At 35.8% G+C, this 72089-nt stretch overlaps 1 protein-coding gene across 1 annotated transcript; it reads left to right on the top strand.

Moving 5' to 3' along the window:
• Positions 1 to 5158: 5158 nt before the first annotated feature.
• On the top strand, positions 5159 to 44110 carry LOC145670659 (lipase 3-like). Its single transcript, XM_081739448.1, has 8 exons — positions 5159 to 5266; positions 10388 to 10586; positions 16149 to 16263; positions 19028 to 19271; positions 31895 to 32050; positions 33982 to 34070; positions 40054 to 40192; positions 43958 to 44110. Exons 1-8 carry the CDS (start codon positions 5159 to 5161, stop codon positions 44108 to 44110), a joined length of 1203 nt encoding a protein of 400 aa, XP_081595574.1.
• The last annotated feature ends 27979 nt before the right edge of the window (positions 44111 to 72089 follow it).

Consider the following 72089-nt stretch of genomic DNA (forward strand, 5'->3'; position numbering starts at 1 on the left):
TGGAAGAGTCTTACTCCCACAATATATTTTTTTTCCAGATCGTAACTAATATGTGTACCAAGTTTGGTTATGATTGCACCAGGAGTTCCAGATTTGTGTTGGAACATACAAACATACTTCCACTTATATACGTATGTCTATCTATATATATCTAAATCTATATCTATCTATCTATCTATCTATCTATCTATCTATCTATCTATCTATCTATCTATCTATCTATCTATCTATCTATCTATCTATCTATCTATCTATCTATCTATCTATCTATCTATCTATTTATCTATCTATCTACCTATATCTATCTATCTATCTATCTATATCTATCTATCTTTCTATCTATCTATCTATCTATCTATTTATCTATCTATCTATCTATAGATAGATAGATAGATAGATAGATAGATAGAAAGATAGATAGATAGATAGATAGATAGATAGATAGATACATACATACATACATACATACATACATACATACATACATACATACATACATACATACATACATACATACATACATAGATAGATATCAGAAGCAATAGAAATCTACTATACCTGCATTGAACATTAATCATCATCGTGACAAAACGGTAATGAATGACGAGAAACAAGCGATCTGAGCGGCCATTTGTAGAATATATTATTATCATTTCTCGCACGACCAATCCATCTTCCTGGAAACCGCTCATTTAGATGTAAATGCCAGTGAGGAGGTGCTCCATCTTGTTGGAGAAAGTAAAGTCATTTCCTTATTCTTCTTTTAATTGTGGAAATTAGCAATTACTGGGCATGTCAAGATAAGTTAGACCTGTGACAGTGGCGTCTGGAAAGATAAATGGACCGTAATTCCTTAAAACTTATATTTTAGTAACAACACAACACAATGAAATGTACCGCATTATGATATAACAGTACAGAAACAAAAGCTTCCTAAGTGAGCTCCAGGAGAAACAGCAACTGCCTTCTAAATATCCAACAATGAACCCATATCCACTAATTACAAAGTAAACATGAGTGAATTTACCTTTTCTGTGTTTGATCCCATCCATTATTGACTTTGTTGTCCATTGTTGACATGCACAAAAATATTTGAGTTTTTCTTTCATTTAAATACGATTATGTACGATTATGTAAAGCGACGTATTACAACTTTAAAGTATGATGGTCATTTTATGGACACACTTTTTCAGGGGTTAGAAAAATTTTTAGTTTGAAAGTGTCTTTTAGGCTAACAGATTCTATTGGATAAACCTCAAAACATATTGGTCACGTTGAAACTTCACATACTTGAGGTATGAAACTGTATGTAGTAGTGACCGCTTCAGCTTACGAGTATAGATTCATTCATAAATGAAGGTTGTGTGTGTGTGTGCGTGTTAACATAGTTTATTACTTCCAACCTACGCTAAGAATAAATTGTCGGAAGTTTTATAGAGCGGCTAGGTCCGTCTGTTCGTTCCTCTGTTGACAATTATCACAGCAAAGTGATAAATAATATACAGAAGTGGTCTTTTGCAATCAATTCAGCATCCCAACAACAGGTTCCATGTCCAACCAGTTCAGATCCAGGGGGGCGATCTCCTCCCAGAAGAGGAAACTTTCTTATTTTATATATATATAAATAAAACCAATCCCAGAGTTTGGACCTCTGAAAAGTAGCAGTATTCAAACCCACCGCCCCCACCAGAAGTCCGTCCTGGATCCGCCCCTGCGTCCACTTACTCCGTTAATTATCCATTCAAAGCGAAAGTGGTTTGAATAAACTATTTCAGGTTTAACGTTCATTGTCATAGAACAAAAACGGTAATAGACACCTACAAACCGTTTTCTCCAACCGATTTAGCATCTCAAGGGGCAATATCGTCGCAATCCGGAACATACTACTGAAACTGAAAGTAGTTTAAATTTACTAGTACTTTTGGTTTCAATGCTGATTCCCATAGAGCAAGATCAATAAAAGATATCAAGAAGGGGTTTGTCGAAATCGATTCAATACCTGAAGAATAGATTCTATCCCATCCGTTAACTTTCTATTGAAACTGGAAATGGTTCAAATTTGCATTTCTCTTCACAATGTTTATGACCATAGAACAAAACATCTAATATATAGTGACAAGTGATTTTCTCCAATCGATTTAGTGCCTCATGAAAACATAAGATCATAAGCCGCAACACTCTATGAAAACCGGAAGTGGTTGACTTAATATTACTTCCGGTTTGAATATTGATTTCCATAGAGCAAAAACCGTAAGATATATCGAGAAGCGCTCTTTCGCAATCGATTCACCATCCCAAAAGTATATTTTGTCTCCTCCATTGATTCTCTATTTAAACCGGAAGTGGGAAAAATTAACCCTTTTCAGTTTCAATGTTGATTGCCATAGAAAATAAACGTTAATAGAATGGATAGCGTCAAGCAGTAGTTATAGCTATAAAGGGTGTTCCGTAAAGAACGCAACTTTTGAAGTGCTCACCATTTCTGTTCTAGTAAGTTGGCAACACTGAACGTTACACGATTTTCATTTGTTGTCTCTTGGTTAGTAGTCACGGAACGCCGAATAGCGTACGATTGTCGTCGCCAAACATTCATCACATTTATAAGAAATTTTCACTATAACAACATACTGTCGTGAAGAGTTCCATTGCTACCCGTACAGAAAACAGATGACGATCATGTGTCATCCAGCGTTATGTGACTACTAACCACAAAGATAACATGAAAATCGTGTAATCCAGGGCTGCCAACTTACTACAACAGAAATGGCGAGTATTTCAAAAGTTGCTTTATTTACGTATGGAACATCTTAGGTCTTGAAGTTTGAGTATTGAATTCACATAGTTCGGAGTGTACGGTAGTTTCAGCAGTGTGCTAGTTGGTGAAACCAGAAGTACCAGAAACTATTAAGACTTCCAGTTTCAACATTGATTTCATTTATAGTGATAATTCTGCGAAATAGCAAGAATTTTTTCTGATATAAGTTCAGCGTACGAAGAAGAGGTTCCTTCTTTGACCTTATCTCTTTTTCTGATTTCGTTATTTGATTCACATAGTTTGGAAGTCTACCTGCATATATATTTTTACGCTCTACCCTAGCCAACTGCTTTAAGCTGGTCACAAGGAAGCGGCTGAGGGTAGATTTACATCGAAGTTGCACCGCCTGAGTGTGACGTAATGTCTTGCGGTATTATTATGGAAGTCAAGGTGCAACAAAACGAGCTTTGCGGACTTCTAACCCCCTTCGCTCGCTCAGCTATGTTTCGTAACGTAAATAAATAACTTTTTATGCATTATGTGTTATGTACACGTTGATGCTAGTGGTCTACTAATCCACGCTTAATTGCATGCATGGAGAACATGCCCGGGACCGTTCGTTCTATTTGATGGACGGGTACCGCGAGAATGTAACGCACCCCGCCCGTGGTTGCTCGTGCTTTGGACTTAAGTCCTCGTGCACAAGTGCACCGCCAAGATTTGTCCCTTAATTTTGATACCTAAGGGTGTAACCCCCATTCACTGAGGGAGTGGCATACACCCACTGCGCGGCCAGACCGAAGTCCTGAGTGCCTACCAGTTGACCTACTGGTGGAGGCGGTCCTGCTAGCGATTCAGGCCCTACCATACCTTGCAGGCATGATGCCCGAGCGTTATAAGGCGAGCTCACCTCTCTCACATGTTCACCGTTACCCAGGTTCCTGGGATTAGTTCCCATGTGCTACCGAATCCCACGGTATGACCACAACCCGGCAGAGTCCAACCCAATCCGGGAACCCCAGGCAATGCCCGAGGGGCTCATGTCCCGGCCCTGCCTACCTCTATCGTTCAACTGGCAACCGCCGTGTGTAGAGGTACCACACACACGTCGAGATGCTGTGCATCTCATCCCGGATCCAATGGTACGTGTTAAGTCACCATTTAAGTTTGGAGCCAGCCCATATCCTACAGGGTTACCTCCCTTTCACGGAATTAGTACCGTTGCCCAGGTATCTGGGATTGGCCCTTTCCCGTTTCCGTTTGGTTCTCCTAGCAGGAAGCAATACGGGACTACCTCTCTTTTACGTGTTGAGGTACCACGTACACGCTGAGATACTCAGTATCTCTTCCCGGACCCAACAGCACGTGTAGGTCGCCGTTTGGGAGAAGGGCCGTGACCACTACTCTCTCCCGGTAGGGCCGTCCAAAGGACTACCTCACTTTTTACCGTGTTGAGGTACCACGTACGCTACCAGACCCAATGGGACGCGTTAGTCTCCCATTTGAGGGTCAGCGGGAGACCCATAGGAAACCCTCGTCTCGAGTATTATGATAAAAGTGTTATTAAAATTTAAAAAAAAATAAAAAAAAACTTTCCTTGAGCCGGGTTTGAGTCCACGCCAAAAGCGACTTTCATTACTATCCCGTGCACTAGAGTACTGATTTACCGAATGTGCCTCATTAACTTGTTCAACTACTTATTACTAGGTTTCTACGTTTTTTACTTAACTCGCTTTTCCACCAACCCAGAACTATAGGGACACGAACACAGATAATATCGGGGACACGTAAAATTCTAGACTCTTCAATTTGGAATCGAACCCGTTGCCTCGTATACTCAAGGCACATGTGGTAGCCACTAGACCAGCGGTGAGGACAATACTCGGTCACGAGGACCGAGAACAGTTGGCGTTTGATTTGTGCTACATGTATGCTACATGGCGGGAAACGGATAACCTCAAACAACCAGAACCGTGTATTTAGCTTCTATGCCTAAGGTCGAACGTGATTAAAATATATGCAGTCTACCGTAGCTTCATAATAGAAAACAAACCTCATTTGTTATTGTTAATATTTGTTATACTTTTGCTATGCTTATATTTAAATATTAAATATAGTGTAAACACTGTTTCCACTTTTTATTAAGTATTACCCTTTAACCCTATAATACATGAAACACTATCATCACGAACCATTTCAAGAGCAACTTATATGCATTATATTCGATCTAGAATCTCCTGATTTTAATCCTTCTTTCTTTTCTTTTTGCTTCAACTGTATGTGTATAATTTCATAACATATTCTGCCTTTTAATTTATCTGCCCCTAACAGTTTTAAATTTATTCTTAGACGTGACTATCTTCCAGGTTTCTATTGTTTATATCAACTCTACCTTTTGTAACTATGAGGACTGCTCTAGAAGTACTTGGTCTACTTCAAGTGGTCGGTCAAGGTTCACTAGGGTTCGTAGTCAGGCCGAGAGATGACATTCCTGACGAAGAGAAAACAACGGTAAGACGTTTCATTTTTTTTGAACTCTATAGAGAAATGTAAATCAATAGTTGTGTCATTAACTATAATTTTAAATTTCAAAGTGTACACTGGTATGACACTAGAGAATCATTAGACATTGTGCAACTTCATCGTGGAATGTTATCAAATTGATTGTAAAGGGTATTCCACAAGGAACGCAACTTTTGAAATGCCAAGGATGATTTTAGTATTCCAGAAAATTCCTCCTCTCCCACGGTATATATTCGAACGTACTCAACACGGATTACTAGCGTGTTTTTAACAATTCTACTTTCACCCTCTGTGTATTTAAAATCACGTCCGAGCAAAATCTGTGTCCCGTAAAAATAACAACTTTTGAAATGCCCACCATTTCTATTCTGGTAAGTTGGCAGCGCTGAATTACGCGATTTTCATCTGTTCTCCTTGTTATTAACAGTCACGGAGCGCCAAATAGAGCATAGTCGTTGTCGCCAAACATTCACCAGTCTTTGTACAACATACACTACGTTTGTAATAAGTTTTCACTACATAACAGTGTTGGTAGCACTGAAAAGCTCCGTTGCTACCTGTACAGAAGACGATCAGTGCTGCATGACTACTAACTACAAAGGGCATTAAATGAATATCGTGTAACGTTCAGTGCTACCAACTTACTAGAACAGAAATGACAGGCATTTCAAAAGTTGCATTTTTTGTAGGAATCCCTTAGAATGCAGTGATGATTTCAGATGATTTTGCTCGGTCGTGACTTTGAATACACAGAGGGTAAAAGTAGAACTACTAAAAAGACATTAGTAACCCATGTTGAGGACGATCAAATATGTGCCGTAGGGGAACTGAAATCATCACTGGTAGAAGGTGAAGTATATACTAAGGTACCATAACCCCTCCCTCTTTACAGAAGATCATCGCCGTGTTGCCACTTATTAAATAGATATGCAAATAGACAACAAGGCATAGCAACTTTTATGATTTTATGTTTAGGTAAATTTCGTATGAAGCTCTTAATTTCAGCAAAGAGAGAAAAACATAACCTTAATTGGTTCATGAAAACAAAGGAACAAAATAATCACCAGGAGATCACTTAGAAACAGAAGAATTTGGCAACTCTGGAAAGTCTCCGATGAAATATAGATTCATGATAGGCTGTAAGGGACCACGTGATTATCTGTCAATTGCCCAATGTGTGTGTGTATATATACATATCAGGGTTGTAAATGAGCGAGTTCATCGGAGCTAGCTCATCAGAGCGCGCTCGTTTTCCGTGAGTTTTATCACGAGCTAACTCGTTTTGAAAAATGTTAACTTGAGTTGAGTTAAACTCAAAAAGGTGGGTTTGAGCATAAAACATGCTCAACACCCGACATTGTTATTTTCATGTCCAAAATTATTGCCGCATATCTATAACTGTGTTCTTGTACAAATATAAGTTGATAATGATTTTGCAGGGTACTTTTAATACTGGTACTATATGTATAATCGGGAAATGTACATTTGTGATAAATTTTATAGGAAAAGAATTATAAATATGAAAATTAGAATGAGTAAAACAAAATGTTGCTAAATGGACGAGAAAATTTTACTTTCGTTTTATTGTTCTCATTTACTGCACTCTTGACATGAAATTTGCCACATACATGTCTTTGCCGATTATACACATACTAACATTATAAGAAATGCCGGGCGAATTCGTTATTAAATTATATTCGTACAACAACATATTTATAGACATGCGACAATAATTTTGGACATAATTGTACATTTTCCATGAGTCAATATTGTTTAACACCCGCACCAAATTTGAAACATAAGCTTCTTATAAGATTTCCCAGATAAGTCATTCGAATTTTTTTCCTACCCCCAAAACTAATGATATTTTACTGAAGAATGTAATTTAAAAATTGCAATTTTTCCAGAGACGGCACCAAGGATTTTGTTTATATTTCATATATGAATATTTCATTGTTAACCATAAGCCATTTTTCTCAAGTAATTAAGAAGTAATAATTACTTTTGGGGATAAATTACTTTTCGACGATTTCCTTAAAAACGATTAAAAACGATTATAACTATTAAATATAAAGACTAGCTGACCCAGCGCTCTTTACACATCGCACCATTCATATATGAGCATTATTAATCTCCTTGTCATTCCTCACAATATCTGTACATGTCCCTTTACAGACACAAGTGGAGGACGTGTCATAAAAGTCGGCAAGGGGTACCATAAACGGTAGATTTTTTCAATATCTCGCACCGTTTCCAAGATTTGAGCTTACTTCCGGTTGGAGTTTCTAATTCATGTATGATCAGTGTTTTCTTTTTTCTTGCATGCAGTATCTATGTAATAAATACAGCCCGGATTTATATGCAAAATGCATGTTTATATTAACATGGAGAAACATATGGAAAATATTATTTTCTTTCCAAGGGACTTGTAAGGGTTCATTTGAGACGTATATGATAGCGCATATAAGTGCACATTTCGAATGGCTTTCGATGTGCTTGCATATTTCGTAAACTTTGCTGGACACTGCATATTTCCCAATTTTATTCCTGCATATTAGCAGATTTCAGAGTATATCACAAAAAAGTAGATTATATTTAAAGTGAGCTGAATCATTTTGTAAACGCAGACGTACATTTTTTTTTTTTTTTTTGAACGTTGAGTTCGTGGTTCACAATCCTAGGTAAATTCACTTTCGATTGCTTTCAATTTCGGTGTTTTTCACATTCACCAGTAACTTCTGCTGATGTAGAAAGGAACTGTTCAATCTACAAAATGTTTCTCACTTAAAAAAAAAACTAGAGTTTACAGAAGAAAACCTAGGAAGATCATAGTCCATTGCAACAAAAGTCATTAAGGTATTGAGATAAATTGAACTTTTACTTTCTTAGTATACATTTCAGTACATGTGTTAAATTTTTAATGCATATTATAGTACATATTTTTGATATTTTTCGTGCATAATTGCATGCATATCTAGGGGTTTGTTTGTGCATGGAAATACGGGCTCTAGTAAGAAACAAATACATTACACACACAATTAATTATAATGTCCAGTGATATATGGTGTTCATTGAGCAAAATACTCCAAACAACAAATACTGAAGAAATGGTTATCTTTCGTTTTTCATTATCATTTGACCATGAAACAAACGCCGGAGAGATATACTAACCGCGTATACAAATATGTGGTATTGGAATGTATAACTCGTAGGATATGATGCTTCACTTTCTAAAATTTCAATACTTCCAGTGTACCCCTAAAAATATAATAAGGAAGTAACGGCTACTCTTGAAATTTTCAATTGAAAACGGAACAATCTAGACAAAATTTACAATCAATCAGTGAAAACGGCGTCTTTCTAGAGTTCGTGGTTTCCGAGATGTCATTGCCAAAAGAATTGACCACAAACATATAAACTTTCCTTGACCACAAACATATAAACCTAACGTTTTAATATAAATATAAATTAATCATCTGACTATATCGTAAAACTCATTTGTGCTAAAAAAAAATCCATAAGCGGTAGTGTAATCTTGGAGCGAATGTTTCCAGATAATTTTCTCAAAAACGACTCAAACAACATTTTTATATTTCATAAATAAATATTTTATTAAGAGGCCATCAATAGGGTATATGATGTAAATTGTTTGTCCTTTAAAAATCCGCAAGGCGTACTTTATTTGTGAAGGTGAGGTTTTGCAAGACGATTTTCTTAAAAATGACAGACGATTTTTTTCATATTTCATAAATAGGGTTACCATATTTCAAAAACGAAAATCCGGGACGCCACTAAATTATGAGAATATATACTAATTTACTTTCTTCAATTAGATAGAGTTGTTCAAGTAGACTCTATTACGTAATCACATCTTTAGTTATTTTACTAGACCTTCTCCTTAGTTAAGCAAACGTAAGGAAATGATTTACCCCCCTGGTAATATTTTTTTAAAAAAAATTCAGAATCTTTCATGTTTCGTGGTTTTCAGAGTCTGTTTTAGCTCATTTAAGGTAATGGTGATGTTTCCCACTGTTGTCTGTTCAGTTTTATTAATTAAAACAATGTAATTTTCTTTCTGAAGGGTCAGCGGAAAATTACCAAAAATATCGGTCAGGGATTATGGATTAAAATATTTGAGAAGGAAGATGCAAATTGAAACAAAGTACTAAAGATAACAACAATAAGATTGAGCAATAAAACCTTTCGTCCCTGGTCCAATGAAACGAATGCTTCGTTCAATGTCAAAGTACTTAAATCATGGACTTAATTAAATCCATGTTTTATGTATTCAAGTTTTCTTTTTCAACTTTTGAATTGCCATACCCAGAAGTTCAAGAGAATAAATTATATACGTAATCCTGTGAAAAAGCAAACTATATTATTCCCTTACTTTGTTATTCGCTGAAATCCGGACATTCAAGCGTCCCGAGAAAAATTTTCAGGACGCCGGGACATAGATCTCGATTCTGTGATGGTTCCGAATTTTCCGGGACGAATGGCAATCCTATCATAAAGTCTACAATATAATTATTATTATTTAATAAAAACTAAATAGTATACGTGAATAGAAAACTCCGGAAAAAATGGAGAAGAACAATAGATATGCTACATTGACTTGATCCCTAGCCTTCCGTTGCAAGCGCTGCTATCGGTTGAAGGAATTCCACTTCCTTTCTCTCGCTTAACAACAGCTGAACGCTTATTGGCTTAACGCGTGGGTGTGTGAGGGTGTGAGCTTTAGTTCGCATTTTTGCCACGGCTCAAGACATTTTGGCAACACAATAACTAATTTATAAACCTAAAATTTCACTCTGTACGAGAACCAATCTACTTGTTGAAATGAAACTGATCCTGGATTCTTATTTAGTTCTTCAATATGATAGTAGGAAGACAACAGCACAGTATGATTAATGAAATATAGCTTAAAATTATCATAAAATCTCGAATTTTAATTTGTGTTGAACAAAAATATTGCCCAAATATAAAGTATTCAGTCGATAGTTCACATGGAGTTTACAAGGTATTGTGCATGACGGTAAATTCTATTTTTTTCTGTTAAAAAACAAACACTAATAACATTCCTGAATTAATTTACTCCATATTTTACAGCCTCAATTAATAGCGAAGCTCGGATACCCAGCTGAAATCCATCACATAACGACAGAGGATGGGTACATATTGGAGATGCATCGGATCCCCTACAGTCCTTCATCTCCCTCAACTAAAGGAGCACGAGCAGTGTTGCTAGTCCATGGATTACTGACCAGTTCATCAGACTGGGTTCTACAGGGACTAGGAAAATCTTTAGGTAAGCAATCGGTTATACTGATTTGGTCAGGTGGTAATTATCATCAAGGACTCATCATAATACAAGATATAATATCAGTAATAATATAATATTGGATCAAAAGATCCAATATATTTCAATCAAAAATTTTCTTATAGGCCTTATATCTGGAGTACTACATATAGTGTAGCCAAACCCAAACTGTCACATAACTTAATATGATGTGCTTATTCCATAGAAAATACGAAAACTCGATTTAGGGGACGTTCAAAAATTTTGTGGCCACAGATCCAAAAATTAATTATTGACCAAGATCTCAATCTTTTGATTCATTTTTTATCACTCCTAAAATTCTTATTGCTATTATTAATACAATACGACCTCGTTTATCCGGTCCTCGTTGATCCGGATCTCCGGATAATACGGATCAGATTTGCATGCAGATGCTGAACACCAGCTGACACACATTTATTTTAAGAACATCAGCGCGACACCACTCCAGTTGAACTATTAATGATAAAGTGTTTGCATGTCCGTGCTTCATTCAAACAGTACACGTGTGTGAAACAAAAGACAGTGGACTAATTCTTTGTTATGAAATAACATAAAAACTTACCGCAATAAGCTGTAATTCTGCTTATTTAAAGATTTGTTTCGCTAACTAGCTACAGATGTTACGCGGATTATCCGGATTTTCGATTTTCTTGATTGACTTTGGTCCCAGTTAGTTCGGATAAACGAGGTTCCACTATAATAATAATAATAATAATAATAATAATAATAATAATAATAATAATAATAATAATAATAATGTTTATTTCTGTCATGAACAGCCTAATGCAAAAATACGGCACCTTATCGAACAAAAATAAACACATATTGTATACAATATAACCTACCCACTAAAACAATAAATAATAATAATAATAATAAAAGAATATAATAAAATAGGATCAGATCAAACAATAATTCCTTGTAAAATTAATACCAAGTATTTTTAGTCTCAAAATAGATACATCTTCAAAAATATTACAGATAATATTTGCCGAACTAAAATTTATGCTTCTTTACTGATAAAAAAAGATGTCTCAAACTATATTAAAAGAATTGTCCATTCTTCTTAAAATTATAGATTTTGGATGGATTCAAGGGAACTAATTTCTCATGTTATACATTGGTACAGTATTCACTATGATATCTATTGTCTAGTATTTTCTGAATAAAATCTCTTTCAATATTTTTTTTTCTTGAGACAATGCCTGTAATCCCCAAAATTAATTCTAGTTTTCGTAACTATGTGAGTAGTAATCTCTAGTCTTTTTACGGCATAGTAGCTTAATAAAACATTTTTGGTTTGACTCAATTTTTGGACTGATAATAATAATAACTAACTACCAACTAACTCTATGGCTTATGGAACCCGGAGGTTCAATGCCGCGTTCACAAAAGCTCTCCACTGACTTCTATCTTAGCTAACTGCATCTAGTTTTTACTTTGTATTCCTATCTCTGCGAGATCCATCTTAATATTGTACTCCCATCTCCGCCTAGGTCTTCCTAATGGTCGTTTTCCGCTTGGTCTTCCAGTCAAGACTTTCAAAGCGTTTCTACTTTCTTCCATTCTAGCTACATGACCTGCCCATCTAAGCCTCCTAGACTTGACGACCCTAACAATGTCGGGTAAACCGTATAAATTATGTAGTTCCTCGTTATGAAGTTTCTGCCATTCCGCATTCCCGTTCCTCTTGGGTCCGAATATTCGTCTCACAAGTAAGGGACCATATGGTTGTCGCGCAAATCAGATGCAGACATACACCATCTGATTGAGCATGAAAAGATATGGAGAACACAGAAATTTAAGGTGCTAAGGGCCATAGGGAGCGGAGCGAGGAAAGAGGAAACATTGAATGTCGGCAAAATTGGAGAAAGTCAGGAATGACGGGAAAAGTTAATTTCTTGCAAACAGGGAAAGAAAGTCAACCAAAAGAAAGAAACTAAACATAACAAGGGTATCAAGGACGAAGAAAGATCATAATCAGGGTTGCCATCCGGACCGCAGTGTTGCCAGCGCTGCATAACATTGATATGGAAGATATAGCACAGTATAGCAATTCATGCACAAGGAAAAATATTAGTAACACAAAAGACAATTGAAAAGGTTCTGTACATGTGCGTAAAAAGGTTTAACGTAGTCGTGAGTGAATATTACACTCGCGTGAATACAAATGGAGGAAAATAGAGAACAGTACGCACCATTTGTAGTTTAATTGCAGCTGACGTGAAGATCACGAATGAACGCGTGGTCAACACACAAACATTTCTCGCAGTGAGCACAGTGGATAAAAGCAGCTGGTCACACGCGTCTCTGCAGCATTCCTCTGTGAGTCCTTTTTCAAAGCAATATGCGGAAGATGTTTCAAACTGTGTCGGATGTTCATTGGAATAGCCACTATTGAAAAACGCAAAGCGTATCATCCTTTGGAATCGCCTAGAGGAAAACTGGTAATGAACAAATGACTGAAGCCGGAGAAAGTTCTCACGTAGCCACACATTAATACTGGAGAACACTAACGTATCTGTGATGAACTTCACCATGTTTTTGAATGGACGAAAAAGAACACATCAGCAGGTTGTATAAGGCCTGTACATTTCGGAGGAATCAGCTTTTTGTAGAACTGAACACCGTCAGGAACTGACATGTTGTAAAGAGTGTCATCCTTATTTGGAGTCCAGGAGTCAACCAAAAACAAAACACGATCCTTACCCCCAGCCCCCGCCAAGTGAACTTTGTGGTGGACAAACACCGTGTGCGTGGGTTTTTTCGGGGTTCTCCCGTTTCCTCCCACTATCTTCATTCCACCATTTCACTCATTACTCATCATCACCGTCTCCTTTAGCCTAACCGGCATAACCATGGGACGTAAAACTCAAAGATTTCATTTCATTCTTTTATCAATGTTATGCAGCGTTGGCAACACTGCTGTCCGGATGGCAACCCTGATTATGATCTTTCTTCGCCCTTGATGCCCTTGTTATGTTTAGTTTCGTTCATTTGGTTGACTTTCTTTACCTGTTTGCAAGAAATTAACTTCTCCCGTCATTCCTGACTTTCTCCAATTTTGCCAACATTCAATGTTTCCTCTTTCCTTGCTCCACTCCCTACGGCCCTTAGCACCTTAAATTTCTGTGTTCTCCATATCTTTTCATGCTCAATCAGATGGTGTATGTCTGCATCTGATTTGCGCGACAACCATATGGTCCCTTACTTGTCAGGATTTTATTCTCAAACACTTTCAGTCTATGTTCTTCCCTCAGAGTTAGCGACCATGTTTCGCAACCATACAGAACAACAGGCATGATTATCGTTTTGTATATTTTAAGCTTCAAATTCATCGACAGAATTCGCGACGACAAGAGATTTTGAACGGAATAGTAACACGAATTCCCTGCTTCTATTCGACAGTAAATTTCTTCGTGAGTACGATTTTCGTATGTTAATATTGATCCTAGATATTTGAAACTATCCACTTTATCAAAAGTATTATTTAATATTTTAACGCATCCATAATTTGCCCTATTACGGTCCCGACGCACTTCCATGTATTTAGTTTTCTCTGCATTTACTTCTAAACCAATGTTCCTGCAAGCGTTTAATAAGATCTCTGCATTTCTTTCTATGTTCTCCTATTATCCCCTATTAAATTTACATCATCAGCATATGCCATAACCTGGTGAATACCGTTAAACTCTAGGCCCTGGTTGCTATCTTTTATTTTCCTTATAGCGTATTCCAGGACAAAGTTGAATAATAATGGCGACAACGCATCTCCTTGTTTCAGGCCATTTTCGACCTGAAAGCTCGTGGACAAAATTTTTTCTACCCAGACTTTACTTTGAGATTCATTTAAACATATCTTAGTTAATCTAATTAGCTTTTTCAGCATTTCAAGTTCTGTAAGAACGTTGTATAATGTTTCTCTGCTAACCGAGCCCTATGCCTTTCTAAAATCAATAAATAGTTGATGTACCGGGGTAATGTATTCCCACTTTTTTTTTCGAATATTTGCCGAATGGTAAATATTTGGTTGATAGTTGATCGATTTCGTCTAAATCCGCACTGATATTCTCCAATAATTTCATCTGCGAATGGGATCAATCTTGCTAATAGAATATTTAAAAGGATTTTATAGGATGTTGACAGAAGAGAAATGCCTCGATAATTATTACAGTCAGCTTTGCCGCCTTTCTTGTGAATTGGAACAATGATTGATTCTTTCCACTCTTGAGGCAATTCTTCCTTGTTCCAGATAAGGAGAATGAGTTTGTGTATTTTGTTCCACAATTTTTCGACTCCAGCTAAAATTAACTCAGCTGGAATTTCGTTTACACCCGGAGATTTGTGTTTCTTTAACTTCTTTATAGCGGTTTCTACTTCTATTCGGTTGGGTTCTGGAATATACGGTTCTGCGGTGTGCATCTCCTTTCCTCCACGCACACTAGTTTTTGGTTGCGTATTAAGCAAATCGTCAAAGAAATCTTTCCATCTATTTAAGATGCTATCCGTATCAGGGAGCTGTACCGTCAAATTTCTTTAATATATAAGCACGAGGTTGATAACCTTTCTTAAATTCGCTGATCCCCTTATACATGTCCAGGATGTTTTTATTTTTACTATTATCTTCGAGTTCCTTAATTTTAGCTTTCAGAAAATCGCATTTCTTTGTTCTAAAAGTTTTGAAAATTTCCCGCCTGATATCTGCGAAATTTTGTGTAGTTATTTCATTCGGATTTTGTTGCCAGCGTAATTTTTCCTGTTTTCTCTTCTCTGCTAGTTTTATGCATTCCTGATCGAACCATGGTTTGTTCCTACGTATTTTCGCGTGTCCCAATTTTTCTTTTGCTGAACTTTTAATACTACACCGTGTATCTCTAATTTCAATACAGGTATCCTCAACACTAGTGCACTCCGAATCTTCTAAAGCCGAGAATCTATTCGAAACTTCAATCTGGTATTCCTCTCTTACCTGGCTCTCTTCTAATTTCTTTAAATTGTATCTCTGCGTTTTCGGACAATGAATATTACTTTTATTCAACGATAATCTCTCTCGTATTATCGCTGCTACCAGGTAGTGGTCAGTGTCACAATCAGCCCCTCTAAACGACCGGACATGAATTATGGTAGATTGCCTTCTTCTATCTTCTAAAACGTGATCAATTTGATTATGTGTTTTTCCGTCTGGTGATGTCCAAGTATATTTATGAACGTCGCGATGTGGGAATTTTGTACTCTTCACGATTAGGTTTTTGGATGTTGCAAAGTTCACGAGTCTAACCCCGTTTTCATTACAATAATAATATAACTAATTTTAAAAACGCCCTCCAATCAGTGAACCGATCTCAGAAGCTCCTGGCATATAAAGCTGTGCCAAACAGCCTTTGTTTCGGGCCTAATAGTCCATCAAATTTCAGTTTATGAAAAGCACAACATTAAGAAGGTAACACGTATCAAGTTTCACATAGTTGTACGTCATTTCCTCGCATTTGTTTCATTATTGCCTGCCTAATGTAAGTTTTTAATTTTTAGCTTTTATGCTTGTCGATCGAGGTTACGATGTATGGCTAGCGAATAACAGAGGAAACCTTTATTCCAAAAATCACACAACATTAGACCCCAAGAAGAGAGAATTCTGGCAGTTCAGGTAAGAGATATTCAAGTAGAATAATCAAGAATTACATCGAAAAAAGTTTTGTTACGTCATTTGATTAGTTTTCTTGCTTTGTTGTAGTATGTACACAAGAAACCGTGGCGTAGCGGTCCATAACACTTCCGACCACCCATCGACGTGCTTCGTGTTTGCTGCTGTCAAGGATTAATTTTTCCCTATTTTGGAAGCACCTTTAAGTCTGAAAAGGAACGGCAATGGCATGAACGTGTCATTCCGACATCCGAATCAAACCTAGTCCATTCGATGAACATAACAAAGATATGTTCATGCACAAAAAATTAGATGCCATGGACAACGGAGTAAGTCCCTAGGGCCCATTAACCCTGTTACTATAAAGAAAATCGTAGACTCGTAGTGAAATTGCTATTACATCAACACTGTTCATGGGAAAGTCAGAGGTGCTATGTATTGAGACCTATAACGTACATGAATAGGGAAAATTGACAGAATGCCAGGAAAATTTCCTCCAAAAATCCCTCCCATCAAGTTTGGATCCCACTGGAGCGGTCCCGGATAAAAGCACACAATCCAAATGTATCTTGAAAACTACTATAGCGGTTATGAAATGTGTGTACGAAGTTCTGTATTGATAGGCAGAATAGGTATGAGGGGAAATTGTGTATTGATATACAAGCTTTTCCCTAATATCTATTCCGTCTATCAATACATAGCACCTCTGGAAAGCTTGTTTCATGCTGAAGAGAATGAACTATAAACCATGGCTTGCCAACGAACAGTGTTGCTGCAATAGCTATTCATTACGAGTCTACGATTTTCTTTATACTAACAGGGTTAATGGGCCCAAGGGACTTACTCCGTTGTCCATGGCACCTAATATTTTGTGCATGAACATATCTTTGTTATGTTTATCGAATGGACTAGGTTTGATTTGGATGTCCGGATGACAGGTTCATGTCCGTTCCTTATGAGCATGTCTCTGGGAACTCCTTATGCCCTGTCTGGAATCCCTTGCTCACTCATTGAAGTACTTCTGGGTGGCGTATATATCTAGTATCCTTTATGCTGATAAGGGCCACCACTGCATAGTTCATCGTACTCGTACCAAAAAATAAATATGAAATACATTTTAAAACTAAATTCGAGATAAAAAAATCTGGTTTCTCGTTACATTACAATTCTCGTTTCGTTTTCAAGACGAGACGGGACATTTTTGTGTCTCGTGAGCGACACACGCTTATACATGCCTAGATATCAGATTTTGTTTCTAAATTACAAGATTCATTGTATAAAACTATAAATTGATAAAATGATTGTGAGAACACAATGAAGACCATTTATCAAAATTTAAAAACACACAATATACTGCAATGGTTTAAATATACATAATTTTAAATATTACATTCAGTACAATCTAATCGTACTCTATTTCACATATAACTTACATGTAAAGTGCGTTCTGAATATTTAATTTGTTCTTTAAATATGTTATATAACTAATAATGAAGGTCGGAAGTTAAACCCTTGTCATACGTCATAGAGGATTTAACGGGTTAGGATGAAACTATTTACGCAACGCCATTTAACTCTTAAACAGATTCAACAACTTACGAGATTTTCAGTTGTATGTATCTTATTAAGAAAATTATTCCTTATTAAAAAGTATAGCATCCTACATTGAATTAATTTTAATGGAACACACTTGCCCAGTATTGAATAATTACGTACTATTATTTTTTTACATTACTTATATCTCTATTACTTATAAAGAGTTTGCAAAAGTTATTTCCGGTATTAGGAATGGAAAGGCACTGGTTTAGATAATATACCAATCTAATTCATTAAGAATATGGGGAACAAGAGCAAGAAAGAATTATTCTGACTCTGCAATGAAATATATAAAACAGAAGAATGGCTAAAAGACTTCCTGAAGGCGATCATGATACCGATGGCTAAGAAATCTAACTCAAAGACAGATGAGGGTTATAGAACTATTAGTCTCATATCTCATGCAGCAAAAATTGTACTTCAAACAGAAGGTTATATGGAAGAATAAATGAAAAACGCGAAGAGGAACAGTTCGGTTAAGAAGGGGTAAGGGCACAAGAGATGCAGCTAGATTATTAATGGTGATCGGTGAAAGGTTTATAGAAAAAGGGAAAGAGGTGTATGTGGTATTTAAATACTTCATTCTCTGTATGTACACCCATATCCAAAATGATTATCGCATATCTATAACTGTCTTCTTGTAGGAATATAATTTGATAATGATTTTGCGGGGTACTTTTAATTCTGATACTGTACGTATGATCGGGAAATCTATATTTGTGGTAAATTTCATAGGAAAAGAATAATAAATACGAAAATTAGAGTGAGTAAAACAAAATGTTACTAAATGGGCAAGAAAGTTTTATTTTCGTTTTATTGTTCTTATATACTTCTCTTTTGACATGAAATTTGCCACATACATGTCTTTGCCGACTATACATATACTAACATTATAAGAAATACCGGGCGAATTCGTTATCAAATTATATTCCTACAACAACGTATTTAAAAACATGCGACAATAATTTTGGACATGAGTGCACGTCCGTCCGTGAGGCAAAACGAAATCTATGAAATAACCGATCGACTTTTGTTATTTGATATGCACCTCGAAATTACGATCCTACATTTCATTTTTCATCATGATTTTTGATAGCAAATCTAAAATCTTACAACATGTTTGTTTCTTCACAGTATACTACTTCTAAAAACATAATATTGAATTTTTCAGCTGGCATGAAATTGGTATCTATGATCTTCCAGCCGAAATCGATTATATACTGTCTGTAACTGGACAAGAGAAGTTACATTACATTGGCATGTCAATGGGAACAACTGTGAATCTTGTTCTATTATCAGAGAGGCCTGAATATAATGATAAGATAAAAGCATCGCTACTGCTGGCACCTGTTGGGGAGTTGACGCACACTACCAGCGCTGTAAGACTTCTCATTCAATTCCTGGACGAACTCTCGGTAAGTGTAATAAATAAATAAATAAATAAATGTAATGGACGTTTCAGACTTTCGAGGGAGTGGTCCTCCAGCTTGGAGGTTTGGGTAGGGCTAACAACCTCATCCTGTAAAAAAAAAAAGCATTTGTTCAGAAATATTCGCAAAAGCCTCGGACATGGACTGATAACTTGGCACGAACTCAGCAAAAGAAAATGGACATGTGATTTGGAGCATGGAATATTAAGAGTCTTTATAGGGCAGGCGCGTTAAAATCCGTAACGAGTGAGTTAGAGAAATACAGGATGGACGTAGTAGGAGTTCAGGAAGTTAGGTGGGAAGGAAATGGATCTGTGAATTCCTGAAATTTTACCTCCTTTTACGGGGAAGGAAATAAAAATCACCAGTTCGGAACAGAGTTTTTCGTTCATAAACGTATATTACCAGCAATTAAATGTGTTGAATTTGTTACTGACTTTCTTTTATTACTCTTAAGGGACGGTGGTGTGATATTATTGTTTTAAATGTACATGCCCCAACTGAAGATAAGGATGACGATATAAAAGACAATTTTTACTAAGAAGTGGAACTTATATTTGACCAACTCCCGCGATACCATATGAAAATTCTATTAGGGGATTTCAATGCGAAGGGGATTTCGTTGCAAAGTTTACGACTCCCACTGTCATTACTTTCCCTATGCAGACTTTCGTTCCGTATAATCGGTTTGAAAATATCCTCTCGTCCTACCTTCGCATCGATCATTGTTCCAATTCACAAACTGACTGTAATAATTATCGAGGCATTTCTCTTCTGTCAACACCTATAAAATCCTTCTAAATATTCTATTAGCAAGACTGACCCCATACGCAGAAGAAATTATTGGAGATTATCAGTGCGGATTTAGACGAAATCGATCAACTATCGACCAAATATTTACCATTCGCCAAATACACGAAAAAAAGTGGGAATACAATACCCCGGTACATCAACTATTTATTGATTTTAGAAAGGCGTACGACTCGGTTAGCAGAGAAATATTATACAACGTTCTTACAGAACTTGGAATACCGAGAAAGCTAATTAGATGAATTAAGATATGTTTAAATGAATCCCAAAGTAAAGTCCGGGTAGGAAAATTTTTGGGAACCGGTCAAAACCCCCACAGCCAAAAGACCCAGACTCAAGAAATGTCAAAACGCCCACACAAACGGTCATAACCCCCACACAAATGGACAAATCTCCCAAACACACGAACGGTCATAACCCCCACAGCCAAAACCCCCACACTCAAGAAATGTCAAAACGCCCACACGATCGGTCATAACTCCCACACAAATGGACAAATCCCCCAAACGCACGAACGGTCAAAATCTCCACAGCCAAAACCCCCACACTCAAGAAGTGTCAAAACGCCCACACGATCGGTCAAAACTCCCACGCAAAGGGACAAAACTCCCACACATAGCAACGGTCACAATCCCCACATAAATGGACAAAACCCCCACACAAATGGACAAAACTCCCACATGCAGTAATTGTCACAACTGCCACACAAATGGACAAAACCCCCACACAATCGGTCAAATCTCCCACACTCTGAAATGATCCTGGTTGTATGTCTTGCCCTTGTACTTTTTAATAACATTTTTTATTCCACTTAAACTGATGTTGCAACTATTCTTCTTGCACTGTTTTGTAATGTCAGAAACACTAAAGTGGGCGTCGTAAAGAGCCGCAACAAAGACGTGCAATCACGATATTTTCAGAGTGTGGGGGATTTGTCCGATTGTGTGGGGGTTTTATCCATTTGTGTGGCAGTTGTGACAATTTCTGCATGTGGGAGGTTTGTCCATTTATGTGGGGGTTTTGTCTATTTATGTGGGGATTGTGACCGTTGCTATGTGTGGGAGTTTTGTCCATTTGTGTGGGAGTTTTGACCGATCGTGTGGGCGTTTTGACATTTCTTGAGTGTGGTGGTTTTGGCTGTGGGGATATTGACCGTTCGTGCGTTTCGGGGATTTGTCCATTTGTGTGGGAGTTATGACCGATCGTGTGGGCGTTTTGACATTTCTTGAGTGTGGGGGTTTTGGCTGTGGGGGTTTTGACCGTTCGTGCGTTTGGGGGATTTGTCCATTTGTGTGGGAGTTATGACCGATCGTGTGGGCGTTTTGACATCTCTTGAGTGTGGGGGTTTTGGCTGTGGGGTTTTTGACCTAGACCCAAATTTTTGTCCACGAGCTTTCACGTCGAAAATGGCCTGAAACAAGGAGATGCGTTGTCGCCAATATTATTTAACTTCGTTCTGGAATACGCTATAAGGAAAATCAAAGATAGCAACCAGGGGGCCTAGAGTTGAACGGTATTCACCAGGTTATGGCATACGCTGATGATGTAAATTTAATAGGGGATGATAGGAGAACAATAGAAAGAAATGCAGAGATCTTATTAAACGCTTGCAAGGATATGGGTTTAGAAGTAAATGCAGAGAAAGCTAAATACATGAAAGTGCGTCGGGACCGTAATACAGCAAATTACAGATGCGTTAAAATATTAAATAATATTTAGATGTATAATTAAATAATATTCAATAGATATATTAAATAATACTTTTGATAAAGTGGATAGTTTCAAATATCTAGGATCAACATTAACAGAGGAAAATCATATTCACGGAGAAATTAAATGTCGACTAAAAGCAGGGAATTCGTGCTACTATTCGGTTCAAAATTTCTTGTCGTCGCGGATTCTGTCGAGGAATTTGAAGCTTAAAATATACAAAACAATAATCATGCCCGTTGTTCTGTATGGCTGCGAAACATGGTCACTTACTCTGAGGGAAGAACAGACTGAAAGTATTTGAGAACAAGATTCTGAGACGAATATTCGGACCCAAGAAGAACGGGAATGGGGAATGGCAAAAACGTCATAACGAGGAACTACATAATTTATACGGTTTACCCAACATTGTTAGGGTCGTCAAGTCTAGGAGGCTTAGGTGGGCAAGTCATGTAGCTAGAATGGAAGAAAGTAGAAACGCTTTCAAAGTCTTGACTAGAAGACCAATCGACAAACGACCATTAGGAAGACCTAGGCGTAGATGGGAGGACAATATTAAGATGGATCTCGCAGAAATAGGAATAGAAAGTAGAAACTGGATCCAATTGGCTAAGAACAGAAGTTAGTGGAGAGCTTTTGTGAACGCGGCATTGAACCTCCGGGTTCCATAGGCCATGGAATTAGTTAGTTAGATGCCTTGTATTATTTGTTCTGGGAAGGTTGACTCATAATTATAATTATCTAAGCAAATACAAGGTAGTCTAAAAGGTATTGAGCCTTTTGAGTACGAGATGGGTTTAGTGTTTCAAATTTCAGGCTATATAACTCACAGCGAGTCAGGGATAACATAATTTGACAGCTGACAGTTGAAGCCAGCAAATGTGCAAAAGAAGTGTTGGATTTCTTACAATCAGACGTAAGATTTTACACCGTGAAGATAAGTTAACTTTTCCGCAAAACTACGCTACATGTTTTGCAATTTTATTTTGATAAATGCATAAATTCTACACAGGTCCGTAAAGAAATGTGTCCTGTGTATGGGCAAGATAAGCTATCAGAAGCAGCAGTCAAATGATGGCTGTACCACTTTCAATCTGGAAATTTTGATGTCCAAGTTGCTCCTCGCAGTGAGTGACTAATGACAGCAAAATTGGGAAATATATTGGCAAAAGTCGAAAAACATTGCCACATTAGCAGTCATGGCATCACCAGTGAACTAACCATCCATAACCAAACAGCGATAAACCATTTGGAGGAAGTTGACCACAAAAAAGAAAATCGGCACTTGGGTGTCACTTGTTCCCACTCAAGAAAAAAAATCGATTTTCTGCAAATATCTACTGGAACGTACGTAACGAACTATTTCTGAAGCAGTTGATCATGAATGATGAAAAGTGGATAACCTACTACTACACTGTGTGAAAAAGAGTGTAAACGAAGCAAGGAGGATCTGTACAGTCTGTGACAAAGCCCACACTGACTTCCAGGAAGATTATCTTGTTCGTTTGGTGGGGTTGGAAGGGCATCATGCATTACGATCTGCTATCCCTGGGAGAAGAATAAACTAGGATTTGTACTGTTGACAATTAGCGCAAGTGTAACTAAGAACTGAGTTGAGTTGATTTTGAGTTTAAGGTCCATTTCAGCAGCGAAGCTACATGAGAGGGAACCTACTGATTAACGTGGAATCCGAACCACATGAGCTCCCTCCAGGAATCGAAGCAGGATCTCTCACGCCAAAGGCGCGTACGCTTACCGCTTAGCCACCCAGGAGCTCTAACTAAGAACTGAAAAGAACGGAGGACGAAAGGGTGACGTATAAGAACCTAATTCCACTTACGTTTTAATGAATGAGAAATCGAAAAAAAAAAAACTTGTCTGGGAAATTTAAATACATTCACTATAGAGTCCAGACCTACCGTCAGATTATTTTATAATGAAATATGTACAGAAATCCCATCTGTGAAAACCATGTGCCACATTTTTTTTGATTGAAACCACAGAGCTTCTATAACGACCGGATTGACGTATTACCGAAAAAAAATGGCACAATATCATCAAAGAAAATATTGTTTATTTGATTTGTCAATTTATTTCCAAATCAGAACAAATGTGTTCACAATTTTGACCTCCAAAGGTTCATTACCTTTTAGGTAATTTTATATGATTTAGAATAAGCTCGCACCTTCGTCATGGGAGATCTAGGATTGATCCCTGGTGGTATCTTAAGTGGTTGGGATCCCACGTCAAACTGTAGGTCCATAACTCGCCACTTTGTATCACTGGGGTAGCAAGTGTTGTCGTTAACTCGGGAACGTCAATCTGAACTGAAAATGCTTAAATTAGTAGTTTAACCACAGGAATAGATCGGTTTTTGAGAATCTCGTCAGCTACCTTAGCATTTACAGTGATTTCTGAGATTGTTGAAACAACGGTCCGTGGCTGACCAGTTGAAATAACACTGGTCCTGTAAATGGTCCCATAACTGACAGTAGTAACAAGTATGGTCCTGAGCATAGTACGTTAAGAGGAACCTTGAGCTACGAATTTCAATGAATGAAGGTATAGGGTGTGACAAATACATAGACATAATTTTACGTCACGATCTAACTTCATGAATATGGTTATCATCATTGATTTCGTCTTTTATAGTTTTACAGTCGCCATAGACAGATAAGGGACTAATACATCATCATTATATTCCGTGGGACCAAGATCCTCTTCAAACATACGTTCATGAGAGTGTATGTCTGATGAGGATGTTGGTTAGAAGATTGAAACGTAACATGTAAAGTATTTATTTTTATGAATAGTACAGTCATGCTCAGCAGTTCAAAATTTTATTTCTGTTCTTATTTGCAAGACGTGCAGGAATGTTGTGTTGTCAGCATGTACTTGTAAGTGAATTAAAGGTCGATCAGCTAATTTCAAAGTCTTTGGGTATATTATATTCTCATCTTAGAAATTTAGACTGTGTTATTGTATAAGTTTTTCACACAACAAGGCAAACAACAACTTAATATGAATATAGTTACGATAAATATCTAACTCAAAACTTAGTACTTATTCCTCTTTTAACTTGAATATGTTTTGAATAAACTCATGGATTTTGATTGTTGAAGGACGGTTAAGAATCTCACGGAATATTAATTTTAATGTATTAACCCGTTTGATAGACATCATGTAATTCTAAAGGGATATAGTTTACGTAAAGCCGCGTCAGTTCCCGAAGGAGCAGGACGCTCATACTTTTAGGGATTATTCATTGAGTATGTACGAACTTACAAAGGGGGTAACAAAGCGACTTTTATTTACTTATCGACTGATACGAAAATAAAAAAGAACGTACCTGTACTTTATATCTGCATATGTAGTGCCTTTATCTATGACTATGTGTGTGTGAGGGAGGGGAGGTGGGAATTTAACGCATATCGCATGTCTTGTGCACATGGATACTTCTTACTATTGCACTACGTAGAAAATTTATGGTATTTCATGTAGAAGTGGTAATAGAACACAGAAGAAACGCAGCTCAGGGGGTTCTCATGTATACTATTACCTTCTAAAGCAAGCAAGCACACTTTTCACACAGGTTTAAAAATATTATAACCATGAAAACTTGAAGTCCAATCAAATACAGAGAACACTAGGGGCATTCAATGTCACTCGCACTGTAAGACATTGGACGTTGCACTAGCGAAATACGTGCTGCCTCTGTAAAATTCACGATTATTAATAATTTTCACATTGTCACGTAAAACTCTGTCATCATCATGAGGACTTGTGCGTGGGTGTTTCTCTCGAGAGTAGCTAAATACCTCAACCATATATGGGCTGACGGGAAAAAGCAGAGCTGTCTGGAAATGTGAGGTACCTTTTGGGTGACAAATTCCTGAGCATTGTTCTTCTCCAACTGTTGATTAGTCGCATTTCATTTCCAAGAATTGATGTTGGAATAATACGAGGGTTGGTTTAAAAATTCACGCCAATCCATACTGTTACATATGGTGGCCGACGGACTGTCCACTGAAGGTATTACAGAAGTGGGCAAGAACCCTGGAATCCAAGTCTTCATAATCACACTGCAACACAACAGCAATCACAGCACTCCATTAGTCCATAGAGGGATAATATCATTTGAAGTTCGTTTTCACTGAAGAATAACAGTTTATAGCTTCACTCGAACGCACATAATCGCGAAATTCGAAGAATAACGAACGCGAGGGCCATTTACGATAACGCGAGGGCCATTTCGTAAATGTCTTTTGAGTCCTTTTTATTTTTATTATTTGTTTATATTTTTCATTTATTTCAATTATTCCTTGAAATGTAAACACAAATTAATTTCGATATTTGAATATAAATCAATAGTTATTTGTAATTCAAAATACTATTCAACATTATACTTCATAATGTTTTTCAAAATTCAAACCAAATTACACAAACATATTAGTATATGCAATGCAATACTATTTTCAATAAAGCATATTGGTAAGGTATCGTATTCAATGCCATATTTAAAAATACACAATACAAACTAAATGTATACCAATATTATTCGTACTTTCATTGTCAGATTAACACAAAATATTTATCAAAAATATTCAAAATAATTCAACACAAGTAAACATATGATATAATTCACGCAATTAATTCGTACTTTATTAAAATTACATGTTAAAAGGACATAAGTAAATATAACACTAAAAATATTTCATTTACTATGAAATGAAAGACTGGGCACATGTGAGCTCGTCACGCTCAAAGTATATGAAAATATACTGCCTGCATAAAGTATGCAAGACCCTACCCCATTTATTTATTGATATGTTTCCATCCCCGAAGCAAAGTGAAAAGATAGAACATTTGGTTAAAGTTCAAAAATAATACAGAGGGGACTAATAAGAAAATTGCCTACTCCGGGCATTACATAATATGGATAACCCATAATATTGGAGGGACCTTTGCTTCAATATCTTCAAGTACTACTTGAAATGTTTTCGTATTCAACGAAAAGATTACTACAAAGTGAATGCAACAATAGTTGCTGACAATTATCATGTAAGTATTTATTTTACTCATCTCACATTTGCGTTTAAATATCGAATCTGTGATTTTTTTGATTAAACAACGCCCCTTGAAGGTGGGTACAAGTAACTACCATAACTTACCACACCAAAATTCAAATATCCTCAGCTGATTAGTAATCCCAGAGGCATACTGATTGGTTAAAACAAATAAATTGAGATAACACATCGTAAGTATACATTACTATTAGTTGACGCATGGATGTTGTTTAAAAATTGAAATCTTTAATTCATTTATTTAAAATGTGCTTATTCAGGTTTATTACCGAACGGTTTCTCACAAGAATATTTAAATTTGTGATTCGACAAATTTTTAATTTTGTAAAATTGCAACACTGTGATGGAATATTCTGTAAAGATTTCCCACATCTTCACTATATATGAAATTTTCACTGCGCAAATTTACTCTTGCACTTCGAAAAGAAATACTATATTTTCTATGATTCAAAAAAATTAAATTTGGTGGTGAAGCATTAACAACAAAAAATATACTATTACAAGTAATTTCGTATTACGTATGCTTGAAATATCAAGATTTTTTTTTTTTGAAATATCAAAACCATTGCAAGTGTCGGTTTCATACAGTACAAGCAGTCCGGCTTAACGAAGTTTTTGTTTATCCTACACCTACTCGAGGCTTTTTCAACACAAAAACAATTTTTAAAAGTTTCATTTGCCAATAAACAACTAGCATGAATGGTTTCTCAATATGTATGACTACTGCATAGCACAAGAAATTTACTAACTTAGCACTGCTTGAATTGCAATTACTTTTCACTTGTAATAATATTCGATGTGCACCAATTTCACGGTATTCAAAATGAACACTAGATCGCTTTTTTCTTTTCACTAGGTTTTTCCGTTTACCTGTATGCTTAGCCTTTGTTATGACGTCACAATCAGCTGATAGCACATCACTGACAACAATTGGCGATTGACATTTAATTTTGCTATTACGTTTCCTTTCAAATCGCTTAGGCGTAAAAGATTTATTCACCCGATTACCACATCCTTCCTGAAAAGGTTCGTGATGTTTATCTGCAGGTGATGAGTGGTCGGCGCCTGACCTATATACTACGCCATGGATCGCTACATTACTAGTGTGATTCAATTTTAAATTTCGGTCACTTGTCTGAGCATTGGTGCGACTGTGATATTTACCTTTTGAAAAACATTTACGAACATACTTGGAAAATTTTGAAAAACAATACAGCATACGTTTAACTCTTTTTAGTTTCCGTCTGACTTTACGTACTTTCTTTTTATATTGCCGGTGCTTTTTGCCATAACGCACTTGTAAACTATATTTTCTTGCCCTTTGACAAACAACATTTCGTAATTTACTAAAATTATCTTGACAGGTTTTCAATTTCTTTTCCCACGTTACTGAGTTATGATTACTACTATGAGGCCTGCCTGGCGTAAAGCCATTTGAACAATCTCTTAAATACACAATTTGAGTGCAAGTGACTATGCAAAACATGACATAATTCATTTGTTCTATCTGTATGTTTTTAACTTTCAACTCACAGCTTAACAAACTACTCTTCTCTTGACAAATCTTTACAACCCTGACAGACACAAAAAATAAACAAGTTTTGTGAAACGGAACGCATTCCAATCTACTGGTTAGCAAGGTGCCATAAAACAATTTTCCTCTAATAAACATATTACACTACGAGGCTGCGTATATGGGCTACTCTCATTCCCCTTTTCAACGCAATTTATTACAACTCTAGTAAACCTTTCTGTAGTGAAGCACGCATTGCATCCACGAATGCTTTTTGTTCCTCTACAAAACAAACAAATGACGTCTGGAACAGCTGACTGTTCATTCACACACACAGCTACGCTAGACGTGTCCAACTCCATGGTTAGTGGGAGTTGCAAAGCAGCTGGGTTGGACTTGTTATTCTTTTTTCTTTCTACAAAGCTATTCGACAGAGACAAAACAAACTCTTTGGCTTGGCCTAGTTCAACGTTAACGTAACTAACAACAGGAAAGATTTCTTTTTCTACCTTTAATTCACACTCAGATATTTCTTTAACCTGTTCAAATTCATTGTCAAAAAATTCAATATTGGCTTGATTTACTACAATAGGTGGTGTCTGAGACTCAACACATGGCAAAATAGTATAACGTTTAACACATTCATTTCTCACTGTTTGTGCGTATATTTTTCGAGCTACGGGGGCAGTGTCCCACAAAGTACCTACTGACTCATATTCAACAAATTCTAAACTATTTTTAGGAAATTTTCTTTCTAATAGTGCTGTTTTCGTTCTATAACTTTCGTAATTTTGAACATTTTCTAACTTATTAACGTTTACAGGAGAATCAACAAACCTGACCCGTTTTTGTGATGCTGTTTTACAGTTTACCTTCTTTTCATCGCTAGAATCCTTATTACAACTAATCTTGTGATGTCTTAAGTGTTTTTTATATATCCTTTCGGCTACCCTTTCTTTCGCAATACGTACTATCTCTGAAATTTCAAAGTCAATGTTTAACTTACGTTTGATGTCTGACAAAGAAACAGATTTTGATTTATAAACACATTCATTTTTAACTCTTCGATAAAGTTCAGATTCACGTATTTCATGCATTTGAGACACAATTTTATCTTCAATTCCTGCTCTATATTTTATATTGTTTTCTAAAAGAAATTTTGCAGCTTCCTGTTTAGCTCTTTTACGAATTTTAGATACTTCCTGATCTACATTCAAAGCATTTTCAACTTCTCGCAACGTAAATGGTTCTATTCTATATCTGAATTGCATTTCTACCATTACATACTCTCTTTCTTTTAGAAATTTTCGCATTTCCTTCATGACAGGTACCATTTCTCCATTCACATACATGATGACTGATTTACGAAATTCAAACAACAAAATTAAAAAGTACTAAGAAGGCACTACAATTTACCTTAATTAAAATTACAATTAGCGTCGCTCTTATGCGGTTTTACCGAACGTTCCTGTGCTATCGGGCGCCATTTTATGACAGTATCAGGGTTCAAGTCTTAGTCGTCCCTGTTCGGGCGCCAGTTATGAAGGAGTTTGTTTACGTAACGCGAGCCAGATATGATACTATTGGGATTCGAACCTTGGATCTCTTTTAGAGTCTTCTTAAGAACATCATTCATTTGTGAAAGACTAATAGATCCAATAAGGAACTGGCAAGTAAACAAATATTCTCACTCCTACGGTCCTGGGATTCGGGCGTTAAACATCAGAGGCATGAGCTGTATACCCACCATCGCTGTTGCGTCAGCTCCAAGATATGCTGCTCGCTGCCTGTAAGAGAATACAAAGTGGGATAGCAATGCATGATTTACGCCAGATGGATAGTGGGGGGCGAAAGTAATGTTTGTCCTTCACTGCTTGGAAGTACCTTACCTGTTGATAAACACTTTATGCCGTGTATACTTTATCTGGTACACATTTGAACCGCTAAAAGAAAACTTATTAAACACATCTGGTTAGCACTTTTCACTTTTATAAATAATAACAAGAATTTTAAATTAGCACTATATTATCATTCACTTTCACTGTACGAATTACATATGATTCAACAATAATAACATTTGCAAATTATGGGTAATATTTTACTTGACAATGTATTGGCCCTAATACGCGATTTCGCGACGATCTATAAACGCGCACGACGATATAGACGGACGTAACGACGAACATCCATACACGTTCAGAAGAAAGATTTCGTTTGCATTGCTACTTGAAGATAACAGTTCGATGGTTTCATTTCTGCAATGCACGACGAATCAAAGAGAAGTTTCTTCGTTGATTTTAACTGTGAAGATGTTCATTACCATAATACGATAAAAGACATAGTTGGTTGCACAGTATCTCCACTGTTAAATATACAAATTTGGTGTAGCACTATTATAAAGTATTCAACTCAATTGATTGGTTTTCATTATTCACTAGTACGTGAAAAGGCACTAATTTGTTTGTTTATATTCGAACGTTGTGTTTCACAAATTATTTTACATTATTTTGGAAGTTAGACACTGAAACTTTACGTATGTCTATACTTTAAGTGAAGACAGAAACTTGGTACCTTGTGCTTCACATGGTGGCTAGGAAAACACACACTTCTCTTCCCGCCTCACATAGTTGCCAGTTAGTAGCGCAAGAATACACTGACAAAACTAAAATATAGTTCGAAGAGAACATTAAGTTTTTTACGTTATTATATTGTTAATAATATATAATGAATGATCCATAGGTTAATAGAAATCACACTAAAAACACTGATTGTTCCAATAAATTGTAAAATTCACGATTATTAATAATTTTCACATTGTCACGTAAAACTCTGTCATCATCATGAGGACTTGTGCGTGGGTGTTTCTCTCGAGAGTAGCTAAATACCTCAACCATATATGGGCTGACGGGAAAAAGCAGAGCTGTCTGGAAATGTGAGGTACCTTTTGGGTGACAAATTCCTGAGCATTGTTCTTCTCCAACTGTTGATTAGTCGCATTTCATTTCCAAGAATTGATGTTGGAATAATACGAGGGTTGGTTTAAAAATTCACGCCAATCCATACTGTTACACCTCATGGACAGCAAACACGCAACTGACCACTGAGCTATCGTGACCAACAACTTGGCGGGATGCGCTCGGTTTCTTCAGACAATGTGACCGTTTGAGGAAATAACCGTTGGAAGATGCGACGGTTTGACGAAGTGACCGATTCTTTTAACATTGTGACCATTTTGAGTTTTTGACGAAGTGACTTTTGGTAAATTGTCCGTTTGTTATGTTCGACAAAATGACAACTTGTTTTGATGATGTGACCGCTTGGATCTTTTGACAAAGTGACCGGTTGCTGAAATGTCCTAGATCTATTCTGTACACTGTAGGATCAAATAGCAAACTATTGATTCTATCACGATCTATTTTTTGAGGTTTTTAGATATTAAGCCTAGAATGTGTAATAGTGTACTACAGTACTCCTAATACATTTTCTTCCAGATCCTCTTCCACTTGATTGGAGTCGATGAGTTTCTGCCAAGCAATCGCTTAAATCAAATGCTAGCTAAGAATTGCAAAGACAATTCACCACTCCAAGAACTGTGCGCAAATGTCTACTTTCTCTTCACTGGTTGGGATACACAACAACTTAACAAGGTAAGTTTATTACAGGTGCATTATAATTTTTTCAGAGGGGGTGAGCGCTTACATATTAAAAGCAAACAAATAGTCATATTAATGTATGCAGAAATAATCAAAATAATAATAACAGAAAGCATTAATGCACATCTACTGTGTTACACATATTGTACTGGAACCGAAAATTTTGAAAAAGGTTCTAGGATCTTTTCGGATTTAATATAAGAGACAGTAAATCTGTCACTACCTGTGTATTCATAGTGTCTGATGGAGCCCAAGTCGATTGTTGGTGAAACTGTTACACGGCGGACGTCTTCCCACTTCCAGAAAATACCTATGGTGTTCCTCCACTTTCTAAAAAAGTACAATGTGCTAAGATAGGTATATATGGGGAAGGTGTCACGTCAAGCATCTTCCTATTTTATAAATCCATTTTACCCCTACATATACATACAGGGGTTCGACAAAAAATCTAAAACGTTTACAAAGTTGTGAAAATCATACCTAGTTTGGTGTGGGGCCTCCTTTAGCGTTCAAAGCAGCTTGGATCCGACGTGGAATGGAGGTATACAGCCCCTGAACCGTGGTGTGTGGAATTTTGTACCATTGTTCCTCCAAAACATGCTCCAGTTCCTTAAGGGATGCTGGTGGAGGGTAATGGGACCGAACACGCCTTTCTAACCCAGACCACAATGGTTCAATGATGTTCGATCTGGTGATTGTGGGACCCAGGGGAGGTGTGATAGCTCCTGGTCATGCTCCTCAAACCATGATTTCACCGCATTTGCAGCGTGACAGGGTACCAAATCATCTTGGTAGATGCCATCACCATCAGGAAACAATATTCAGGCCATTGGTAGAATCTAGTCCCCCAAAATGGCCTCATACGCCTTAGCATTCATCATTCCATGCAGGGCTATGATGGGACCTACAGAAAACCACAATATCACTGCCCATACTGTAACAGAACCACCCGATGCTTTACAGTTGGGAGCAGACAGTCTGTATCATAGGCCTGCGACGGTATTCACCATACGTAAACACGACCGGTTGTTGGAAACAAGGTGAAGGTCGATTCATCGGACCACACTACGTGTTTCCACTGCTCATGAGTCCACGCCTTGTGGTCCTTGCACCACTGGATACGCCTCTTCGCATTTACTGCTGTGACCAAGGGTTTGGCGATAGCGGCCCTGCCATGAATTTTCATTTTATGAAGTTCCCGTCCTACTGTTTTCGATGAAACCGGGTTCTGTATTCCGGAATTGAGTTCAGACGTAATTTTCAATGGAGTGGTCTTCTTTTTAGCTGCTACAATCCGTTTTAATACCCTCCGGTCCCTATCTGACAGGATTGTCTTTCGATCACTGTTGTGCTTTGCAGACGTCGTTTGCCCATGAATTGTGTATGCCCTCGTGATATTGGACACAGTGCCTTTCGATACCTCCATAATGTTCGCCACTACTGTCACTGAATCTCCAGCCAGACGGGCACCAACGATCATGCCTCTTTGGAAGTCTGTCGGGTAGCCCATTTTACTGAACCACTTTCACACCACGACACTTACAGATGAACTGGTTACTGCCGACGGAAGAGAAGGTTCGCACATTGGAAACAAAAAAACGATCGTCAACCGCAACACGTGTTGTACAGTGGAGGGAAAAACTTTCGTGTCCTGTATGAAGTGTTTTTAGATTTTTTGTCTTTTCCCTGTATATATATTTTAATAAACGAATTGTTTTGCTCAGGGAGTAATTTAAATCAGATTTAAATATTTTGTCGTTTCTATCCTTCAGTTTAGTTGACGTTCGCACTTTATGTCTTCATTAATAATAAATTAATACTAATACTGTTTAATGTTTCGTAATGTATCTGAGGATTAATGTCGCTGAAAAATCATTTAAAATAATCATTACATAATGATATAATTTAATTACTATTTTTTTCAGACTATGCTGCCTCTGATTTTATCCCACGTTCCTGCCGGTGCATCCACAAGAAATATCATCCACTATGGACAAGTGCTAAGAAGTAGTGAGTGGATAAAATATACTCTCAAAGCGCTTATATATATAAGACATTTACTTTTTTGCATCATTGGATCAGATGTTTTTCTTATTTTAATGATAAAACAAAAACAGTGTTTGGTTCAGAAATATCATTGTAAATTGGATACTCTGCGACGCCACAGTTTGTTGCTCGGATTCTCTGGAAACAACAGAAAGAGAGCAAGGAAGATACGGGGAGCCGGCAGAAAACAGTTGATACAGGACAATGGTGGCAGGAGAAGAAGAAGTAACAAATGGTTTTGCATATACATTACACTTGGATTCCTTATTAATAGAACAGAGCAAGCAGTCTCTTTATTGCGTTCCGTATTACTAGTTGTCTCCCATTCTTTTTTCCTACCTCTTATCCTTCTCCTATCTTCTGATCGTAAAAGCCCACTCCTACGTCACATATTGGCGAGTTGGAAATGAGTCGTTCAGTATGTATAAAAGGTGTACCAAAAAGTACCTTACTACTTTGAAAACTCATGTTGATTTATTTATTTAACTTACAGACATGGTTTTGGTATCATTTCGTAGCAAAATACATCAGGTTTTTTTTTTACCTTATATCTAAAGAGGTCTGGGGTCGCGGTGGCTCAGTGGTAGAGCGTTCACTTCTGGTTCATGGGGTACCGGGTTCAAATCCCGCTTCCGCCAAGTGAACTTCATGGTGGACAAACACCGTGTGTGTGGGTTTCCTCGGGGGTCTCCCGTTTCCTCCCACTTTCTTCATTCCACCATTTCATTCATTGCTCATCATCACCGTCTTCTTTAGCCTAACCGGCATAACCGTGGGGCGTGAAACTCAAAAATTTCATTTAATTTCTTCTACAGAGGTTCAATGTGGCTTCCATTGGTGATGATCTGAAGTCGATTTCTTGCCAAACCCGCTGCAGCATGTCAGGTGTGTTTTTTAGTGCAGTATGTCAGCTTTCGAGAAGCACGCTGGGTTCATTTTGTAGGACTGTTCACAAAGCTTTGTCTCACTTGCTCTACAACGTCTTCAAGCGTACGAGGACGACCTGAAAATTTGTTGTATTTTAAAGAAGATCCAGTTTCAATAAAACATTTATGCCACTGATAAATAGTATGCCTACTGGGAGGATCTTTATCATACTTTGTAACGAAAATTACGTTGCACAGTTGTCGCAGACTTCGATTCTTCAAAGCAAAACATACAGCTAGCACGTTAGGAACTAGTAAAGGAAGCCATCTTTGCTGCAACTGCCGCTAGCGCTTGCGGTGGCTTGTTTCTGAATTAGTGCACTACGTGAGTCAAAACTTGATGTATTTTGCTGCAAAATGACACCAAAACCATGTCTGTAAGATACATAGGGTAGAGCGGGGTAATTTGAATAATTTCAGACATTTTCTCATATATCTCAGAAACTGTAATTGGTATTCAAATACAAAATTGTGAACAAAACTTTGAACCTTACTATTACTTAACAATTTTTCTTAAGGTAGTATCTGAGATATATCATTGTGAAATTTGGGTATTCAATTTCCCCGCTGAAATTTCGAAAAACGTAAATGCGAGGGGCAATTTGAATAACGAGTGGGGTAATATGAATAACCAACAAAATAAGCAAGTCTTATAGAAATAATATATGAACTATTTAATAGTTAGATCGCAAATTCTACGGTAGTTGAAATATGCTAATTTTGAATGAAATGAAGTACATAAATTGTAAATATGTGTCACTTGTAGTTATCTTTTTGAATGCAGGCCTACACTAAAAGAACAATTGTTAGGAACACTGTCTAAGGCAAAGAGCCGTAGTAGATTAATTCATCTTCCATCGTTCGTATTTAACGACAACGACAACAGACAAACTATTTTCGACCTTCTGCACCAACCCAAGACTTCGTGGAACCATGTCTTACAGCGCTGGCAACGAATCCAATCTCTCTTTCTAGCTGAATGTTCTGAATAGTAATTGAGAAGGGAAAAACAGCAATTCTGTGTTTGACTTTCTTTAGACTGAGGCCTACATCTTCGTCACTGGAAGGGGTAGAGGTTATCAGTTTCTTTCGAGCTTTCTTTTGTTTTTTCTTGGCAGGTTCTGTATTAGCGCTCTTCTTTCTTATAGTGTCCTTGGATTTTGTTGCACCCGACGCTTGCATCTTAGCTTGGAGTTTTTAAATTCTCATTGCCCGAATAGTTTGAGAACTTGAGTGGCATGATTTTCCTGTGACACGACGTCTCTTCTGCACACAAACTTTTTTCTGGGCTGGGAAGTACTTGTTGTATGGGTTCATCTATAGGCTTCGTTGGGACAAACTTTTGAGAGCCATGACCTGAAGAAGAAGGCGTGTTGTCAAGATCTTCCCGAGAAGACTGCTTCTCAAAATGTGTAATAAGGCCATATGTTTCCGAAGGGGCGAATCGAAATTCTTCAATAGCTTGTGGACTAAAGGGGTATATACCGGTACATGAAAACCCATTAACTGGCAGTCCAACAGAAGTTGTCCGCTTCCAGGCTTCAGTGAACAAAATGCAAAACTGAGATTTACTAATCACTGAGCTCGAGTTTTGGTGAATCCAGATAGTTGCCTCTTGGTGGTAATTGCTCTAAGGGTCTTAAATCAGAGCGATCGATTGGTTGTAATACGTGTGTTGTTTGTGGAGGTAGGTAAAACATTTCGATGTCATGATTTTGGCAGAACTCTAAGGACGAAAGTTGTGAGTGAGATTTTGGGTTTTAAAGTCCAGATTTTGTCGTACGCCTTTGAATATTACTATAGAAGGTATAAAAGACGCTGTAGCATTGCAACATGCTATCACCGTTACATTTTCCCCGCTCGCAACAGATGTTAAACTTATCACCTGTTTTCTACCCTTTCCTGCAAGAATTTTAGGTATGTTATTTAGAGGAAGTCTACTTTCGTCTATATTATAAATACGGTTTGGATGGTTTATGGAGATCATACTCGTTCATTAATTTTCCCAGTAAGTCAAAATAAGAATTCGCAGTTTCCTTGTTAACACCAGAAGCTCTCGCTTTTGGCAAACAAATATAAAACAGTAGGCTTATAGTTCTAATTTCACTGCTATTCAAATTGCCCCGTTTTGAATAATCCAAATTGCCCCGCAGTCGACGAATATGCCATTCACAACATGGTATGAAAACTGCTCATTAGTTGACGCCAGCGTATACTATATCAATGCCCCACATGCTACTGATACGATTATAATCCAGAGTGGTTTCATTTTATCCAGTTAATAATAAGGAAAGCTTAAGGAAACAATGTTGAAAATTATAACGACCTAAAAATAGACATATTCGTACTTACTTTGCAGCAAGCAAAGAATCGTGTAAGCCTTCAGAACCGCAGGAATGGTTTGTATTTCTGAGAGCGACTTCTACAAATCACCACCTACAAATCCACCACAGGTTCATTAACATGGCGAGCCGCGATTCCACTCCAGCTGGCAAAATGCTTAACATTATTCAAATAAACTCCCCGCCTATTCGAATTACCCCGCTGTCCCCTATATATATATATATATATATATATATATATATATATATATATATATATATATATATATATATATATATATATATATATATATGCGTAATATTTGATTACAATATGAGTTACATATGAAAATAGTATATGAAAATTATGTTAAAGTAAGATATTGTGTCTTTGTCATAAAAATGAAGACACATTTCGTGAACTGTATAATTCCAATCTCTTGTTTATAGACGGTTTGGGGATTCAGTAGTTGGTAAGAAGAAGCTCCATACAAACAAAACAAGATACAGCTTACACAATCTGAAGACTGTCCAAGTTATATATTTTTTTAAAAGAAAAATCTATAATTATCATTAATTGAAACTTTCGAGCTACAATATCTGGTAGAACTGGAAAGAGCTGATCTTGAGAAAATTCGAATTTGACTTACACGACACATTCACGCAGACGTTGAGAACGTTGAGAAAGAGGTAGAGCTGTAAAGGTAGCTAAATTCATCACTGTTTGATTTGCCTGTTTATTGCCTGCCAAGAAAGTTATAATTTCAGCAGAACTTTTTAGAATTACTTTGGATCCATATTATTAGAATCATAGATCACCATAATTAAGAGTGATATGTTCAAAATATCGTCGCTGCGCCTCGAAGAACTGCTATGTGTTAAAACCACAACTTTTCAGGAGAAGCAAAAAACATTCCGAACTCTTAACATTTTGCCAAATATACACGGAAACACTTGAAAAATGTAATAAAATTGGTTATGCGTATATTATGTACTGGATACTGTTGTAGCTTCCTTTAACAGTATTATATTACTATTTTTGAGTTTATGTAGCATCTTTTGCGTCTTTATAAGCACATAGAGGATTTGCATACATTAATCAATGCGTACCGTAAATGCGGGCTACTTGGACCCAATTTTGCAACAAATTCGTTCTTTCGGCCTATTTTCATCCACGAAAACTCGAAATTTGTTCTCATAACCCATATTAAGTGGAACTACAGGCTTTATTGCACATATCGAGGACAGTTTTAGTTACATATATTGAAAACAAAGCACAGGCGATTATTGTAAAAAATGGGTCCAAGTAAGACTCGCGTTCGGGCTACTTGAACTCACCCCCATATTTTCCTACAGAAAACCATTGAAATCTGCTCTGAGACTAAGTAGAACGTAGGTGTTCCAAGAACAACACTTTTTATTTACTGCAAACCACAAAGAGAACATGTTAAGAGGTACTATCAAATATAATGATTGTAATAGGTGATTACGTTTTCTTCTGCAGCTGCACGAGCCCTATCTATATTAGCAACGAATCTAGTCGTTGACTGGAGGTGCATTTTCTAAAATAACTTCACTGAATCTCGACTGGGAATATTGTCTTAGAAAGCAATGACAGTTCTCCCATGCATGGCTAAATAGGACTTCACAATAAATCTGAAATCAAGTTAATTAACGAGGAATCCGAAATCACAAACTTCATCAAGATGGCTAGCGAAGGCTAATTCTTCTTCTTCAGTGAACACTTTCAGATGACCCGGATTCTGCCTTGACCTGTTCTTTAATCTTCTTTCTATGGTGGAACGACTTATCTTGAAGCGAGCTTCTGTTTCTTTTCGCGACATTTTCCCCGACTGAATTGCTGGTAAATATTCTTCAAGCTGTTATGAAAAATCAGCATATTTTCGACCTGCAGGCAATCTTTTATATTGATGTACCATTTTGTACCGGTATCCTTAAGGAAACAATGAAAAGTCCTTACTTGTGTGACACGTGACAACAGACCTTTATTTTTCATTGATAAAGATAACAAAGGGTGAGGTGGGATAAAGTTAACAAAAGATGTGGGACAAAATATCCATGTTTTCCAGGTCATATGTACACACTTCATATACTGTATAATCTAATTACGCACACATCTTATTGTATATGAGAAAGTTTACCATGTCAGTTTCATTAACCTATATGTAACTACTTATGTGTTTACTTAGCATTGGTTCCACTTCCTTGCAAATAGTGTCCACACATAAAAGTTTGGCGGTCAATAAATACACTCTTTTCGTCAACGACCTTTCTCACCAATGCTGCTCAATCGTAGCCTACCACAGAACTAGTTTCAATGTGTGTACACCTGCATTTCGATCCCATCTAACGGATCTAACTCTGAACTCATTCATTATTGCATTGCATATTGGATTTTAAACGAGTTTTTGGTATGGGTCCAAGTAGCCCCTTAAGGGTCCAAGTAGCCTTACGGTACGTGATGAGAACCTGAAGCTTTTAATTTCAAACTATAATTTTTCATTGTTAAGCGAAACAATTGAATATTAACTTATGACAGTATAAGGGACGCTGCCTGACAGCTTTGAGGTTTATTTGCACGGCATAACTCATTTTCGACAAAAAATGTCACATAGCGGTTCTTCGGGGCGCAGCGACGATATTCTGTTGACGTAATACAATATGTCGTTTTATTTCCAGAGAGATTTCAGAAGTACGATTTCGGCGCGTGGCAAAACTTGGTAAAATACGGACAGCAACAGCCTCCAATTTACGATTTCAGTAAGGTCACGGCTCCGATCTCGCTTCATTATAGCGACAACGACGAATTTGCAGATCCTAAAGTAAGCATCTATTAACCATAGCTTAAAATGTAGCATTAAATAATAATAATAATAATAATATAACTAGTGCACATCCAATTAGTCAAGTAGCCTAAAACTAAACTAGTTTTAAGATAAATATTCATAATGTAGAATATAAGATTTGTTTATCTACCCACACTTATTTTAATCCCTAAGCCTTCTTCCAAAGAAATTGTTGCTTTATTGTAATACAGGTCTCTCGCTAATTGAGCTATTGAGCTATTCATGCAGACCTCAATAAAATAACTGAATTGAAGTACCACCAGCTAATAGGGCTGAAACTTTCAATTTGAATAATAGTATTTTGTACGCTGTGTTACAAACTATATCTCTTAGTTAATCCATATATACAAAAATGAAAGTCAATGTATTTGTGACTTAATAACTCTTGAACCACTCGACCGATCTCGATCAAATTTTCAAAATAGGTTTGTGCGTGAGATTCTTTTTTATCGTTTTATTTTACTTTGACGGTACAACGTAAGGGAGGGGGAAGAAAGGAGATATATAAAAATAAATAAAACTTAACTCTTGAACCAAGAGATCTATCTCGATGAAATCTGCCACATAGACAAAGTTCAGGCCTGGGATGATTTTTATCATTCTATCATTTCACTTTGACGGTGCAACTTAGGGGAGGGGAAGGAGGGAGAGATGATCAGTGACAATTCCGATGCTGTTTAAATCCAAATTTTGCATCGGAAATGTCACTGATCATCTCTCCCTCTCGCAACTTAAGGGAGCGAGAGATATGTAAAAATGTTCGAAAATGGCCGATATTAGTGTGGATTCTATAGTGTCCAGGTTCGCGGAGACGAACAATGACACTTCCGATACCGTTTATATCTAAATACAACCCATAACCCTTTATCTATAAGATGAGATGTATTCTCCCTGTGCGAAGATCAAGTATTCTGCCAGTATCTAATATATTAAAATAAAAATGATCTATGCTGGGTTGAACCATGAAAAACCGACGAACCGTTCGAAATGATTTGTTGGATATCTTGAACTAAACTTTTAGCATATTACTTTGATCAAAATATTCTTCCTAAAATTGGTGGGATAAATCAAAATATATGCGAAAAATAGAGCATGTCACAAAAGCCCCTCAAGTGTCAACAACGAAATTTATATTAAAATTATGATACAATGTGTCCCAGCGCTTTGGAGAATTCCCATTTCAAGGGATAAGGAAGGGCGTTTTTGTATATATTTATTTTACCACATTGAAATTAGTTTAAAATGTACGCCAAAAATAGTCAGTTTCTATAACACTTTTATTCAAATGATTATCACAAGGAGCGGAAAGGGGTTCACGTATTTTCAATAATCCTACTATCCTCTTGCGAAGGAGGGTCATTTCAGCTAGGTTATTAGAATTACGATTAGGAATTAGATTTCTGGTCTGTTTCGGCATATTTCGGCATCTACAGCCACGCTAGCTCGTCACGTATGAGGAATGACGTACCTCGGCGAGCACACTATCCGATGAAAGGGAAGGAAGAAATAATTGGGGAAGCAAGGAAGCAGCCTAGAAATCGTATATTAGGTACTATCCCGGCATTTCCCTGGTGTGAATGAAGAAAACCCAGGAAAACCCCATTCCAGATACCTGGCCTGAAAAAGATTACACTTTTCGACTTAGTGTTCCCACCCCAAATTGAACTCGGGACCGCTCGCACCTAAAACGAAAGCGTTAGCGATTACGTTAGGCGAGACCATTTTCAGCTAGTTTATAAATACTATAAGCATAATCACCGTAGGTATTCTGCTATTATTGGCAAGTCGCTTGGTGTAATCTGAAAAGCCTCTACGTATCACGATCATCAGCTAATGAAAGTGTGAATGATGTTGAAAGACTTGGTGAAATTGTAATGTAGAAGGAAATACAAAAAGCTAGAAATATCACGCACACAATGCTGTACACCACAAACATATAAAAAAAACCAAGCATCCCTCGCGCCAGAAGTGGGCATTCCAGAATGAAGTCAACGCGATTCATAAACAGACTAATGTATGCAAATCTAGTAATAGTTGTGTACTACAAGGTGTATAAAAAGCTACTCAAGTTATTGTGGAAACATTTCTTATTATTGGTTTGTACATTTTCTGCGTTAAGTGGTGGAAGAGATTACTGTTTTGTTGTCCACACAAGTTGACACAACGAACTATATTGCTGAAAACCCTTTTAAATATTACCTGTGAGATATTACGAAAACAGCAACGAATATTGTCTTTCAGTATTGTAATATTGCGCGGATGAGTAATGTAGACAAAGTCCTTAAAAAAAAACCCAAAGAAGAAGTCTGCAAGTGGTAAATCTCGAGATCGCAGTGACTATAACCCCTTTGAGATCACTCATTCTGGAAAACACTCCTCCAAATATCGCATTTTGTTCAGTGTTGTTCTGCTACTGAAACACGTGAGTTCCAACTTCTCAGGTGACAACGTCATAACAAATTCTCTAACAATTGTCACATACCGTTCAGCTGTTGAAAGAATGTAATAACTAAGTGAATGCCAGACCAAATCTCTTTTCGGGTATGCATGTTTCAGTCAGCAGTTGCTGAACTGCTATGATTTTATAGGGGACAATTCGTACACTTGCGTAAAGCCGGGTGTGAATTGTCAACGGATAGCCAGACTGGCCCGCAAGTCTTCAACTTATTGGACTGATAAGTTATTCAGTTTTCACTTCGACCAACTGTTCTTGTAACAACTTTGGTAGACCGCTTCTCGATGCTTTCAGTACATTAGCTATTTCCTGTTCCTGTTACTGTACAGTTGCTTGATGGAAGATTAGTTGGGAGTATCTGTTCCGTATCTCTCTGTGGAGGCCCTCTGGGTTAAAGCATAACTACTGGTATGGATGTACTCTCTAACAATGTAAAACACTGCTAGAACATGCAACTCATGATTACTCAGTTATTCAGCACTAGTTACCCAGTAATTAAAGGAAAATAATTCATGAGTTTCCCCATAAGGCTGTGTAACCTTTTGAATTGGAAGTATCCAAATCCACATCAAAACGCTGTTCATGCATGCTATCAACTTCCCTTAAATATATAAAATTTAGAGAGTGTCTCAAAAACCTCCTGATGTAGGGAAACTGTTATTAACAGAGTTTCACAATAAAATGTAAAAGAGGAAACCGCCTCCAAATATATATTTTCAATCTAAAGTGTAGGATTTTTTTTTAATCGGACCAACCATTTGGGCTGCCCACTCTTTATGTGCCAAATGTTAAATGAAAATGCAACGTTGCCATTTATCTGGGGCTGGGGAAGAGAAAGACGGGACGGGAGGTGGACAAATTTTGTGAAAGTATGGTGAGTGGAGCCATGTTTGAAATAAAGGCTGGTCATCTACACGTTAGCATAACAGACAGTAACTTCATTCACTTACATTATGCATCCAGGTAAATAGCAACGTTGCATTTCCTTTTAACATTGGGCGCATAAAAAGCGTACAGCCCAAACGTCTGGTCCGATATAAAAAAAAATTCCTTCACTTTAGAGTGAAAACATTATATTTGGAGACGGTTTCCCCTCTTTTATATTTTGTTGTAGCTCTGATAATAACAGAGTTACCCTATGTCAGGGGACTTTTGAGACACCCTGTATATAGTTACTCTGCTTTCCTGTTTCAAGATCTCAATTGATGAAGAGATGTTATACACTTCAAATATTATATTTCTCCTTAAGAATGGCTTTTAATATTTTTATTTCATATCTCTTCTAGGATGTTTCTTGGCTGGCTGAGCAACTGCCTAATCTAATAGGAAAATTTAGAGTACCTTTTGATGCCTTCACTCACTCTGACTTTATTTTAGCCAAGGACGCCAATACCTTACTCTACAACGACGTTCTAAACATTATGGACCAATACTTATAAACCGTCTCCACCATATGACACTTGTTAATGCTTGTGTACTGCAAAATAATTTTGTGTTTACTGTGTTGGAAAAGTCAATACCTCTTTTGAGTTGTAATGACGCATTTATTACTTAGATAATTTCATATTGTTTCACTTATTTTTCTACTGCAGCATCGGGTAATACATAACCAGACTGTAAATATAAAGCCTGGTAATTAGTATAGTCTTATCTGTAAATAAAGTTTACCTTCACTTATTAAAAGCCACCACGTAAAATACGAGATGCGTCTGTCCACAAACTAAGGAATTGTATCTATCCGTATATAAAGTACACAGACAATTATCATATATGAAGCCATACATCACAGACGCTTTTTCTTAACTATTGGTCAAGTTTAAACTGTTTGAGTTGATTTCCAGTTCCAGTTCCAGTTACCTCCCTTACGGGAGATTTATATAAAGGAAGTCCCGGCCTTAGAGCCCTGTGAACTGTTTCACTAATGTTGCTTTAAATGAAAATTGTTTGAAATAAGATTATGTATTAAGATGGCTCGTGCCAAAATGGCCCAATTAGTCTGTTTTAATTGTTTTTCACACTGCTAATATAATAAGGAAGGATAAGCTTCTCATGTACACATTGAAATTGAATCACAGTATATTAAAATGGTAACAAATAACAAAATTATCAAAAATATTGAAATGTAAATAGTAAAAATTGAATAAAAACTGAGAGCAAAGCTCCCCAATACTTAGTGTTTACAGCGCCATCTCTTATCGAGTTGATTTATATGTCAATGTATTTTTGTGTATCCATGAATATGAACATTATTACCCATATATGGATTTATTGTGTATTATAAGTGAATATTTTGATATCTGGCATGCACTTATATTTATGTTAGTAAAATATTATTAAATTTGTTAATATTTGAGTTAATTTTAATGTGTTGTATATTAAACTAGTGTAAAGAATTACATAGGTATAACTACTTTCATATAGAGTAAATCAGTGTGCTACTTTCACATGTTTCCCATCACTGTTATGCTACATTTACGTTCTAAACAGCGTTACAACGAAAGATCAGTCACAACTACTGAATTATTTTTAATAATTATGCCCTTCTCTCACCTTAAAAATTACCAGTTTCATCCTCTCAAATAAACTACGTTTAGTGCTTATCTGATGATTTTAATGCCAAGTAACGTATCTATATTATGAGAAGAGACAATTAATTTTAATTTATCTGATAGCTTTTTTCTTTTTAACTCTTTAACTGGCAGTTTTCTGGAAATGTGTTCTCTCAGGTGGCAGACGTAGTACTACCTCGTAGCAATAGGAACCGTAGAACTATGAAACAATGATGCAGGGCCGTGCCGTGTGTGTGGGGGGGGGGGAGAGCGGGGCGATGGCCCCGGGCGCCGAAGTAAGAGGGCGAAAATTCGGAAGAAAAAAGGAAAAAAAGATAGGAAAAATGCTTGGAATATATGTACGGGGGCGCCGTCGTATACTCTCGCCCCGGGCGCTGATTTTCCACGGCACGGCCCTGCAATGATGTATGTTTCCCATAAACAACAATAGCACACAACAATAAAGAAAAAAACGTTACAAAGACGTTTCCGCCTCGCCAAAACGTTGCTACTGTTTCTGTTTCTTTTTATTACAGCAGCAGCAAAGTTCTTCTTACGAGCAACAATGTGCCATCTGTTATTCTAAAAGTCAATATCGTATGGGCATTCAGAACCATCTATTGATTTGTTTCCGATTTAAATGTAAGAAGAAAAGTTTTCAAGAGAAATTTAGTTTTACGTCCAATGCTTATGGCGGTTAGGCTAAAGGAGACGGTGATTATGAAATGGTGAAATGAAGAAAGTGGAAGAAAACGGCACAACCCCGAGAAAACCCACGCACACGGTGTTTGTCCACCACAAAGTTCACTTGGCTCGAGCTAGGATCGAACAAGAGGCCCGAAGCACCAGAGGTGAACGCTTTACTATTGAACCACTACAGCCCAAGTTTTAAAGAGAGATCTTCATCATTGCCACTGAACATTAGTCAAGACGTAGTACTACGTCGTAGCCCATTTCCACTGCATATATGCCATGACGTAGTACTACGTCATAACCAGTTAAAGGTTTAAAGTAGTAAACACATGAACATTACTGATATTGTGACCAAATAAAGCTTGTCAGTTAAAACCAACTTTGCTGAATTACAGTAACCATATGATTCAACATTAAAGAGGAATATTAAGGCCCGAACACTCATCATTCTTAGGCAGCAAACTTACGTAAAGTTACTTAAGAGTCTTCATCTCGGCGAAATTAAAATACCGCTAATTTTACAGTAATTATGTAATATCTTCAAATAGATAAAAGATAATTGAAATGTGGAACAACAGCACCCTAGACAATATTATTTTGCGTGAGATACCGTTATCACAAGTCACCTAGCGGCTTTTCGTTTTCACCTGTTTAAAAAACGCGAAAATAAATGCCGATTTTCAAAATGGCTCGAAATCGAAAGCAGATAAGTGAGTCGTGATAACGGTTTCTCATGTAAAATAATATTGTCTAGGGCGCTCTTGTTCCACATTTCGATTATCCTATTTGAAGATATCACATAATTACTGTAAAATTAACGGTATTTTAATTTCGCCGGGATGAAGACTCTTAAGGGACAGAATCCTTCGTATTTATCACCAAATGCTTATCATAATTACATTCCTATTGGATTCAAGAAAACTTTACAATATGTTTTTGTTTGTTTGTTTGTTTCCATTAGTTTGCTTCTAACCTTACTTAATCTTTGTCAGTAGTTACAATCATAAAAAGTCTACTATTGTTAATAACATTCTGTATAATTGTTATGTATTATTGTACTAATTAGTTTAAATATACGGATCAGAGATATGGATATTGAGAAAAGCTGAAATATCCAAACTGGAAGCATTTGAAATGTAGTGTTGGCGCAGAATGCTGCGCATATCATGGACCGAAAGGAAAAGGAATGAAAACGTACTAAAGGAAGTTAATGAATAACGACAGATCATGAAGAAAATAGGAAAAAGAAGAAACAGCATGCTTGGCCATCTTTTTCGGCACTCCGATTGGATCACCGTGTTTATAGAGGGAAAGGTAGAAGGAAAACCAGGAAGTGGAAGACCAAGGATAGAATATCTAGACGCAGTTACTGAGAAGAGACTTTATCAAAGTATAAAAGAGCTCTCCCAAGGGAGAGAAATGTTTTAAACTTTCCATGTTGCCCACCAACCTATGGTTGAAATGAAAAAGAAGAAGAAGTATAAATATCCCAGCATTATTTAGAGAAATTAAAAATATTCGTATTAAGACTACTCTCATTATAGCTAAACTGGGAATCAGAAATCTAATACAGAATTTTAAGAGTATATTTTCTTTATTTATTTTAACTTTTGACTTTAAAATAGTTAAAATTTCATTTTATTTTTAGGACAAATTTTATTTGCATTTTTGGTAGGATTATCAGCATTCTGGGATATGCAAGCCAGACATTTCTTTCAGCCTTGCAGCTTGTAAAAATTTTTGTTTGTTTCTTTTAGACAATATAGCATTTCCTTCGGGTACTTTCTAATTAAATGTGCAACTATTCTCTTGATGCCTAGAACACTGTGATGAGAAGAATAGGATACAACCATCGCCATTATTGTTCAAATACAGTTAATTTTTAATTTCTAGGTATCACCACTCTTAGAACAGGCTCCGAGAACTGAATTTCAAACCCCACGGAAGCCGCAGGTTAGTTTGAGTTGAACACTAAATCGTGAGATAAGATAGTATTCGCGAAAAAAAAAAAAAAAAGCCTCTCTTGCCAGATGTAACTTGCAGACTAACTAGTGCAAATGTGACAAGCCCTAATATTTTTTATGCGAATTTTTCTTATTATCCAAGTTTTCACAGTTCTATTATAACAATAAAAACTGGCACACTGAAATGTAGGTCGAAGTTATTTTGTTATGAATTTGACAAACCCGCATTTATTACAAAATTTGCCACCCGAATCAGAAACTTAAGGTCAAGTTTTAAAATTATTTAAAATTTGACCCATCCTTCCATTACAAAATTTGACATTAATCAAACCCAAAACCAAAGTCAAATTTAAATTATCATGCTTTAAATTTGACAAAAGACTATCTATTACCAGAGCTTTGTATATGCTAGTTGGATTAGCATGCAAACTAACAAAAACACGAAATGCTAGTTGGACGAAAATATGATAAGCAGAAGATGTTAGAAACATTTTTTAAAAATAAAAATAACAGTTATTTCCCGTCAATCATTTTTAAAATTTCGTACATTACAGATATTACTTTCTTTAACACTTTTGACTATCCATGGCCATTTTTGAGGATGGACCTGACACTAACGTATAAACACCTTATGGTCACCACCAGGCTACGAAGCGATGTTCAAATAATACGTAACTAGACACCTCAATATTCAGTATTCCAAAGTCTATTTAAACCAGATCTGGCTCCTGGCTTGTGGCTCACGGGGCCTCAGAGGAACAAATTTACGTCTAGGCCCTCACATGAAAAACAAGGAAATTGACACTCTTTTATTAATAATACATTGTTGCATGCCATTTAAAATATATTTCTTTTACAATTTTAATGGTATGCAACAATGTATTATTAATAAAAGAGTGTCAATTTCCTTGTTTTTCATGTGAGCCACACATGGCTCTCAGGGCTTAGACGTAAATTTGGTCCTCTGTGGTCCCGTGAGCCATATGTGGCACAAGCATTTATTCAGGAGTCAGATCTGGTTCAGAAACTTGGAATATTGAATTTTGAGGTCTCTAGGTACGTATTATTTGAATATGCTAAATTCTAAAATACTAAGTATTACAACTGAATAAAGAACCAAACAGATTGCATTTTCGAATTTTCAGCAAGTTAACATTTTCACATATTTTCCATGGATATGGATGTATAATTCGAAAAGCTAAAGGGCATGCAATTTATCTAGCGAAGTAGCTGAAGTGGTAGAGCGTTGGCTTCCCATTCGGGAGGTCGTAGGTTCGAATCCCGCTGCCGACCATCTTGACTGAGGTTTTCCAGGGTTTCCTTCAGTCTTACCAGGCAAATGCCGGGATGGTACCTACTAGACAAGCCCTGGTCGATACCTTCCCAAATCCTTTCCGTTGTTATTGTTGTTGAATATCCAGTGTAAAATGGCCTCTGTGCTGTATCTGGTGATTGTTAAATAAATAAATAAATAAATAAATAAATAAATAAATATAGTCACATACTTGACTCAAAACATCGTACTGAAAAAGAAAACATAATCCTTTTCGTAGGGCCTCAGATAAGTGCCAAACAAAAGTCAACGCGTGAGCCTTAAATGGTTCACAGGGTTCCACAGAGCAGTTTAGTGTGAGCAAAATATGGCTCACATTTCTGTCAATGTGTTAAGCCACAAAACCACCACTGATAATTAATTAACGATGCTTTTGAGTTTTAAAAACATTTAAAATGTTGCAATTTAGATTTTTTTTTTTTTTTTGGATGTGACATGAACAATTTGTTCGTTCACTGAAAACTTCAACAAGTTAATGATTGTCCATAATTCCTAGTTTGAAATTCTAAATTCCATATTGATTTTCAAAGCTTCGTTAATAAGACAAGAAAATAGAGTCCTATATAAAAAAAAATCCCATATTTCTTCCCTCTTGATTGCACCTTGAAATTATATATCGCGCAATATAATGATATAAATTGCTGTCAGTTAGATGTATGATTGAGATATTATCTCTACTTCGAAGGCTATCTTTTTATCATCTGCTTTTATTTGACGTAATTTTAAAAGGTAAATATTTGACAACTTTGACGGAAACATATTAAAACGAGTGTGTGTGAGTTAGAAACATATTAAAGATTGCACCAAGTTTTTAACAGTAATCCAGATTAGAAGATTAGGAAGAACGAACACAAGTGCAGACGAGAACACAAGGAAAAATCTAAACTTTAGGTTATAGCTACATAATAATACGATCTAAAAATACTTCTAAAGTTTGAACATAATTATAAGAGATCGAGTGATTTGGAAACAGACAACAAGCAGCTATATTATTGGCACAATTGACGTTGTCTTTAAACCAATGAACTTTAGATGCGCCATTGCCAAAACGTCCAGTGAGAAATTTGCTATCGTTTGAAGAATATTGCGATACGTTGATATGTTTTCCACCTCACTGAGTAGATATTGGCCGAAGTGAGCTCCACCATCCCAACATTGGCAACGTCGCGTTAAGCAGATTGGTCGACGTGAAAGCAGCATACAAGACCAAACTTTAATTCGAGTGTAGCGTACCATAGAATAGAAAATTGCTCCAAACATTTCTTTAGTCACGAGATAATACCTTCAAAAATGTTATTGATTATCTAACGTACAGTATTCACATTATAAACAGAATCGGAACATAACATTTTACTTTCACTTAAGAGTCCGCAATAATATAAAAGTATGCCTCAATCTTCCGATTTGTTGTTTTCTTTATCACCGTCTTTCTACGTTGCAAGATTATTTGGTTTGTTACCATGTTCTGTTCTTCGCACCAAAGAAAACAGACATTTAGTAGTATCAAAGATATGGCTGGCCTTTTCCATTCTCCAGCTAATCATCCTTCTGTTTGTTGGCATATTTATCATCTATGATACTACAAACTGTTTATTAGTATCAAATACACCGAATTTACATTCAGAATTAATGTCAGTAGTTTTGATTTTTATTGCCGTAAACGCCATTATACAACTTTATTTGTCACTTACAAATACAAGAAAATATATTCTTGTATTCAAGATAATTGAAACGTTTGACGACATTTGCACAGGACAAGGAAACACCAATAAAATTGTGTTTGAACGCGGCCTATCAATTCTGATCGTGTACGTGATAATTACTATACCAATAGTTATTCTCCGAATAATACATTCCAGCTGGATGCATCTGGATATTTTGATATGTATCGGAATGACATACTATCCCAAGATAGTTGTAATTTTATTCGCTAACACTTCGTACGCACTTCGACAAAGATTTGAAAACGTAAAAAAGGAACTATCTGGCTATATCATATGCAAGAATGATGGTTTCCAAATGCTCGAACAGAAACAATCAAATAGGTTATTCGTGAGCCTGCCAATGCATTCCGAAAACTCTCGAGTACTTCAAAGACAAATCTCTGTTAATGTACTTGAAGACATGCGTAGAGGCTACAACACTTTAGTGGATGGAGCATATGCACTAAACTTTGCATTTGAATCACGACTTTTTGTCACGATTATTCATGTGTTTTTCCAAGTCGTTGGGTTGATATTCAGTTACGTTTTATACATACAGGAAATCAATGTTTGGCTAATTCCTACGTATTGCTTAGCTATTCTCGTCGAAATTGTGGGTTACTTTGTGATAACTATGCCCAGTTGTTTAATCATGAAAGAGGTAAGTACATCGTCTTATGTACTCAAGGACGTACACTTCCCACTCTCATTTCATAAAGTGAAAAATATTACGTGTAGGAGAAATACAGTAGTAAGTTAAATTTATGTTCCATTTCTGGTGATTATCTTTATAAGATTCTACTCTACTGTACTCTCTTAGGCTCAATTGTATTTTATGGTTCACACTGCTCCAGTCGTTCGTTTGACAGATCTATTAGCATATTAAATCTGTTCAATTTTGCTTTATTTGAGTTGACTATGTCGTTGAGTATTAAATACTGCAGGAATAAAAAAGTGTGAACAGAAAAAAATAAACCGAAGCAGTACATCGAAACAGGTAACTTTGTATTTCATAAACTAGAACTGCTTCCATTTGTGACAGTTGCATCATCATTTTTATTTAATTTTTAAATAAATCTTTTTAATTCAATTTTGCATATAATTATGAACAACGTTAGTGAATATTGTGTGTTTAAAGAAGCAAAGGACATTCTTTATTTTCCTTCACTATCCGAGAGTAAGATGTTTTCTTTCTTTTTTTTTATTCTGTGTACCTGTCGTTGCTGCGAGGACATTTGAAAGACCCTTCTGTTGTCTCTTAATATCGCTGCCTAAGCCACACGCGTAGAAGACCAAAGACCACACATACAGAGGACCCTCCGTGAGCCCAAGGAAAGAAAACAAAACAGCTTTTAGCATCTTTTTGTGAAAATGGAAAAAAGATAATAAAGTCTGCACAAGATTGAATAGAATCAAAATGGAAAATAATCTCTGTGAATTTGTCAAACGCGCGTACTCGTCACTGTCTCCACATAGAACCTAGATAAAATTTTGACACAGGTCTGTAACTTGGTTCAAAAGCACGCACGAGACGCAGGGACGCCATATCAACCCCTATAAAAATTTTATATATAACATGTGAAATTTGAAGAAAGCATGTACGTCAGAGAGACGGCGCTCGAACACCGTAAATAGGCGGAGACCAAGAAAATAAAAATTTAAGACACCAACATAATCTGACCAATGAAAGAAAATTAGGGGGAGCAAAAACGCAGTTAGAGGCGTGTCCAAAACAATCGAGAAGTTGAGAATTCAAAATTCCAGATCAGTCAGTCGTAGTCAACAAACCGGGAAGAAGTGCGTTCAAAAACTTTTACCCGGAACACACACACACACACACTACACTAAGTCAAACGTCAATTAAGAAACAGTATGCGAGGCTAGGTTAACAAGTATCCCGGTGGACGATCATTCAACAACACTAAAGCATAGGCATTTATACTTAAATTTTCTGCAACAAACTAATACTTTAAAAATTTCGCAACTACATAAACGTTTACAGACTTTTTATTTGAGTGATATAGTTTTTACACATACATTTATTAAAAAAATCTGGCACAGTAAGCGTTAATAAACTGATTTCGCTAAGACGCTACGATTACTAACTAGACGTGAAAACAAACTTGAACGTTGCCTACACACTTTCAAACAGCAGTTAGACTAGCCCTAACAATACGAAATTAGTTTAAATTGTCATGAACACTTCATAAAAACATTTAATAAAATTAGTCCGTGCGACACAACACTCACGACACAAAGAGTGATGGTGCAGTGTAATAATTGGAATTTTTAGTGCAGAAAAATGCATTGTTGGAGAGATGAATCAACGGAACAGTGCTTGTTTCGATGGACATGGACAGACCAAAGCGCGTCGCCCCTGGCAGTTCAGGAGGAAGGCCCAAGAGGAGTCTGAGGACAGAACTCAGGACCCAAGACATTCGTCGCGCAGGCATGGAAAGAGGAGACGTAAGGAGCTCTGGGATGTGTGTGGTCAGCGCCGTGGAAACAACGAAAGTGCTCAGCGCCGTGGCAACAACGAAAGTGGTCAAGGCAGTGGTGACAACGAAAGGTAGGATCCATCTAAATTATTTATTGGTAGAAAAAGGAAAAATTCTCAGCATTAAGTAAGAATGCAAGACGTTCTCTGTACCAAAATTAAAGTCCGGAAATAGTTTAGACTTCCAAGCATAATTCCATCGCATTGAGAATAGACATTATAATTCGAACTTGAGCTATCAACGATTAGAATTTTTTTGTTACCTTAAAGTCAGCCTACATTGAACTGTAGAGATACTTTGCCAATTTTACTTATGTAGTATGTGATGTTAGTGACCGCATCACTCTCATTCAAGATATATTAATTCCTATATTTTCTTTCGTTTTTGTCACTTATGAAGCATAATTGCGGATAAAAAGAGAAAAACTAAATGTAAACAAAATATATGTAGACTTTTAAGTGGATCGAATTGTGCAATTCTTGATAAAATATGACTATTAAATATTCAAATTAGAATGTTTGAATTTGTATGCAGTGAAAATGCGTCTAAGCCATTGACAGGCACTCCTTTTAATGTTAAGATAATTAAAAACCAAGCTTGACAATATTTTTTAAAGTGTAATCAGTGTATTGTTTAAATTGTATGGAATTACTATGTCTGTAAAGTCATTTACAAAGGAGTTGGTAAATGAGTAAATTCATGTCAATCAATATGGTAATAGGAGCTTTATAAAAAGTCTGTATCATTTTTCAATGAAGATATTCGACGTAGAGAGCTTAAATGTTAATTAGTAATCAGCAAAACGCGAATAATCTCACGATTAGTCATTTTTATTAGAAATACGGAATCCGTTATTAAGAACGGAACAGCTGTTAGATTCTATCATGAAAAGTATATAGGCAATAACCATGAAGTAGGCTAAGCAAAGCCGCATTGAATGATTTATTCTGATCCTCCAATCAATAGAGCGATCAGAAGTCTATGCACAGAGGCCACACTAGTTACGACAACCTACGGATACATGCGTATGTCACTGTTGCAACATAAGAGAAACCATGAAAAATAGATAAATTTGTCTAAAAATTTCTTTCAAAAGACGTCTTTGCACTTATTATAAATATTCTAGTATAAATTGTATTCTGTGTATCTATGCATGCTTATATTTATGATTTATCTGTGTATATTTGTGTCTTTATATTTTGCTATATTCGCTAATATGTGTATATATGTGTTATGCATGGTTAAATTACTATATTAATCACATTGATATTATGTATGAGGTATTCTTGTTGTTTATGATGATATCAAATTTAATATCAGGTGTAATTATCTCCCATTCTCGGTGATAACTAAGAACAATTAAAAGTCAGGCTTAGGCTTACTCATTTTCTTTAGCTCATTCTGCTTTTCTCTCAAATTTCTCACTAAATTCTAAATCAAAGTCATGACTTAGTCCAACTTATTTCGACCTATTTCAACTTATTTCGATTTATTGCTATTTCAGTGTATTCCAACTTATTCGGGAATATATATTAACTTTACTTAACTTATATTGTAGGTAATTAAATTCAGGTTTCATCACACTATACAAATCTTAAATTCATAATTTTAGGAATATTATTAGTCATAAAGTATCAGCTGATCAACGCTAATCTTTTATTATCCAATGTTACGTCAATAGGTATTTTCAAATGTAAGGTCGTAAATTAATCAGCTTGCATTGTACTCGTTATGAAAGGATAATCAATCGTAAATTTCAGATATGACTGTTTATGTACATCGATCTCAGTAGTTTGTTTATGTATGTCAAGTTACTGGTAATAGGTCATTCAAGCTGGAGGTCAAGAAAGAAAACACATGTAATTCACTTAAAATAATTTTGGTGCTAAGGCCTTCTGCCTTATTTTTCACACTTGTTATCACAATATTCCAAATGCAGCGTTTATTTTCATCATGCTCGGTTTTTTTATCTAAACATTTTTGTTTGTTTTTATTCATTAAAGGCTTTATTGTTTTGTTAACCTAAAATTCGTGAACTTTTTCTTTCATAAACAAATTGCATCCCTAACCTCAACAGTAACACTTTTTTTTGTGTGTTAGGCCAAACTAATAAGGCAATATAGGCAATTTTCTAATTCTATCTGCCATGGACTGAATTGAACTGATTTTCATGATCTTTCAATCAAAATTTTATTTCTTGCATTATTATTATTATTATTATTATTATTATTATTATTATTATTATTATTATTATTATTATTATTATTATTATTATTATTATTATTAAATTTTCATGGGAAGTGAAAATCAGTCTAGTTCGTCCCTACAAACTAGAAATTAGAGCAAGATTCTTTTTCAGCATTACAGCATGTGGATACATGGATACAGGTGCGAATAAAATTAATTTTCGTTTGCTCTCGGTTTAGGTGATCTTATTTCCCTAAAGCCCTGGGATACCGCGGGGAGATAGGATTTTCCAAACCGTGAAATCAGTCTTTATCGAGTCATAAACCAGTTAATTCAGAGAAGGGAGACTTTAACGGTGTTGCACATGATAACAATGGTGACACCCGGAAAACGAACCCAAAAACCCCCACTCAAATATTTTTTTATTTTTGATTTCATTTCTATTTTTACACATTCTTACATTAAATATACTAACATGTCCTGCAAATTTCACAGTAAAAACTATTGAATGCTGCTAACGTGCTTTAGCAATGAGCAAGTGCGACGCAAATGTAAAATTATGTTAAAATTTAGATTTTTTTTTAAAATGACGGAACAGGGTCGCGGTGAGAATTTCTTGCCGGCGGAATTGCTAAATAAAGTGTCATGGCGTGACGCGGCCACACGATGAGCTAATGTAACCTAACATAATCTACTCTACCCTACATTGGAAAATACATGGCTAAGATTCTCTGCTCTTCCCTATCCTATCCTACACTTGAATTCAACAACCTAACAATAAATTTAAGAGAAGACAGCATTTGTGTGACGTTTAGCGTAGTTTATAGCGAAATATTATACTAAGACTATTCATGGATTTGGATTAATTGGATAAATAAATAAATAAATAAATAAATAAAAATTAAAAAAAAATTAAAAAAATAAAAATAAAAGGTCCTTATAAGAACCAAAAATAAAGGAAGTGATTAATTGGAAAGTGAACATGAAGACTTATAGGATGGGCTGAAGGCCTCGGTAAATAAGAAAAATAAATAAATAAAAATAAAAATAAAAATAAATAAATAAATAAATAAAATAAAAATAAAAAAGTACAACAATGACTCTATAGATGACTGTTAAAAGAATTTAAATTTTTTTTATAACAATGAATATATATATGAAAATTAAAGAATTTAAACTCTGTTATAACAACATTTATATATATGTCTGTATTTTCATTAATTTCGATCGTGTCTGAAGAAGGATATGCTAGATATCCGAAACAGTAACAAATTATAATTTAAAATAAAGTAAAGTTTTAAGCTTTGGTCAGTGTCTCTTTTGTTGAAATATTACACGTATAAAAATGAGGAGTGTTGCTCTAAAACTCACTCTTGCTTGAAAATGTCGCTTGAAAGGCGGATAAAGAAGCGTGATCTGTTAGAACAGTTTATTTTATTTTATTTTATTTTATTTTATTTTATTTATTTCTACCTTTTGCTTTCAGTATTTTGACCCCAGGTGTAGTAATATTATCCATATTTGATTGGATTTAATTTTTATTTAGTGTTCCTTTTCAACATCAATTCATGCTATATGAGACGCGTACCTACAACTTAAAGTGGGATTCAAACCACATGGGGTCCCGCCGGTGGACCTCCCATGCCATCCTACTTATCCATAAAGCAAAACTATGAGCCTCAATATATTCTGAAATATCAGAAATGTGGGCTTTCTTTTTAGTCCTTCCAGCTTAATACTTCATACATTTGTTTTTTTTTAAGCGATATCTTTCTATTCGTCCACCTATCTTCTTCTATTTTATCTTATCCTTTGCTATATTATCCTATTTTAATCTTCGATTGGTACAACTGAGCATGACAGATAGTGAGGATACTAGGGGTTTAAAGGGGCTTCAGATTATTATCATCAGCAAGAAATTTCCTCATGTAGTCTATAGTTTTGTCATCCCTTCCTCAGAATGGACGTTCTGGCCTTTCGTCACCCCCCAAATTTGTTTTACTCTCACGAAAGTGTTTATGCTATTGAGATGTATTTGTTATAGACAATTCTCACGCCTAGAGATGCAAAAAAGCCGGCTTTTTTGAATCGATGTTTTTTTTTACATAAAAAGCCGGCTTTTTGGGAAAAAAAACGAGAATTTTGGAAATTTTGGCTTTTTTCATTTTCGTGATTTTTCTATCTAAATAGCTTTCCTATAGTATATTCTATAGTTAGATAAGAATTCCATGACCTAAATGCCATATTTCGCTCTGAAATTTACCATCAAGATGGATGGAGCACATGTTTTACGAGTTAAAGCTAACATGAAGAATATAGTATTCGAGGGCAATTTTAGAAGCTATTTAACTTTATTTTAACTTTAGAGTTATCGACTTTTTTTCTTCCCTAGATCATTTTAGTTTGTCATCCGTGTTTAATTTCTAAGAGCTTAGTACTCTACCTTCTAGCACAAAAGTTAAACTTTGTTTTTTTATATATCCGTCAAAGCGTACATTTTTCAATATATCCGTCAAACCGTACTTCCACATTTCTGTTATACTGTAGCTGTGCAATGATTTAGCAATAATTTTCCGGATACAACCTTGAATACCAATTTATACAAATAATCAGTAACGGATTTAGAAAAGTACTTTGGGAGGGGGTTCTCTGATTGTTTCGTTTTCTAAAAAGTCCTAATTTCATTTGGGAGGAGCTTGAAGTTTATGAGTACAGGCGTAACTAATATTTCGTTTCGTTTATATGTTTAGCGATAATCTTCCGGATACAACCTTGAAGATCATTTTATACTGAGAATCAGTGACGGATTTAGAAAAGTATTTTGGGAGGTTTTTTTCTTACTAATGTTTAGTTTTTCTAAACATTCGTAATTTTTATTTGACGGGAGCTTAAAGTTTATGAGTAAAGGCATAACTAATATATATTTCGTTTGTTTTAGGCATTCCGTAACTTTGGGGAACAGGCTTCAGTCAGAAAGACCGCCCCCCTAACCTTCACAAAACCGTCACTGCTGGTAATTAGTAATAATAACGATTTAAAAACAATAAGAAAGGAAGTCGACCAACTCACAGTATACGCACTATTTCTACATTTATAGATGGAATGAAGAAAAAATTTGTCAGAATGGTCGAATTCTGGGTTGAATCCCGGACTTCCCGATAGAAGCGCAAAAGCTAACCATGCAATTATGTTTGTTGTGCAGTTGTATTTAGTCGAACTTAAATATATTCCGTAGTCCTTTTTTTTGGGGGGGGGGGGTCCGTAATGATATGTTGAATCCCTCTTGTTAAAAATTCAGAAAACTTGAGGATTGGGTAAACCGTGATGGTGGTTATATGAAACTTAACTGTAGAATGTCAAGAATATACAGAACCAAAAGCTCTAGATGTGCAGCCTTTAAGTGTATCACATATATATAAGCATTTCTCTTATGTTTTATTTTAATTTCATTTTGTTTCAAAAAGAGGGTATGAAATATTTTGAAGTAAAAATACTACATACAATTTTGCTAGTTATTTGTGTATTTTTTTTAAGAAGTGCTTACTTTTAGGGTTGGCTGGTTTACACCAGGTTTTTTTAAATTGGTTTAAACCCCCCCCAAAAAAAATAAAAATAAAATAAAAAGAACGAAAAATGCGAATCGTGTGAACTTCATGCTGACGTTTCCACATATCAAACCATCTGCATTAGTTTTATTTCCTTTTCACCTTTTAATCAAGATGTACCATGTTCAATTCTCGGTCGAACCACAACTCTTCTTTCATGCGTATACAAAGTAGCGGTTCGGATGTCACCTTAAGCGAAAGTCTTCTCTGTGATAACCTCGGTGTTAAGTAAGGATGTTAAGCCTAAACATACGAAACGAAGCCAGGGTTACTTAAATATATTGATAGAAATTGTGCAAAATTTATCGATTGTCTAAGTAGCTTCCAAGATTAGCTTGGATTGGACTTTCAATGATATCTACATACTAAATTTGTATTTAATACCTCAGTTTTAGCGTACTGATTATTATACGTTGACCTTTAAATTTTACATGCAAAGCAATAACAGGATTTTCCCGTTATTGTTTTACATTTAAAGTAATGACGGGATTTTCCCAATGGCTAGGGCGGAAGTTTCTCAATTTAAGAAATTTACTGACCGGACTTCTTTAAGCTTATGGGACCTCTTCCAGCATAACCCCGTTTTTGCATAATAACACCAAGGCGAAACAAAGTTATGTCTGTGAATATGTAATGTAAGTACATAAAGCAAAATATCCAAATCAAAAAACCTGGTTTAAACCACAAAAAAGAAAACTGGTTTAAACTTCCCCCCAAAAACGTTTTTTTGGCATTTTCAAAAACACAATGGTTCTTGCCAACCCTGCTTACTTTTGTGTATAGGAGGTTAAAAAATTCTTATTATATACATTGGTCAATCCTTTGGGATTCATAATGTAAATATGTTGAAGAAAAATTGTTTGAAATGTATTTTTGAAATTCATGGTTTATTTTCGAGGCTTTATATTATTATCGGCATCAACCACTAATTAAATGACTTTTTGTGTTATAGAGAAACAAAACAAAGTCTGTTTTATCAATTTAAAGCAGAATTTTGAAAAAAGACGAAAATTTCCCAAGCAAAAAAAGCGAAGCAGAAAAAACCGAGTTTTTTCCCCAAAAAAGCCGGCTTTTTTTCCGAGCCCTTGCATCTCTACTCACGCCTGTAAACATTCTGTAACAAACCATGACTTTCCTTGCTGATTTTCCCAAAAAGTTTAAAAAGAACTTTATTGCAATCCTCTGCTCCAGGCTAAAAGTATGATTGCTTTACTACTGGACAAAGCGAGTTGAAACTTGCTCGTCACTTGAAAGACATGTTGGACCGTGTTTTTGTTCCTATAGTGAATCACTTTCTCTAGTTGCAATATATTGTATCCGGGAACTTTATTACGCACTGTGTATCAATATTAATAATGTTGAATATAAAACAGTCGTTTATAACCAAAATGATATTAATATAACTCTGTTTATAATAGCTTTAATTTTCGATGATAGGTATTATTATTATTAACATACTGAATAGAGGAAGATATTAAGCACTGCATATCATACATTTATATATTAAATATGAAAAGATGCCAATTCCAAGACGGAATAAGATAACTAACGCACTAATGAAAAAAATCGTCAATAAATTATCATGTTTTAAATTTCACGACTACCTTTTACCAGTGCTTTGCGTGCGAACTATCAAAAGTATGAAATGTTAGTTGAATGAAAACATGTAATGGGTTACGAACAATTATTTTTATAAAAATAACGGCTATTTTCACTAAATTATTTTTAAATTTTGGTACATTACATTTTTAAAACTATAAACACACCATTTATAATTCATTTACGATCCTTTTGAGTTATGTTTAAAAAATTAAAATCTTCCAATTCAGATATTTTTAATGGACATGTGCAATTTGTCAATTCATCAAAAACTAAGCTCGTTAATTGAGACAAGAAAATAGAGTTCTATTTTAAAAAAAATTCGCTTATTTTTATCTTCATTGCATCCCGTAATTAATTATCGCGCTATATAACAATACAAATTACTGTCAATTAGAAATGTTCTTTAGATATTATCTCTACTTTGAAGGCTAAATTTTCATCATATACTTGTTTTTGAAGTAATTTAAGGAATAATTAATATTTGATAAGTTTGACAGAAACGTATTTAAAGTATATGAGTTAGAAAGATTAAACATCGTACCATGCTTCTTAATTATAAAGCAGAGTTTGTTAAGAGTAAACCAGATTAAAAGATTAGGAAGAACAAACATAAGTTCAGACGAGAACACAAGGAAGATACTAAATTTTAGATAATAGCTAACTAGTGAAATGACCGAAAGTACTCCTAGTGTATAAAGATAATAACAAACGATCGAGACATTTGGAAACAGGCAGCAATCAGCTATATTGTTGGAATAACTGACGTTTTGTTTAAAGCAATTAATTTCAGATGCGCTATTGTCAAAAACGTGTAGTGAGATATTTGGTTTCATTCGGAGACATTATGGCAGGCTGACACAATTCTCACCTCACACAGAATATAAAAAAATCGCCCGAAGATCTCAACATTGGCAACGTTGCTTAAAGTAGATTGGTTTATACCAAAGCAGCAGTCAAGGTCGAACTTCAATTCGAGTATATCATACAATAGAATAGCTTATACTGTAGTTACGAATATTTCTTTAATTACAAAATTTTTACGAGATAATATTTTCGAAACTATTATTCATTTTATAACTAATTAACTAACATGTAGTATTCCTATTGTAAACAGAATCAGAAAGTAGAGTCTATTTTCACTTGAAAGGTAAGCAATTACAGAAAATATGCCACAGATACACTGTACACGCGATTTGTTCTTTTCCTTATCACCATCCTTGTATGTGGCAAGATTATTTGGTATGTTGCCATGTTCTGTTCGTCAATGCAGAAACAACAGGCAATTAGTAGTATCAAAGATATGGCTGGGTTTTTCCATTCTTTTGCTTATAATTCTTTTGTGCATTAGCATATTTATCATCTATTATAATACAAACATTTTATTAGCATTAAATATACAGAATATGCATTCAGCGTTCATGCTAATAGTTATAGGTTTCATTTTCGTAGGCGCCATTTCACAACTTTATTTGTCACTTATAAATACAAGAAAATATATTTTAGTATTCAAGATAATTGAAAAGTTTGACGATATTTGCGAAGGGCAAGGAAATACAAATTCAATTGTGTTTAAACGCGGCCTATCAATTCTGATCGTGTACGTGATAATAACTATTCCAATATTCATTCTTCAAATATTGCATTCCAGTTGGATGGGTCTGGATATTTTTATATGTATCGGAATGACATACTATCCCAAGATAACTGTGATTTTATTCGCTAACATTTCTTACGTAATTCGACAGTGATTTGAAAATATAAGGAAGGAACTTTCTAACTATATCATATGCAGGAATTATGCTTTAGAAATGCCCGAACACAGAAAAACAACTGGGCTATTCGTAAGCTTGCCAATGCATTCCGAACACTCTAGTATATTTCAAAGACAAGTCTCTATTAATGTATTGGAAGACATTCGTAGTGGCTACAATATTCTAGTGGACGGAACATATGTGCTGAATTCTGCGTTTGAGTCACGACTTCTCGTGACTGTTATTTACATGTTTATCCGAGTCGTTGGGATGATATTCAGTGCCATTTTATATATGCAGAATGTCAATGTTTGGTTAATTCCTACGTATTGCTTGTCCATTCTCATTGAAATCGTTGGTTTCTTTGTCCTAACTGTGCCCAGTATTTTAATCTTGAAAGAGGTAAGTAAAAAGAGGCCTCATCTTATATATACAACGATAATATGTGTATTTATATTGTATGTTGCATTTAATATTCAGGGCAAAAATGTTATTTCATCTTGCCCTAGCAACACAAAGCAAGAAGAAGAAGAAGAAGAAGAAGAAGAAGAAGTAGAAAAATGTTATAGTATACAAGGATGTTATAAATAGAGGATCTGTCCATATGTATCTTCCTCCTATTAAATCGTTCAAGCCAAAAATCAACCGAGCATTGTTACGTCTGATTGGCTACTCTCATTTCTACCATCGTCTGATTGGCTACTTTCGTTTCCGCCATGATTGTTGGTTCAAAACATTGCGATCCTATTGGGCGGAGTGGGCAGAATAGGGGTGGCAAAACTGTGACGTATGACTTCAAGATTTTGTTGTAAGGGCACATCCTTTATTTTATAAGATCCTTGATAATATATGTCATGAATAATATTATTCTGTAAATGTTTAAGTCGTTAGATGTATAATGTTTTTTTGGATTTGTTGGTAGGACATTGATTCAGTTGCCAAAATAACGTTTTCGTTACTAGATTTTTGTTTATAAGTAATCAAGATGTAACAGAGGACGACATCCATTAATAAAGATTTCAATCATGCACATTCGAAACTTTGGACAAAAATGAGATGTTCGTTAATTTTAAAGCCATATATGGATATTTTCTTGTGCAAGAAGGGCAAATGTTAATATGAATGGTATGTATATTTCAAACTATTTAGTGTTGACATTTGCTCTTTTTGCACAAGAAAACATTCATTTATAGACGTTAAAACTGAAGAATATCCCCCCTTTTTTTTGCCAAAAACTAACATTGGCCCTTTTGAATCAAAGCTACAGAACGTACATTCATATCCAAGAAAAACAGTAATGGTGAATGGCAGAAACTTCATAACGAGGAACTACATAATTTACTTCGTTTACCGAATATTGATAGGGTCATCAAATCTAGGAAGCTTAGTTGGGCAGGTCATGTAGCCAGAATGGAAGAAAGTAGAAACTCCTTTAAAGTTTTAACTGGAAATCCACTCGTAAAACGGCCATTAGGAAGACCTAGGCACATATGGGAGGACAATATTAAGATGGATCTCGTAGAAACAGGAATACAAAGTGGAAACTGGATCCAGTTTGCTAAGGATAGAAGTCGATGGAGAGTATTTGTGAAAGCGACATTCAACCTCCGGGTTCCAGAGGCCATGGAGTTAGTTAGTCAGGCCCGTATTTAGGTAGGTGCTATTCTGTGCTGGAGCACAGGGCGGCAGAATTTAGGGAGCTGCAAAATTTTGGATTTCTTTTAAAGATTCACAATAAAGTAATATTTAAAACTAGCAACCCGCAGAGCTCTCGCAAGCTCGAGAAAATATGTTAATGTGTTTAATTCTCTCTAATTGCAGTAGTTACTAATTAGCTAGCTTATCTGATTATTTTCAAAAAGTCACCCTCTCCCACCCCGCACTCCCCAAGTGGTGAGGATGAAGTTGAACATCATAAAAACTGATACCGTTAAACTCAGAACCTCAAAAACTATAGATTCAACACTAATGTAAGTCGTTTTGATTATCATAAGTCTGTGTTACTTTGCACAAGAATTAAAGAAGTTGAAAGGAAGTCGCATGTAACCTTCAAATATAATGATTTAGAACACTGTATTTTAAACATATAATAACTAGATATATAAGGAAAACATTTATGCAAGTGTATTAGTAAACATTTAGTATGACCATAGTTATTGAAATATAAACTTTGGTGCAAAGTAACCCCATAGGTGGGAATACTTTGCACAACATAGAAAACAGTATGTTCAAAATACGAACATAATGTTTCTGTCCAATGTTTTCCCTTCAGTATTAATACATTTCACTTCCTACAGAAAACTGGATGCAGTCTACAAATGTTGATATTAGAATGATGGTACTGGTACCAGTACTTAGTACCGTATGAATTATTGATATTTGTAAAGAAAATTATGTATTTTCTGGTGCAAGCACAGGAATCACATTCTGATAGTATAGCATATGTCCCACAAAAATGCCAACTTAGAAACAGAAAAAAAATCCCGTGAACTGATTTGCCTTGGTTGCTCTTTATGGCCGAGAATATAATCACAAACGTAATCAGTGGAATATTTACGGAGTTTAGAACTTTCAGACTGAAGCCCACCAAATTGCATGATTTCTTTCTTTTTTTAAAAAAAAAAAATCTACTGTTAGTCATGAAAAGATACAGGACCCACTTTTTGCGGCCATTTTGAAAACGGTGGCCCAAATCGAAAATTGTTTCCTACAAAACTTGTTTCGTTTTTAAGGACTATTGAATGAGGTATGATTCAATACATGTTCTCATTTGAAAATTTGAAGTTGGCCCCTGGGCGCCCTTGAAGGAGGGTCCTGGGGGTCACCACAACAACACCATGTGATATGCTCTATGACATTTTCCTATCTCAGTTTTTCTTTCATCTTTTTATCCTCAGCCGTTTCGGATTTATAAGCACCGGACGTTTTATCTGAAACACCCTGTATATATATACCGGGCGATTCAATAAGAACGCACCAGGCCTATACTGCAGCTAATACTGCACGTAGAGCCTTGAAACAACAAATTGCATTACCATATCGTATGTGTAGAATGCAATAAAAATAGTTGCGAGAACAGTGGCGTCTCGTGAATACCTCCAACGGGGGCAACTTCAAAATTTGCAATGGAAAGTGGTATAACTGTTGGAATCGTTCGAAAGGACATTAAATATCATGCAACTTTTAGAGGACAAACTTTGTCATATCCTTTCCAATTTAGCCGCTAGAGGCGTTGTTGCAGACTTGTATCTGACTACCCATAGCAGGCCTTTATCTCAGCTAATAATGCACATAGAGCCTTCAAACAAACAGTTGAACTATCAAATCGTGTGTGTAGAATGCAATAAAAATAGTAGCGATACCAGTGGCGTATCGTGAATATCTTCAACGGGGTCATCTGCAAAATTTGAAATGAAAACATGGGTTGGTTGTGCCTCCATTGAAACAAGCGCACAATGGGAGAAACATCGAGAGGAAACTCCCTCGCACCATCCGACTTTCACCTAGTAATGCGACCGTGTTGCTGCCAACGAGGAAGAAATATGTCAAGGTGTTTCCTCTCGATGTCTCGGTGTCTCATTGTGCTCTTGTTTTAATGGAGGCACAACCAACCCCTGTTTCCATGTCCAATTTTACAGATGACCCCCGTTGGAGATATTCACGATACGCCACTGGTGTCGCTACTATTTTTATTGCATTCTACACATACGGTTTGGTAGTTCGATTGTTTGTTTGAAGGCTCTATGCGTATTATTATTTATTTATAAAAACGTTGCTATGACAACTTACAGACAAAACTTCAGCAAATTAACATATTAGAATCAATTTTGATTCTATTTCTTTTTTCGTATTATTTTCTTCCTCTTCTTCTAACTAGTTAGTTAGTGCATATTTTAAAATCACATATTAATCACACATTGCCCAGGAGTATGATATCGTTACAAATGAAATGGTGGAATGAAGAAAATGGAAGGAAACGGGAGACAACCGAGAAAACCCACGCACACGGTGTTTGTCCACCACAAAGTTCAGTTGACGGGAGCAGGGTTTGAACTGGGCCCCAAGCACCAGATGTGAACGTTCTACCACTGAGCTCCATATTGGTTCAGCAATGCATTACATACCACTGATTCTGAACCTAATTCCTATCACGGTCGCCACTTTATCACATCCTCTTGTCAGTGATCCTTATAATTTCTGGTTTGTAATAAGCTTGTGTGGGATACCTAATGCGGAGATCTCGCAATATCCATCTATTTCTATAATAGTAGAATCCATTTCTTGTATATAGTGGATACAGTAACTTCCCTAAAAGCGAACGTATTACAACCAAATTTGATCAGTTCATTCATATTACAAATATCGAATCCGACTCTTCATAACCTACTGTTTAAAAATGGAGATCGTTTCAAATTTATAAAACTGCACAACTCCCTAAATTTTGCGTCATATGATAAAACAATAAAGTGTTTTCTTATTTTGGTTAAAAAAAAATTGGAAAATTGATTAAAAGTTATTGAGCATTTTAATTTCCGAGAGGCCGTCACTTTGACTTACCTCATATTGTTGTGAATTTTATTTCATTGTTGTGTATGTGTTCAGTATCACCAGAAACTGTTACAAGCAACTTGTTCAGATTTAAAATTTAGGAAACAAATAAAATCACTTACAAAAATTACATTCATTGTGGCCTGCTTCCTGGATAAAAGACTATTCGCTCACATACATACGTATTTCATTAGCTTTCAATTTAATTGTATTTCAATATGAAGGTTTTGTTGCATTGGTATTTTTCTGGTAGTTCAATATACAGTTCTCATTAGCTTCATATCGTATCTCTTTCATTTTAATTTATTTTTTAACAACTTTTGCACCTGTTGAAAATGTTTGGTAGACCTATTCTTTGTTGTTCTTAACAGTATGTATAAAAATATGCCTATCAGCATAAAATTCAAAAAAAATATTTTAAAATATTTTCCCATATTATATTGTAATTATATTTATCTCTTTCGCTTATCTTCACGACCCCCCTAGGGGCCGCGACCCCCAGCTTGAGAAACCCTGTTGAATACTAATAAAAGAAAAGTATAAAATTGTTATGTCGGTGAATATCTTGACCTCCCTGGTAAAATCTGAAAGGACTGCTGCTCATAACGACAAAAACAAAAGAACACTGTCAACAACTGTAGCATGACAAAAAGAGCCCTGTAGCTGAGAGGAAAAGTCGGGCAAAAGGAACACGGTGTTACCAACATCCGGTAAATGAGTGTATTGCAAACGTTTGGCACTTGTTAGATATACAGATGACAATAATATCGTGTATTTTAAATGTCAACAACGGCCAAACAGCGTACCTCTTGAGGTTTTTTAAGAGTTGTCAACTTGACTAAGTTCCTGCTCGGTATTGAAAGAGGAACTTTGCTTTCGGTTTAATTGTTTCCATTTTTGTATTTTTAACGTGCACTTTTCATAGCTTTCATACAAATGGCTTACTGTAATTGAGGGATGTAGATGCAAAAGTGGCAATCTCCAGTTTTTTGAGAAATTGAGTTAGAAGTGGGACTGTATTGTTTTAAGTGTCCCCGACCGAGCGGTGAAGTCTGTTTGGATCAAAACCTACATTCTCCCAGTAAAAACTGAAGGCGAATATCACGTGACGCATCCCTATTAATCATAGAAACATAGTTTGTACCTCGTTGGTTTCGTTATAAAGCAGAGTTTCCAAACGTAGCACTCACATTTCCCTATTATGTACCAGAAGCGGAAAAATCCAGCCCAAATAAAAAAAAGAAAATTGTCCTTTTGCAAGGGCGCCTATTAGGGGGGCAAGGTAGGGCGCTCACTCCCTTGAAGAAATTGTACTTCGGAATATCTAAAACTCAATTGAATTTTTAGAATAGTTACAGCAAAATTTGAAACTATATTTGAAATGTCGCTTATACTTGCACCTCCCCTTGGAAACCACAACATGGGCGCCCTTGCCCTTTTTTTCTAAATTTCTCCCCTCAGGGACATTTATAGACATTTAGAAGTGGCACCGTTGGAAACCTACTCTTATTTGGAACAAAGCGAGATACAAATCTTGATCCTAGAGTAAATAGAAATGTACCAGGAAATTTTCCAATGTTTGAATTCTTGCTTTATTTACACATGTTAGTCAATTAGTTTAGTAAAGTATCTACAGTATTATCACTATGTATCCTAAAATCTTGAATCGTATCTCTTGAGGATGAATCGGCCTTTATCGTATAGGATGAATCGTATCTATTGAAGATTCTTTGGGATGAATCGGCCTTTCGAACGGTATAATGTGCATATCCCTATCGTGCACCTAAGGGGAGAAAATTCCCCCAAAAGGGAAATGTTTGTAAAAAAATTTTCCACTTTCATTTTCAAAACTTGCAATCTCCAATTTTGAAACAGTAATTACAAAAAATGAGAGACTTTCTCTGGGGAAAATTTATGTTCAAGCCTCTAATATTGCTATGATCTACTATGCCAAAAAATCTGTACGTTAAAATCCTATGGGGTTTACGAGATATCAATTAATCGCTCGTCCTGAAAACTTCGGCCGAGTGGAGATTGCCACTTTTGTATCTACACCCTTCAATTAATGAAGTATTTTCAGTTTTCCAATGACGTATTAAGTTCGAGCTATGAGTAATAGTTTTGAAGTAACAACAGAAAATTCTTAGATTATCAGGTACTTACGTCCTTCCCCTATATCGGGTGTTCTGTAAATGGCGCTCACGAACTACAGAAAACTATTCTACAAGTCAAAATAAAGCTACCGGGTGCGTCAAAAAATGTATACACACTTTGAACCGTCATAGAAACTGCATTTCCCCATGCTATAAGCTTCAATTTCTGGGAGAAAGTAATGTTATCTTTCTTCAGTGGGTGGTAGTAGAATTGTCACTCTAGCTATTCAACCCAGTTAGTGGCAAGGAAATAACTGCAAGATGGCGGACGTACGTTTGAGCTTTAATAGGACGCAGGGGGCTAATCGAGTTCCCTCCACGCTCTCCAGACTTTCCGCCGCTGGATTTCTTCTTATGGGACACAGTAAAAGATGAGGTGTACAAATGTAAACCACGTAATCTAGACACACTTTGGAATGAGATTCAAGGGGCATGCGCAGAAATTCCATTGGACACGTTGGTACGATATACGGAATCAGTGGTGACTCGTACTCGGAAATGTATTGATGCTAAAGGCCGCCATTTCTAACAGTAATCGCATTTGCGTGAGAAAATGCATTTATGTTTCCATTTCTAGCAATTGAACTTTGTAGAATAAAAAAAAAATTTTCTATGACGGTTCAAAGTGTGTATACATTTTTTGACGCACCCGGTATATATATACCAGGTGCGTCAAAAATGTATATATACCGGGTTAAAAGGTATATATAATTGTATGCCTTTCGGATTCTCGTCGGATTCTGGCAACGTCGCAGACAAAGAAACACAGAGTAGATGTAAAACTCTGTCAAATAGTTACAACAATTCTTCCCAGATAACAGCTAAATTTGATACACGTTGACACCAACACTACTAACAATCTATGTAACTCCTTGATGGATTCATAGAGGAATGCTAATGGTTCTAAGTTAATACCCAACGTTGCCACTCAGTAAAACATTTGTTTCTCTATAGCATCTGAATGAAACCATGAAGGGTATACAGTACCGTATATAATATTTTCTCTTTATTTTGAACTGGAGAATAGCACTCTGTTGTTGTCATTTTTAGAACACCCCATACAGATAGATCGACAGATAGAAACAGATATAAATACAAGAAGAAAAAACTCTTTAAACAGACAATCACTTGAAAAATAAACCTCATTCGCCTCACGTTATCAAACGCTTTGCATTAACTGTAGTACTACTGCCTAGTACTGCCATAGATAAGTCTTGGCTTTTCACGGCTTCTCAATTGGACATTTATGTAAGTAAACATGAAATAAAATGCTTACACAATTTTCTTAAGTGTGTAGTTTAAAACATGCCATTTTAGAAATTGCAATCCATTAGGATCAACCTACGAATAATATTTGTAATAGCTGCTTGTAGAATAAGAGAATATAGTTTGAATGTTATTTATTTTTTCATAAGTATTTCAGGGGGATTCAATGTATATATATATATATATATATATATATATATATATATATATATATATATATATATATATATATATATATATATATATATATATGTATGTATGTATGTATGTATATAGAGTTACAATAACTTATTTGGTTTGTAACTTATACCATATAGTGCAATTTATCAGAAGCATAAAATGCTAGTTCACAAGAATATATTGGGTGTTACGAACAATTTTCTACAAAAATATCAGTATTTCCATTAATTTTTTTTTTAACATTTCGTACATTATAGGTATTACCACTGTCGTCTTTTCATTTCATAATCACCACTGATGATCTGCTTGTGCAGTTTAGAATTGCTTGTAACGTGTGTTTAGAACGACTGGGCAAATTCTATCTTTTTGTTTGGTGTTCTAAGTTCAACGTTGATCTTCAAACACGCATAAAATATGTGCACAACAATTTCGCTTAACATTTGCGGTCGAAACTATAAATTACTGTCAGTTAGATGTGTCCTTTGTAAATCACCATTTTCAAACCAAACTTTTTATATATTTCTCTTTACTTGGCGCAATTTAAAGAGAAAAATCTCAATCTCGTTTGAAGCGTATTTTAGAATTATTACCTAAAAAGATTGTTTGATGTTTCATAAATATACACTCAAATATATGTTTCGGAACATCAAACGAAAAATCAGACAAGAAAACACGAAACTAAACTCAATGTTATAGCTAAATAGTGAAGGAAAGATAAATCCTCCTAAGAAACTCAGAATAAGACAATCTCGCAAGCGTGAATGGTCGTCTGTTGTTTGGTTACTATACTCAAACTATAACTTCATTGTTTGATATTTGAATTACCTGAATCCGGAAGAAAGAGTTACATAATTATTCTTTCTGAATTGCAGTAATATTTTGTTCTCTTCTTCAAATAACTAGCAGTTTTCTGATTGGTTGATCCAAGAAGCTCATTAGTGGCTTTGTTTCATTGTTTCTTCATTTATTATGATCGACTTCCTTCCATTCTTCTTCTTGAGGTTTGCTTTTTTTGCTGATAGTTTTTCTTTCTTCTGATTGTCTAATTTAATTGTACCTAATTTTACTTCATATATCAATATTAACTTTGTGCTCTTGTTGGTTTCCGCAGCATCAACGCAAGTAAAACGTGGCAACGTCTTTCAAATGCCAAAATCCTGTTATAATATCTGTTCTTTCCATGTCTTACGGTTTTCTTCTTAGACAGTAGTATAACAGATAAAGTCCCATTTTGTTAATGTTAGGGTCTTGATCTTCTGTTGTACCGCTCTTCTTTCGAAACTCTAAAGCTTTAAGTTGTATTTTGACTCTTCTGGTAGGACAGTAGAAATATGATATTCTGATGATTCTTTCCGGATACCACTTTCCATAGCTACTGTTAAAATG

Source organism: Thermobia domestica, chromosome 14, assembly GCF_964235325.1.
Source record: "Thermobia domestica chromosome 14, izTheDome1.hap1.1, whole genome shotgun sequence".
Classification (NCBI taxonomy): Eukaryota; Metazoa; Arthropoda; class Insecta; order Zygentoma; family Lepismatidae; genus Thermobia; species Thermobia domestica.

Coding starts and splice junctions, on each gene's coding strand:
- LOC145670659 (XM_081739448.1), top strand. CDS start 5,159: ATGAGGACTGCTCTAGAAGTACTTGGTCTACTTCAAGTGGTCGGTCAA. Junction 5,267..10,387: donor CTGACGAAGAGAAAACAACG/GTAAGACGTTTC, acceptor CATATTTTACAG/CCTCAATTAATAGCGAAGCT. Junction 32,051..33,981: donor ATACACAACAACTTAACAAG/GTAAGTTTATTA, acceptor TATTTTTTTCAG/ACTATGCTGCCTCTGATTTT.